The sequence below is a fragment of the Lactuca virosa genome, chromosome 4 (assembly GCF_052849685.1).
Source record: "Lactuca virosa cultivar CGN04683 chromosome 4, Lactuca_virosa_CGN04683_v6, whole genome shotgun sequence".
Classification (NCBI taxonomy): Eukaryota; Viridiplantae; Streptophyta; class Magnoliopsida; order Asterales; family Asteraceae; genus Lactuca; species Lactuca virosa.
Window position 1 is genome coordinate 26,524,185 of NC_136429.1, and position 72,089 is coordinate 26,596,273.

The 72,089-nt window shown below is 35.1% G+C and overlaps 1 protein-coding gene and 1 long non-coding RNA gene across 3 annotated transcripts; one reads left to right on the forward strand and one right to left on the reverse strand.

The window, feature by feature from the left end:
* The first annotated feature begins 27,344 nt into the window (after positions 1-27,344).
* LOC145103773 (MADS-box protein FLOWERING LOCUS C-like) lies at positions 27,345-51,204 on the forward strand. 2 transcript variants are annotated; one of them, XM_079041037.1, is made up of 7 exons: positions 27,345-27,666; positions 49,258-49,324; positions 49,458-49,519; positions 49,607-49,712; positions 49,867-49,908; positions 50,375-50,416; positions 50,891-51,204. In XM_079041037.1, exons 1-7 carry the CDS (start codon positions 27,473-27,475, stop codon positions 51,002-51,004), a joined length of 627 nt encoding a protein of 208 aa, XP_078897163.1. In that variant the 5' UTR covers positions 27,345-27,472; the 3' UTR covers positions 51,005-51,204. The 2 variants fall into 2 exon arrangements, with proteins under 2 accessions (XP_078897163.1, XP_078897164.1); XM_079041038.1 differs by having other exon boundaries at positions 49,279-49,324.
* LOC145103774 (uncharacterized) lies at positions 49,448-51,012 on the reverse strand. Its single transcript, XR_013706860.1, has 2 exons — positions 50,889-51,012; positions 49,448-50,320 (listed from the first exon to the last, which is right to left on the reverse strand). It is a non-coding gene; the product is annotated as an uncharacterized LOC145103774 (long non-coding RNA).
* Positions 51,205-72,089: the final 20,885 nt, after the last annotated feature.

A 72,089-nucleotide genomic window follows, 5' to 3' on the forward strand; every position in this document is an offset into this window, starting at 1 on the left:
CCTTCTTCTACTTGATGTCTTATGAAGTGGTATTTTCTGTCGATATGCCTGGATCTTCCATGATCTCTCGGCTCCTTGGTTAAGGCAACCGCCCCTTCAATATCGCAGAAAATCTCCATAGGCTCCTTTATGGATGGAATGAATCACTTTCAGTAGTAATATGGAAACCATAAAACTTGGGGCCTGCCATGGATTCCTTGTAATGTTCATCCAAATTTACCAGTGTGCTATCACTGATAAATGTATCACTTTCAGTAGTAATATGGAAACTATAAAAATCGGGTGTATTTCTAACTCTACCGGAACGCCTCAGAGGTAAGGACTCGTCAATTGGATCAACTGGAGTTTCCTCCTCAGGTTTATTGCTAGTGTTTGAGGTTCCTTCACCGCTTGACTCTTGAATCTCTTCAAGGTCAATTTGTCTCCCACTGTTTCCTTAGCCTATTAATTCTCTCTCGCGAAAGACTCCTCTCCTCGCAACGAAGACAACATTGTCAACCGGTCTGTAGAAGAGATATCCAAAGGATTTATGTGGGTAGTCGATGAAAATACATCGCTCACTCCGAGGTTCGAGCTTGTCGTGAGTTTCTTTTCTCACAAAAGCCTCGCAACCCTACACTTTGATGTGGTCTAATGTGGGAACATTCCCTGTCCACATCTCGTGAGGTGTTTTGGAAACCTTTTTGGTAGGGACTAGATTAAGGATATGGGCGGCAGTCTCTAAGGCATACCCCCAGAATGAGATAGGTAATGAAGCTCGACTCATCATGGAACGAGCCATGTCTAGCAAGGTTCTATTGTGTCTCTCAGCCACACCATTAAGTTGTGGTGTCCTAGGTGGCATCAATTGTGAAACAATTCCACATTCCTTAAGATAGTCTAGGAACTCGATACTAAGATACTCTCCTCCTCGATCGGATCGCAACATCTTTATCTTCCTGCCCAATTGATTCTCCACTTCTTGCTTAAACTCCTTGAACCTTTCAAAAGTTTCCGACTTATACTTGATTAAGTAAATATACCCATATCTACTATAATCATCAGTAAAAGTCACATAGAAGCGGTTAGCATCCCTTGTGGCGGTTCTGAATGGTCCACACACATCAGTGTGTATGAGATCCAACATACCTTCACCCCTTTCACAAGTACCAGTGAAGGGTGACTTGGTCATCTTTCCAAGTAAACAAGATTCGCAAGTGTCATCCAACTTTAAGTCGAATGACTCCAAAACTCTATCCTTTTGGAGTTGGGCTATGCGCTTCTTGTTGACATGTCCAAGACGACAATGCCACGAGCATGCCTTATCCAAATCATTGGAAGAATCAATATTCAACACATTATTTCCTAGGTTATCTACAACCATCACAGTTTCATATATACCATTGCAAGGTAATGCTTCAAAATAAAGTACACCATTACAATAAGCATAAATACCACCATTTTCATTATTAAAGGAAAAGGTAAAACCTTGTTTATACAAACTGTGAAAGGAAATAACATTTCTCGCCATCTCGGCCGAGTAACAACAATTATTCAAATCTAAATTTAAACCATTACTAAGCAATAAAGAATAAACTCCAATATTGGTCACAGGCGACACTTTCCTATTTCCCATGATTAAGTTTATCTTCTCGTGCTCCACATCCCCACTTCTTTTTAGTCCATGCGAATCAGAACAAATGTGAATACCACAACCTGTATCAAGGACCCAAGAATTAGAATGTGAGGAATTATTAGATTGAATAGTGTAAATACCTGCAAAGGAGGGCTTAATCTTGCCATCCTTTATGTCCTGCAAGTACTTGGGGCAGCTTCGTTTCTAGTGCCATTTTTCATGACAGTGGAAGCACTCTGCTTCCTTCGGATTGGAAGAGGGATTAGCAGAACCAACTTTGGTCCCACTTGAAGAGGATTCATCAAGAGACTTTCCATTGCGGCTCTTGTAGGAAGCCTTCCTCTTCTTTCCCTTCCATGCCCAATTGCCAGAACAGGGGCAGAAGTAGTAGTAATAGGAGTAGACACAACCGACTTGCCTTTCAGGTTGCTTTCTGCAGTCCTAAGAATGCCTTGAAGCTTGCTAAGAGTGACCTCCTCCTTGTTCATATGATAAGTCATACGAAACTGATCATAACATGAAGGTAAATAGTGTAGAATGATATTTATGGCCAACTCTTCATCAAAATTGACATTCAATTTAAGCAAGCAGTCCATGAATCTCTGTATCTTCTGCAAGTGGGCCGTGATGAGTTCACCATCCTTCATTTTGGTTGTGATAATGGAGGAAATGATCTCATACCTCTCCTGCCGAGCACTTTGATGGTATCTTTCCATCAAATCTTGATACATTTCAAAAGGATAGTAGTCCTCATAGGACTTCTGCAGCTCAGCAGTCATGGTTGCAATCATAAGACACGACACCTTTGTCGCATCCCTCTCATGAGTAGTATGTTCAACGATTTTTTCAGGAGTAGCAGTGGTGACATCAATCTCCTTAAGCTCTTTATCTAGGACATATTCTTTGTCCTCATAGCGAATAGCCATTCTGATGTTTCGAATCCAGTCATTGAAGTTCGAGCCATCGAAAATGACCCTCCCACATAGGTTTATGAGGGAGAAAGAGCATGAAGGGATTGGGTTGGAAGCATTGTTTGGGATAGACATCTGTAAAAGAAAAAGAACAAAGTTTAGATTAGATGATAATCCTTAATATTACACCCAATATGAAATATTAAGGCTAGGACCCAACACAATATTCTATAATTGCGAAAAGGGACGCCGTAATCCAATTGTAAAATATTTGAAGGTAGGTAAATGACGATTACCGATTTCCACCATGAAAAACGAAATAGATTATTAAGTTTTAATTGGATTGAAATTCCTAGATCTTTTAGATTTATTGAACTTTTCAATGGCATGTTTAAATCTCGATTGTGCCCTTCAAGTTTGAGACTGGGATGCCGAGGATCACAAACAAGGTGTAAATTGTTGGATTAGGTGTCTAAGCCCATAACTATAATTGGTATGTACTTGACCCGAGAGTAGCATGGTCCATTTGGGTTGCCTTCACCAGGACAATTTGATAGGATGGACTTTTGAGAAAAGGTTATTTATGATTTATTAATATATTATAAGTTCTAATATATTAATATTAAGTCATATGATTTAATTAATATTGATCAAGAATTAATTTGGTGATCAAAAGAGACTAATTAAATTAATGAGAACTAATTGTGTAAATTAGTTTTATATATATATATATATATATATATATATATATATATATATATATATATATATATATGTTTTGGGCTTATTATACATGATGGACTAAGTTTATGGAAGAATCCATAAAGAGTTAGCCCACTCGAATCATGGATCATGGATAATAAGCCCAAGAGTATGGATTAGGGTTTACCCATAACTCTTGGATTCCTAACATATATATAGAGCACCCCATAGCTAAAATCACCACCCTAATGTTCTATGAGTTCATATGAGGCGATTTGTATGCAAGGATATTCTCTCTCAAAAGTCTTCCTTTGTTCATGGTGTTTGTGAACCATTTGAGGTGCAACACTTGACGTACTAAGTTCTTAAAAGGCCAATGTCTACAAGCTACAACAAAGAGGTAATCTTCTAACTTACTTTTATGATTCATATGTCAAATTGTATACTAGTTGTAGGCTTAATGCTTTGGAAACAATATTGCATGTATAATTAGAGAAAATATAGATCCAAGGCATTTAGGGTTGTATGTGCACCATAGGATGCTGTAGTATACCAAAACCCAACAGTGGTATCAAAGTTATGGGTTGTTTTCTATTATATTTGATGCTTGCTTAATTTTCAAAGCTGAAAAATTGATTTTCTGCATTCTGTCTGATGAACTCGCCGAGTCCATGAACAGACTCGATGAGTCCACTCAGTAAAGCATGAACTCGGCGAGTCCAGTTCATGAACTAGTCGAGTAGGTGCGCCAGGGTGCAGAATTTCGAGTTTTGGCCAGAAATTGGATTAGGATCATTACCCCAAACTGTTTTTTTGAACCATGAAATCTATTATTTTTCATAAAGTAATGATCATGCTTGTCCAATTTGAAGATAATTGTCATAATTTCAAGATTTGTATTAGTTTATATGATTAGGCTAATTTCTTGAATATTGATGATATGAATTATCTTGTTCTTATTAGTTTAGTTAGATCATGAATATATTATTTGATATATTTTGTTAGTTAAAAATATGATCTGATTGCCTTAATGAAATCCATAACTTGTCCTCAATTTATGGAAAGTGAAAAGTTTTTCTTTTAAAAGCTTATTAAAACTCATAGGTTATGGAAAATGAAAGGTCTCATTTTTAAGAGTCATTTTAAAATGGTTTTAAAGTCTTCCATAACTTGTCCTCAAGTTATGGAACATGAAAAGTTTTCCATAAAAACCACATTAAACACATGAGTTATGGAAACCAAAAGTTTTTGAATAGTTCAAAATTTGCCCTCAAGTTTTGGAGTTTAAAATTTGATTAAAAATGTTTTAATTGTGAAATGTTAAATACTAAACCTTTTGACTTCATAACTTAAGTTTGGAATTAAAAACTTTAATTATGGCTTTGTTGATAACTAATTAAAAGAGTATTAATAAATCCATAATTATATGGTTTGAGTTTAATTAAATTAAAAGTCTAGTTTAATTAATAGATTAAACCACCAAGTATTTTAAATGTTTAAAATACACCCTTATACTATATAAAATTAAAAGTCTAATATATTATATATGTATAATTATAAAGTCCGTCTTACCGTTAGTACGCCTCATTCATGAAGTCGGTCTATAAGGGGGTATAAGGTTACTGCCTATAAAATGGCAGTTTAATGGGTGTCCACTCTCACCGACCGCTTCCTTGACTGGTGGAGGGTCGTTAGCCGAATGGGTAGGATAGGACATTAATTCTCCCTCATTAAAAGTATAATGATAAATATAAAGTAACTAAACTTTTATTAAATTCCCAATCTTAGTTACTTTAGGAAAAATGTGAAAATAGTGCTAATCCATGAAATTACACTTTGCACCTTGTTAATTCGTTAGTGGAGCGTGTGTGGTTAACCGACACACTAATCTGGGACTGACAATGTGTGGCAAAGGGTAACTTGATGTTAATCATAGATCAATGGAGTGTGTGTGGTTAACCGGCACATTGATTAGGTGATTTGTAACATTGGGTGTACCAAGCTAATTTGCATGGTTATTCACACCTTGTTTGTGATCCTCAGCATCTCAGTCACAAACTTGAAGGGCACAATCGAGATTTAAACATGCCATTGAAAAATTCAATGAATCTCAAAGGATCTAGGAATTTCAAATCCAATTAAAACTTAATAATCTATTTCGTTTTTCATGGTGGAAATTGGTAAATCGTCATTTACCTACCTTCAAATATTCTACAATTGGATTAAGGCATCCCATTTCGTAATTATAGAATATTGTGTTGGGTCCTAGCCTTAATATTTTGTTTTGGGTGTTATATTAAGGACTTAAATCAACTAACTTGAAAGTCCACTATCTGACTCTATTAACTTCTTATTTGGATATTCTTAATACATGATGTAATGTAATTACATTTTGATGTTTTGGAGAATCGAAGAAAAGAAAGGAAACTTAAAGGAAGAATAAGTTGATTCTGATCGCAAAGAGATGGATTTCGATCGCATGGTTCAGTGATCAGAATTTTGAGTTGTTGCTTAAGAGTTGTGATAGATTGCTTAGGAATAGATAAGAACATAGTTTTCATTTGTAATTGCATTGTATGGAAAAGTTTTTCCGCAGTTTTATAAATAAAGAAAAGTTTTTTATTTTTGTCTTATTTTAAGTTTCCTTACAATGGAATTTGTGAAAAATTGTTGTTTATTTGATAGCAATATTGGAAAATGGATTTGATTCTTTCGTTTGTGGTAGTGTCATAATTTACCAAATAAGGAAAGATTACCATCGCCCAAGTTTCGATTGGATAGAAACTTGGAATCATGCAACTTGCGTTGTGTGATGAATGAGAATTTTCATCTTTAGGAAATAAGATACTTCTTTGTTCACATGTATATGTGAGTCAAGTGAAGGACTAGGGGATTGGGTACACTTGGTTGTGCGCTGGTCAGGTCCACCACAAAGAACGGTAAGACTATTCGTTATAATTTACTAAAGTTTAGCAAATATGGTTATGCTTACAACTTTAAGTGTAATTCTGAAACATTGGAATAGTTTCGATGTTTGGTAGAACGAATGAGAAGAATCAAATTAGGCAGAAAGATAAAAGTTTCTCCAACCTGAAAAGATGGAAGAGTACTTTAGTATCGTGTTTTATGATCATCTTAATGATTATGGAAAACCATATCACAATTGATCCTCTAAGGATATCTTAGTGCATTTGTATGGCTAAGAAGAGGAATCGTGAATTGTTGAAATGGTTAAGTCAAGAAGATGAGTCATACTTCGTTCCAAAATCAAGTCTTAAAGTCATGCTCCAAGATTGTGCCTTGAGTGATATAATCTTAAGAAAGGTTTATAACACTTATCAAATGTAGAGTAAAATGTTTTCTACTCTTGTACATTTGAAATGGGTAAGTTGTGATGTTTTGGATAAAACAAAGACCAACTAAGACCAATTGTGTGAAGTGTTTGTCTTGATAAGAATCCGCACTAACTCTTGAATATTTGTTTGTCAAGGAATGGTTCTTGACAAGAGAGTCTTATATGTCAGGAGGTCAGTGGGAGTCTTAAGGATCTTAACAAGTTTCAAGAACTAATCAAGAATAAAAACGATTGTTTATCTCTAGCACACGACTTGAGGTTTGCAACCTATCGTGTTGACATATTCTTGTTTCTGTGACCATTCCAAATGGCAAGAAATTAAGATTGAGCAAGTTCAGTCCATATGAGTTTGGATTTGTCACTAACCTTGTCTTGTGATTATGGTTATCACAAATTCACATGGATAGGAACACATACACCATAAAAATCTAAGTGTCATAAGTTTTCTCTCCAATTCATGAAAATGATTGTGAGGAAACGCTTTCACTAAGTAGATTTTAAGGAGATAGCGTTTGTAATATTTGCATTCTTAAATTCGATTATGATTACGGCATCCCTCTTCATAGTTCGCATTGTGAGAAATGGCAAAGGTCTAAACATTTGAGACTTATTGCTGTAAGTTCTAAAATTGTTTAGACACACATGTGAGCTATCTAAGGAAAGGTGTATGAGTTTGAGAAGCATAGATAATTACTTATCGAAGCATATCGTATCAGAAATCTGAACTTTGGTAAGAAAGTCAATAAGTATTGATTTCTAGAAGTCCAGCTTATTTCTGGGTACATGTCAAAGCTAGTAGGAACATAAGTGTTATGCTGATAAGAATGTAATTATTATGCTAGTGGGAGCACAATTATTACGTTAAGTGTTGCGAGTTAGCAATGTTAATTATAGAAAACAAAAGTTTCAATTCACAGAGTTGCAGGGTTTGAAAAGTTGTTTTGCTATAATTAAGGGAAAGGAATTCATACTTCATTTCAAATCTAAAAGCATAGATTGAGATTTTAATCAAATTTAGTCAAGTATATATATGAATGTAATGTTGAAAAGATTTAACAGAAGGAAATTATGTATATGGAAATGTTATAGCAAGAGACTGGTAAAGTATCACGTCTTTATGTAATACATTATGTATCGTATCCCATATGCTTCGGGTATAGTATCGATTGCATATGCTATAATATTTATCTATTCTAATTTTCCAAATGCATAGGGCATTAAGAGGGAAAAGAGACTAGAACGAGATATGACTAAAATGGTTAAGCAATTGTCGAGGACAATCTGAGGTTTACCAAAGATTGGTTGCTTATGGACAGTTGGAAGTATATTCTGAATTTTGGTAGGACCATATTGACATACTCTGAGAAGAGGTAACTCTTGTTCAGGAGTGATAGTCAAAATGGGAATATGGAAATGTTTCTATAAGTGGAAGTTATTCTTTAAATCTATGTAAGATTAGAAAATTAATGCAAGAAGGATGTTCAAAGGAATGTACTTTGAATGTGAGACTTCGTTTCCATGGAATTGCTCTCCATTGGAATACTTTGTAATGTCTGTTGCCAAGTCTCTATGACTTTTGTGCATAGTCATTACAAGAGGATCATTGCATATAAAGATTTCAGTAAATGGCAAGAATTTGGTATTCTTACATTTATCATAAGGATTTGAAATTGTGAAATGAGCATCCTTGAAATGTTGTCAATTGATCTATTTCACAAAGAAAGGACCATAGGAAAACATAGTGTGCATGCTTGGAGCATGGGATAACTATTGTTTTAATTCAAGTATTAAGTTGATTATTCGAAACATTATACAATGAATAATGAGTAATCAATATGGCGATTAGATAGAAGGTATTTTATTTGCACTCAAAAGTTTTGGGGCCATATAGGATTAGTATTATTCTTGTGTTTCACTTTGCATGTTTTGACTTCCCGAATAACTAGGTTATTCAAACCATCCACAGTCTATCATACTTTGGAAGTAGGTATTGAGGCAAGACTGTCATGAATGGGTCTGTAGAATTGTCTAAGGTGTTAGACATAGCACAAGTTTACTGCAGTATTCATGAGTACTCCTGTAATAAGATTTGAGTATTGGATTCAACCCACACTCATTTGAATCATTTCATGGATTTTATCATGAGTGATCATGAGACGATAATATCTTATATTCTTGAAACCAAGACATGTGAGTTGTAATTTACAAGTCGGTTGCACATTGACATATGTAAACGCACCAGTAACTTGGTGTTATAAAACATATCGTTGTGTGTGATTTGATAAGTAAGTACAAGCGGGCATTTGAGTCGAAGTTTATCCATTCCTTTTACCCTTAGAGGGATAAAAGAGATATTTGTGGGCCCCTCGATGATTTAGTGATGACAACCTAAGTGCTTGGCCAAGCCTGGACTGATTTGATTTGTTCAATTAGTCAGTCGTCATAAATCAGAAATCAGGAAACAACACATGAACAGAGAGAATGATTATAATCCATGTCTCAGTTCATACGATATCTAGAATGGAGGAATATATGATCCCTTATCTAATGCACGCGTCATTTGATTTGTTTAGAGTTCGACAACGACTTTTAAGAGCTACGATTGCTAGTCGGGATTTTGGAGTCATACTTGCAATAATAGTTATTAGACTTATCCAAGTGGGAGACTGTTGGATTAGGTGTCTAAGCCCATAACTATAATTGGTATGTACTTGACCCGAGAGTAGCATGGTCCATTTGGGTTGCCTTCACAAGGACAATTTGATAGGATGGACTTTTGAGAAAAGGTTATTTATGATTTATTAATATATTATAAATTCTAATATATTAATATGAAATCATATGATTTAATTAATATTGATCAAGAATTAATTTGGTGATCAAAAGAGACTAATTGAATTAATGGGAACTAATTGTGTAAATTAGTTATATATATATATATATATATATATATATATATATATATATATATATATATATATGTTTTGGGCTTATGATACATGATGGACTAAGTTTATGGAAGAATCCATAAAGAGTTAGCCCACTCGAATCATGAATCATGGATAATAAGCCCAAGAGTATGGATTAGGGTTTACCCATGACTCTTAGATTCCTAACATATATATAGAGCACCCCATAGCTAAAATCACCACCCTAATGTTTGTATGCAAGGATATTCTCTCTCAAAAGTATTCCTTTGTTCATGGTGTTTGTGAAACATTTGAGGTGCAACACTTGAGGCACTAAGTTCTTAAAAGGCCAATGTCTACAAGCTACAACAAAGAGGTAATCTTCTAACTTACTTTTATGATTCATATGTCAAATTGTATACTAGTTGTAGGCTTAATGCTTTGGAAACATATTGCATGTATAATTAGAGAAAACATAGATCCAAGGCATTTAGGGTTGTATGTGCACCATAGGATGTTGTAGTATACCAAAACCCAACATAAATAACCATGCAAATTAACTTGGTACACCCAATGTTACAAATAACCTAATCAATGTGTCGGTTAACCACACATGCTCCATTGATCTATGATTAACATCAAGTTACCCTTTGCCACACATTATCAGTCCCAAATTAGTGTGTCGGTTAACCACACACACTCCACTAACGACTTAACAATGTGCAAAGTGTAATTTCATGGATTAGCACCACTTTCACATTTTCCTAAAGTAACTAAGATTGGGAATTTTAATAAAAGTTTAGTTACTTTATATTTTTTTCATTATACTTTTATCGAGGGAGAATTAATGTCATATCCTACCCGTTCGGCTAACGACCCTCCACCAGTCAAGGAAGCGGTGGGTGAGAGTGGACATCCATTAAACTACCATTTTATAGGCAGTAACCTTATACCCCCCCCCCTTTATAGACCAGCTTTGTGAATGAGGCCTACTAACGGTAAGACCGACTTGTCTTTTATATATATATATATATATATATATATATATATATATATATATATATATATTATTAAACTTATAATATTATAAATATAAAGTATAAGGGTTGAATTTTAACTTTTAAAACTCTAGGGTTTGGAATTAAAGTTTCATTACTGTAACTTTACAAATTCCAAAACTTGAGGGAAAGTTTTGAAACTTGTCAAAACTCTTCACATTCATAACGTATGAGTTTAATTGGATTTTAATGTATGCGACCTTTTATTTTCCATAACTTGACTCCAACACTCCATCCTTTTGGAGTTGGGCTATGCGTTTCTTGTTGATATGTCCAATACGACAATGCCACAAGCATGCTTTATCCAAACTATTGGAAGAATCGATACACAACACATCATTTCCTAAGTTATCTACAACCATCACAGTTTCGTATATTTCATTACAAGGCAATGCTTCAAAATAAAAAACACCATTAAGATAAGCATTAATAGAACCCTTTTCATTATCAAATGAATATCTAAACCCTTGTCTATACAAACCATGAAAAGAAATGATGTTTCTTGCCAGATCTGGCGAATAGCAACAATTATTTAAATCTAATCCTAATTCATTACTAAGCACTAAAGAATAAACTCCAATCTTGGTGACAGGCGACGATCTTCTGTTCCCCATGATCAAGTTTATCTTCCCATGCTCCACATCCCTATTTCTTCTTAGGCCCTACAAGTCAGAACAAATGTGAAAACCACATCCTGTATCAAGAACCCAAGAAATAACATGTGATGAATCATTAGATTTAATAGTGTAAATACCTGCGTAGGATGGCTTGATCTTTCCATCCTTGATGTCTTGCATATATTTCGGGCAGCTTCATTTCCAATGTCCTATTTCGTGGCAGCGATGACACTCTGCCTCCTTGGGGTTGGAGTTGGGTTTATCAGAACCAACCTTGGTCCCAATAGAAGAGGTGTCATCATGGGACTTTCCCTTATGGTGGCTCTTTGAGGGAGCCTTTCTCTTCTTACCATTTCCTTGCCCAATTGCCAAGACTGGGGCAGCAGTAGGAGTTGATGCAACATATTTGTCTTTGAGGTTTCTCTCAGCAGTCCCCATCAAGCCTTGAAGCTTGCTCAAAGTGACCTCCTCCTTGTTCATGTGGTAGGTCATGCAGAACTGGTTGTAGTAGTGAGGCAAGGAGTGAAGGATGATGTCAATTGCCAACTCTTCATCAAAGTTAACATTTAACTTTAGCAGGCGATCGACATATCTCTGCATCTTTTGCAGATAAGCAGTAAGGGACTCTCCATTACCCATTTTAGCAGTGATCATCGAAGTGATGATATCGTACCTTTCTTGCCTAGCGCTTTGGTGGTACCGGTCCAGCAGAACTTGATGCATCTCATAGGGATACATGTCCTCATAGGACTTCTGGATTTCTGCAGTCATAGTCGCCATCATGATGCAATTGACTTTCGTAGCATCACGCTCATGGGCCTCAAAGGCCGCGATCTCTTCAGCAGAGGCAGTGTTGATGTTGATTTACTTCAGCTCCTCATCGAGGACATACACTTTGTCCTTGTAACGAGTGACCATTCGGATGTTGCGGATCCAATCATTGAAACTGGACCCGTCAAAGATCACTCTCCCACACAAGTTCATGAGTGAGAACAAGCCAGAGGAATTTGAGCCGGAAGCGTTGTTGTTGACGTTGGACATCTGAAACAGAAAAGAGACAAGTTTGATTAGAAATTAATCCCTAATTAAACACCCAAATGATAAATTAGGGCTAGGATCCAACAACATTATTTGCAATTTAGAAAAGGGATTCCGTAATCTAAACAACAAATAATTTGAAGGTAAGTGAATGACGATTCACTAATTTCCACCATGAAAAACAAATTAAAGCTAAGTTTTAAAGGTATTGAAAACTCCTAGATCTTTTGAGATTCATTGAACTTTTCAATGGCATGTTTAAATCTCGATATTGTTGGATTAATGTCTAAGTCCATAACTATATTTGGTATGTACTTGACCCGATCCGGCATAGTCCATTTGGGTTGCACTTCACCGACACAATTTATATGGATAGTCTTTTGAGAATAGTATATTTATGATTTATATTAATATATTATAAGTTCTAATATATTAATATATAATCATTTTATTTAATTAGTATTGATCAAGAATTAATTTATAATTAATTAAGTGATCAAAAAGAACTAATTAAATATGGACTCTTAGATATATGTGTGTAGTGGGCCAAGTTCATTTAGGTTGGGCTAAGTCTTCATGGATAGTCCATGGAGCTTTAACCCATGGATCCTAGGAAATGAAAGGTCATGGGTATTAGGGTTTAACCCTAATCCTCCACACTATATAAAGGGTCTTATGGTTCATGAAATGAGTCTAGTGGCTAGTGTGGATACACTAAAGAGGGCAATAACCGATTTCATAAGTGTGAGCCAAGTATCCATATTCTCTAAAGGTTTTCCAAGGTGTTTTGGTGATTTGTGATTCCACTTGAGGCTTCCACACTATTGGGGCTAAGCTCTTAAAGTTCAAGACTTCAAGCTTCATTAAAAGGTATGTATTCTAACTTGTTATATTACCCAAGTATCAGGGATTGTATGCTAGATAGGGTAATACCTTGGAATATTCATATTTGCATGTATAATAGAGAAAACATAGTTCCAAGGTATTTAGGGTTGCATGTACACTTAGGAGTGTTAGAATGCTCAAAAACCCAACAGTGGTATCAGAGCCATGGGTTGTTTTCTTTTATATTCATGCAAATGTTTGATTTTCAAAGTTGAAAAAAAAAGAAAAAAAACATGAAGTTTGTCAAATTTTAAAATAATTACTTGTTTTGTGAAAAACTAATTATTTGTAAAATTTGAATAATTTGATATATGAGTTGAATTAGGTCAAATTTAGTAAAAGATAAAATGATATGATTATTTTATTAGTTTTAAAAGTTTGATCTAAATGTTTTAAGGAGTTACAAATTTTGTCATAAAATTTTGGAGCTCAAAAGTTTTTTTTAAAGTTGTGATCTTAAGTGTTTTGAAACCTCCATAAGTTATGGATTACCAAAAGTTTTATGTTTCCTTGATTTATGAGTTAGTTTAGATTAATGAAAAAAAAAATTGTGTTTTAGTTGTTTTCAATCCTAATTAATCTAGAGGTAGTTCATAAAATGTGTTTTTGTAACTTGTCCTCAAGTTACATAAAAGGTCACATTTATGAATCTTAAAACTCATAAAAGTGTCATAGGTTACATAAAAAAAATGAAGAGTCTTTTTCATTAAATAGTATTATGACTCCATAACTTGTCCTCAAGTTATGGATGTTTAAGAGTCACTTCTTTAAAAGTGTTATTAAAGAATAAGAGGTTACATAAAAAATGAAGAGTCGTCATTTTAATGAACCATTAAACTCATAAGTTATGAAATGAAAAGTTTTGAATAGTTTCAAAAACTTGCCCTCAAGTTTTGGAATTTGTAAAGTTTTCACTTCTGAATACTTTAATTCCAAGTTAAGCCCTTAGAATTTTAAAAGTTAAAATTCAACCCTTATACTTTATAATATTATAAGTTAATAATATTTATATATATGTATAAGAGTAAAGTCGTCTTACCATTAGTAGGCCTCATTCACGAAGCCGGTCTATAAGGGGGGTATAAGGTTACTGCCTATAAAATGGCAGTTTAATGGGTGTCCACTCTTACCCACCGCTTCCTTGACCGGTGGAGGGTCGTTAGCCGAACGGGTAGGACAATGACTATAATTCTCCCTTCATTAAAAGTATTAATGATAAATACTAAGTAACTAAACTCTTAATAATACCCAATCTTAGTTACTTAGGAAAATGTGAATTTGGTGCTAACCCATGAAATTACACTTTGCACTTTGCTTAAGTCAGTTAGTGGAGCATGTGTGGTTAACCGGCACACTAGCTTGATTTAACAAGGTAGGCAAAGGGTAACTTAATGTTTATCATAGTATCGGTGGAGCGTGTGTGGTTAACCGGCACATCGATTGAGGGGTAAATATTAAGGGTACCAAGTATATTTGCATGGTTATTCACACCTTGTTTTGTGATCCTCGGCATCCCAGTCACAAAACCTGAAGGGCACACTCGAGATTGAAACATGCATTTGAAAAGTTTAATGAATCTCAAAAGAATCTAGGAGTTTCAAAACCAATTAAAACCTAATAATATATTTCGTTTATCTTGGTGGAAATTGGTGAATCGTCATTCACCTACCTTCAAATATTTTATAGCTTGGATTACGGCATCCCTCTTCCAAGTTATAAAATAGTTTGCTGGGTGCTAGCCTTGATATTTCATATTGGGTTTTATATTAAGGACTTTAGATCAACTATCTTGAATATCTCCCAAAAAGATGTCTGGTTCAGACATCTATGATCCTCCCAAATCTCTTGGAACTTCACTTCCTCCACATCCTCCAACTATTCTCCCTAACCCACAAGTTCAAGGTCACTCAAGCCCTATTGGCAAGCAAGGTCTATGTGTGATCGCATCTTGGAGATGAAGTCACATATTGACAAGCCGGGAGAGTTGGGTGTCAAACTCTTGAGAAAGTTGGTGGTTCAATCACTTTCTAAGTCACATAGTGAATTCCTTTGGGACTACTATGAAACAGACTATGACATGACCCTTAATGATCTTATCTATTTGCTTGGTGCTGCTGAATCAGCAATAATTTGGAGCACTGGGAGAGCAAATTTGATTAGTAGATCAACTTCCCAAACTACCATGGACATTGACAATGGTAACGAATATCTAGAAAAGCCTTCTCTTCCTAAGTAAAGGGATTGACCATAGTCAACTAGGTTGACCAAATGGTAAAGAGAAAGGCTAAGTCTGCGATAGTCCCATGTACCATTCCCAAAGAGTCCCTATGTTTCTCTTGCCAAAGGAAGGGGCATTGATTGAGAAGCGGCCTATTTACCTGAAAGATCATAAGGTTGATCAAGTCAAGAAGATTGACTCTACTTCAGGTAAAGCCCACTATCTAACTCTGTTAAGTTTCTATTCTGAGATTCTTTTTACATGATGTGACTGGGTCACATGCTGATGTTTTAAGAATCAAAGAAAAGTGAAGAAACTTAAAGGAAGTATATGCTGATTCTGATCGCGAAGATGGATCTCGATCGCATGGTTCTGTGATCAGAATTTTGAGCTGTTGCTTAGGAGTTATGATATATTGCTTAGGAATAGATAACAACAAAGTTTTTCATGTGCTTTTGCACTGTAAGGATAATTTTTCCGCAAAGTTTTTAAAATAAAAGAAAAAAAAAATTGATTTTATTTATTTTAAAATATCCTTACAATGGCATTTGTGAAAAGGAAAAAAAAAATTGTTGCTTATATGATTCCATTAATAGCAAGAGTGGAAATATGAATTTGATTCTTTCATTTGTGGTAGTGTCTAAATTTTCCAAATAAGGAAAGATTCTCATCACCCAAGTTTCAGTTGGATAGAAACTTGGAATCATGCAAGTTGTATGGTATGATGAATGAGAACTTTCAAGCATTGGAAAATTAAGACTAATTACTTGTTCACATGGATGTGTGAGTCAAGTAAAGGACTAAGGGATCGAGTACACATTCTTGTGCACTGATCAAGCCCACCACAAATGTAACTTGAGTGACATATCTTAAAGAAGGTTTATTAACACTAGTGAAATGTAAGAGTAAAAGGTTTTCTACTCTTGTACATTTGAATTTGGTAAGTTGTGATGTTTTGGATAAAACAGAGACCAACTTAGGCCAATTGTGTTAAGTGTTTGTCTTGATTAGAATCCACACTATCTCTTGAATATTTGGCAAGAAAGTCTTATAGGTCAAGGAGACAGTGGGAGTCTAAAAGATCCTGAAAGGGTTTCAAGAAGTAATCAAGAATAAAACCTGTATTTCATCACTAGCACACAACTAGAGGTTTATAACCTATCGTGTTGACATTTCTGTGCCCATTCCAGTTAAGTTGGCTATACATTTGAGTTCTACATGTTCTCAATTGTTTGCATAGCTACTTGGAAGCAATGGCAGACCCTTGAGCTGCCAGGTGGCAAGAAGTTAAGATTGCACAAGTTCAATCCATATGAGTTAGGATTTGTCACTAACCTAGTCTTGTGATTATGGTTTGACAAATTCACATGGATAAGAACACATACACCATAAAATCTAAGTGTCATAAGATTTCTCTCCGATTCATGAAAATGATGGTGAGGAAATTCTTTCACTAAGTAGATTTTAAGTAGATATCAATTGTGATATTTGCAGTTCTCAAAGTCGTTAGTGGAGCGTGCGTGGTTAACCGGCACACTAACATTGACTTATGAGAAATGGAAAAAGGTCTAAACAATTGAGACTATGATTACGGCATCCCTTTTCATAGTTCTGAAATTGTTTAGACGCACCTATGATCTATCTAAGATAAGGTGTATGATTTTGATAAAGTCTTATCAAAGCAATCTAGTATCAGAAATCTGAACTTTGGTAAGAATGTCAATAAAGTATTGACTTCTAGAGGTCCAGCTGTTTTCTGGATACATGTCAAAGCTAGTGGGAGCATAAGTGTTATGCTAATAATCATCATGTTAGTGGGAGCATGATAATTATGATAAGTATTGCAAGTTAGCAATGTTAATTATAGAAAACAAAAGTTTCAATTCGTGAGGTTGCAGGGGTTGAAAAAGTTGTTTTGCTATAATTAAGGGAGAGGAAATTATACTTCATTTCAATTCTAAAAAGCTTAGATTGAGTTTATAATCATTCTAAAGAGCTTATATTGAGATTTTAATCACCTTTAGTCAAGAATATATATATGAATTTCATGCTGGATTGGTTCAACTTAAGAAAATTCTATATATTGTGTTCTCAAAATTCAATTATGATTACGACATCCCTTTTCATAGTCAAATTTTGAGAATATGGCAAACAAAAAATTATTATGGCAAAAGACTGGTCTAGAACCATGTCTTTATGTGAAACATCATGAATCGTGTCCCATTTACTTTGGGTACAAGATCGATTTCATGTGCTATAATATTTATTCTTTCTGAATTTTCCAAATGCCTTAGGGCATTAAGGAGGAAAATGTCTAGAATTGGATATGACTAAAGTGACTAAGCAATTGTCGAGGACAATCTAAGGTTTACCAAAGATTCATTGCTCAAGGACAATTGGAAGTATACTGTTAATATTGGAAGGACCATTATGACATAGTCTGAAAAGAGGCAACTCTTGTTCAGAAGTGGTAGTCAAAATGGGAATATAGAGTTGTCTTCATAGGTGCAAGCAATCTGTGTAAGGTTAAAGAAACTTAATGCAAGAAGCATGTTCAAAGCAATGCGCTTTGAATTTGAAACATCGTTTCCGTGGAATTGCTCTCCATTGGAATACTCTGTAATGATTGTTGCCAAGTCTTTGTGGCTTTGTGCATAATCATTACAAGAGGAACAGTGCATATAAGTTTAAAATCTAAACAGATTTCGATAAATGATAGGAATTTGGAATTCTTACATTTAAGACAAGGATTTGGGAGTGTGAAAAGAGAATCATTGAAATTATGTTCAATTGATCTAGTTCACAAAGAAAAGGATCATAGACAAACATAGAGTGCATACTTGGTGTATGGCAAAGCTATTGTTTAGAAAAACATAGTGTACATGCTTGGAGCATGGGACAACTAGTGTTTTTAATTCAGGTATAAAGTTGATAAAACCGAAACAATGAATAATGAGTAATCAGTATGGTGATAAATAAAAGTGGTCTATTTATATTCATAGGGTTTGATACCATATTTGATTAATTTATTCTTGTGTTTCACTTTGCATGTTTTGACTTCCATAATAACTAGGTTATTCTTCCAGAATGACTAAGTTATTCAAACCATCCACAGTCGGTCATATGTTGGAAGTAGATATGAATCAAGACTGTCATGGGTTGGCTTGTAGAGGTCCAAGTTGGTGGACAAAGTTGTGCTACAACACTCATGAGTGCTCATAAGTTCTGAGTATTGGATTCAACCCGCGCTCATTTGAATCACTTCATGGATTTTATCACGAGTGATCATGAGACGATAATATCTTATATTATTCAAACCTAGAGATATGAGTTGTTACTATGAGTTGGTTGTACATTGATTGCACGAAACCGCATTGGTAAATCGATGTTATAAAACGTGCCTTTGTGTATGATTCAACAAGTAGTAGAACAAGCCATATGAGTCGAAGTTTATCCGTTCCTTTTACCTTCGGGATAAAAGCGATATATGTGGGCCCCTCGATGATTTAATGATGACACATGTGAGTGCTTGGCCAAGCCAGGACTGATTTGATTTGTTCAATCAGTCAGTCATCATAAATCGGAAATCGGGAAACAACAAATGGACAGAGAGAATGATTATAATCCATGTCTCAGTCCATATGATATCTAGAATGGAGGAATATATGATCCCTTATCTAATGGACAAGTCATTGACAAAGGTCAGAGTTCGTTGACAGGATCAGAGTTTGACAGCGGCTTTAAGAGCTACGATTGCCAGTTGGTTTTTGAAGTCATACTCAATAATAGTTTTAGACTTATCCAAGTGGGAGACTGTTGGATTAATGTCTAAGTCCATAACTATATTTGGTATGTACTTGACCCGACCCGGCATGGTCCATTTGGGTTGCACTTCACCGACATAATTTATATGGATAGTCTTTTGAGAATAGTATATTTATGATTTATATTAATATATTATAAGTTCTAATATATTAATATATAATCATCTTATTTAATTAGTATTGATCAAGAATTAATTTATAATTAATTAAGTGATCAAAAGGAACTAATTAAATATGGACTCTTAGATATATGTGTGTAGTGGGCCAAGTTCATTTAGGTTGGGCTAAGTCTTCATGGATAGTCCATGGAGCTTTAACCCATGGATCCTAGGAAATGAAAGGTCATGGGTATTAGGGTTTAACCCTAATCCTCCACACTATATAAAGGGTCTTATGGTTCATGAAATGAGTCTAGTGGCTAGTGTGGATACACTAAAGAGGGCAATAACCGATTTCATAAGTGTGAGCCAAGTATCCATATTCTCTAAAGGTTTTCCAAGGTGTTTTGGTGATTTGTGATTCCACTTGAGGCTTCCACACTATTGGGGCTAAGCTCTTAAAGTTCAAGACTTCAAGCTTCATTAAAAGGTATGTATTCTAACTTGTTATATTACCCAAGTATCAGGGATTGTATGCTAGATAGGGTAATACCTTGGAATATTCATATTTGCATGTATAATAGAGAAAACATAGTTCCAAGGTATTTAGGGTTGCATGTACACTTAGGAGTGTTAGAATGCTCAAAAACCCAACAGATATGCCCCTTAACTTTGTGACTGGGATGCCGAGGATCACAAAGCGGGTGTGAATAACCATGCAAATGTACATGGTGTCCTCAATGTTACAGTCACCTATTCCACGTGCCGGTTAACCACACACGCTCCATCGAACCATGACAAACATCGATTCACCCTTTGCCACCTATGCTTAGAGCCCAATTAGTGTGTCGGTTAACCACACACGCTCCAGTAACGTCTTAGCAAGGGTACAAAGTGTAATTTCATGGAATTACATCAATTCACTTTTTCCTAAAGTAACTAAGATTGGGAATTTTGAAAAAAAAACATTTAGTTACTTTATTAAGTCATTATACTTTTAATGAGGAAGGGGTTTCCATATCCTACCCGTTCGGCTAACGACCCTCCACCAATCAAGGAAGCGATGGGTGAGAGTGGACACCCATTAAACGACCATTTTATAGGCCATAACCTTATACCCCACCTTATAGATCGGCTTCGTGAATGAGGCATACTAACGGTAAGACTAGCATTTAAGTTATATATATATATATATATATATATATATATATATATATATATATATATATATATATTAATCTTATAATAAATAAAGTATAAGGTTGAATTTTAAACTTGTAAAATTCTAGCGTTTGAAATTTAAAAAATTCAAATTAAACTTTTAATTAAAAAATGAAATTTCAAAACTTGAGGGCAAGTTTTGAACTTTTCAAAACACATAGGATCAAATAACAAATAATTTAAATCAAACATTTAATTTAATGATTATCTGAATTTGACATATTCCATTTTATTCACAAGATAATTCATCAAATTATTCAAATAATCATATTTTATCATATAAGGAAATAATTATTTAATTAATTTGAAACTATCTTTTATTTTGGCAAGGATAATCACATATTATATATGAAAATCAGATTTTATTAACCGAAAACAATTTTGGTAATTATCCAAACCAAAATAAACCCAAAAATCCGAGATTTGTGCCAACTGACTCACTGACTCGTCGAGTTGCCTACTGGACTCGGCGAGTCTGCCAGGCAGACAGAACTCACGTCGTGAACTCAGTGAGTCATGTCGTGAGTTGGGTTTTTTTTCAAAAACGATTTCTCTTTTCTGCTATGGACGAATTAATGAGCATTAAATACAATTGAAACCAATCTAGGCTCTGATACCACTGTTGGGATTTATACAAAAGAACATCCTATGTGCTCATGCAAACCCTAAAGTTTGGATCTAAGTTTCTCTATTGTACATGCAATTCATCGAAGATTTATGAACCCTAGATCTAGCATACATATTTCGAAATTATCATATAAAAACAGATCTAGATGATTAACTCTTCAAGAATGGCTTGAATCTTCTTGTCTTGGAGCTTAGAGTCACAAATGTCACTCCTCTAATGGCTTACAAACACCACAAGCAAGATGATGATATTGGAGAGAGGAGAGGAGGCATAATTTCGGCTATGAACTCTTCTAGGGTTTCCAGTGGCCGAAAACCGATGCCCTAGGGGTCTATTTATACTTGTGTCGCTAGGGTTTCAGTCAAAACCCTAATGGACAGCTTAGGCCTTAAGCAGTCCAAGGAATCTTATGGAATAAGGCCTCTATGGCCGAAATTAAGATAAACACATCCTTAATTTCGTCAATGCCTAATCCATAAGGCTTCTCAGCCCAATATTCAACTATCACATAATTGATAGTTCTAGTCCCCTTTATTTAATTAATGTCTTTTAGCCACAAAATTAATTATTGTCTAATATTAATTAAACTATATGATTTCTCCTTTAATATATTATTCATATAATATATTAATAAACCATAATAACCTCTCTTTCTCCTTGAATCATCCTATCAGGTTGCTTTGGTGAAGGCAACCCAAAAGGACCATGCACAACCGGGTCAAGTACTTACCAAATATAGTTACGGGCTTAGACACTAATCCAACACTAACTAAACTCATAATCAAGATAATTTCTAGTCAATAATTTGAAAGCAATTTTGTTTATCATATAAAACAAAAATTATTTTAAAACTTTGACAATTATCTTGTGGTTGGATGAGTACAAGCACTACCATATCATAAAAAACATTTTCAATGATCCAAAACAGTTTGTGGTAGTGTTCCCAATCTAAACCATGCCCATAAACTCGAAATTCTACAAATAGTGTCTTCAACTCGTCGAGTACATGAACTAGACTCGACGAGTTGCTCTGTTACTGAGTGGACTCGTCGAGTCTGTTCATGGACTCGGCGAGTTCACCAGTCAGAGGCCAAAATTTTGACTTTTTCAGCTTTGAAAAACTAGTAAGCATCAAATATAATAGAAAACAATCATAGGCTCTGATACCACTATTGGGTTTTGAGCACTATAACACTCCTATGGTGCACATGCAACCCTAAATGCTTTGGATCTATGTTTTCTCTATTACACATGCATATTTTCAATTTTTCCAAAGCATTGTCCTAACTAGCATACAAATTGCCAAATGAATAATACATCTAGATAGATGACATACCTTTTAGAAGGACTAGTAGTTCTTGACCTTTGAAAGCTTGAGCACCTCAAGTGTGATGCCTCTAATGGTTTACAAACACCAATATGAAAAAGGATGACTTAAGAGAATAAACTACTTATCTCAAAGAGAAGGTGTAACCGATTTTGGCTCATGGAGGGTTCTATTTATAGTGTTGCACATGCTAGGGTTACACTTTGTAAACCCTAATGCTCCATGACTTTCCACATTCTTATGCTCCATGACTTTCCACATTCTTATGCTCCATGGGTTTAACCTCCATGGATTAACTTATTGGTTTAGCCCATCTTTATAATTATGGATCATTAGCCCACACCACAAGAATCATTGATTTACATAATCAATCCTCATATATGTAATTAGTCTCTTTTGACCACAAAATTAATTCCAAAATAATTCTTGATCAATACTAATTAAATAATTTCATATTAATATATTATACTTGTAATACATTAATAAACCATAAATAACCTTATTCTCAAAATCCATCCTATCAAATTGCACTGGTGAAGGCAACCCAAAAGGACCATGCTACAATCGGGTCAAGTAGATACCAGTTATAGTTATGGGTTTAGACACCAAATCCAACAATATTATGTATTATGTGGTAGTGGTAAGGGGTGAAATAGTCCCCGTAGCCGGTTGAGATAAACCAGAGGGTAGGTCGAGCACCTAGATATGCTTGACATGGGTAGGTCGGACACCCTAGATATGGCTGACAGGGTAGGTCGAGCACCCATATATGCTTGACATGGGTAGGTCGGGCACCCCAGATATGCCTGACAGGATATGTCGAGCACCCAAATATGCTTGACATGGGTAGGTCGGGCACCCCAGATATGCCTGACAAGGTAGGCCGGGCACCCAGATATGCCTGGCAGTATGTGTTTGGTATGGTATGTGGTATGATGGGGGAACTCACTAAGCTTCGTGCTTACGATTTTTAGTTTTGGTTTCAGGTACTTCGTTTTCAAAGGAAAGAAGTCGGCTCGATCGCAGCGCATAATACTATGTTTTCCGCACATGAGATCTTGGGGATTACACTCTGATATTGTTTTATGATAACATGTTTTGATGATTGACACTTTGGTTTTGACATGAGATATTATTACAGATGTTTTTATACTGTTGGTTTTATAATAACTTAATTAAAAATGAAATTTTTGGTCTTGAATTTTGGGATGTTACAAAAGAAGGTAAAAAAAATGAAATAAAAAATGTTATTTAAAAACAATAATAAAAAACAATAAAAATGTGAAATAAAAGAGAAAGGGAGGAAAATCGGATATGTAAAATAAAAACACATTAAGAAAAACTGAAAAGTAAAGAAAAATGAAAAAAATACTAATATGGTAAACATTTTTGAAAGTACATTAGAATCGGAAATAGTTTTTCAATCATGTTATTATGGACAAAAACTCTCAAAATGAGGTTTTTTAGTACCACATTTTTTAAAGGGTATTATTATATGTAACCCTAATTCTTGAAATTCTTCCTTGTACTCTCTTTTTTTGTTTTGTTTTGGTTTTTTTTTTTTTACATATTTTGTTATTTTGTTGTTTTTTTGTTTTGTGTTTTGTGTTATTTTGTTTTTTTTTTGTTGTCTTATATTAGTTGTTGGTTTTGTTGTTGTTGTTGTTGTTGTTATTATTATTTAAAAATAATTGATTTGATTTGATGTTTCATTAACTTTATTTTTTTTTTTCGTCCGGAGTATCTTTGTGTTAAAAAAAATTTACAAACAATTATATCTATGTTTGTTTGTGAGTTTTATTTAACAGCTATTAAAATCACAACAAAATAATAACACTATATAGTCAAAATGAAAGAAATAACACATGGATAGTTTGAATGAAAAAAATAACACAAAGATAATCCAAACGAAAAAAATTATAGTATGTATTTATTAAAAATATTAACAACAAAAAAAAACTACAAAAAGACAAAAAAAGACAAAAAAAAAAAAAAAAGCAAAAACATAAAAATGAGGTGTAAGAACGGGAATTAGGGGGTGCATACAAAAAACCACTTTTTGAAACATTTTATTTTTAATTACATGATTTGGCTGTGGGGTGTGGTAATGTTTATTCCGCTGGCAAGTTGAGTTGGCAGCTTTTATTGGAAGTGAATACCGCCCTGCGGTGGTTTTTTTTACCGGTGGTAATACATGCGCAGTACATGTTCACCGATAGCAAAAATCAAATTCACCGTCATCTTTCTCTTCTTTTGTCGGTGGTACACACAAACACCACACTCTAACCATTTTTAAAAATGACAAAAATGATAAAAATGTCACCATCAACTTATATATTCATGGTAAAAATTATAGGACACGTCACAGCCTTAGGTCATCTGTTATACCCACTACTAAGGTGGGTGTCACATCATCACCACACTTTATACTACTAACCATTGGATACCTACCACTCCGCCTCATTTTTTTAATTAAATTTAATTCAAAAATACATTAATAACACACACACACACACACACACACACATATATATATATATATATATATATATATATATATATATATATATATATACACACACACACTGTTTTTCATTAAATTAAAATACCATGTTACATTAATTTAAAACACACAACTTAAAATAAAACACAAAAAAAACACAAAAATGCAACCACAAACAACTTAAACTAGTTTTTTAAACCTTATTTTTTTTAATGGCTGGATTTTAGGCACTCCCTCAATTTTAGCCAAGCTTTGACGTGTTTAAACGGTATGTGTTTTGTGTCTTCATATTAATGCATGGTCACAACAAACGACTTGTCTTAGTGTACGTTGTTTATAACAAAGTTATAAATTTCATCGAACTCAAGACATTTAACTCGCATATCGCGAAACTTCAAACATATTTGATCAAAACTACGACTTCAACAATCATTAAATCATGGAAAACGTTTCCAACTTTTATCCAAAAATCAACCGTCATTATAGCATTTGGGTTTTCTGAAACCACCATTCATGCTAGTGCTAGCCCTGTCGAAAATACTCGTTACCCGAATTACCCGCCTAATTTTTTTCGGGTATCGGGTTAATTTTTTCGGGTATTTGGGTAACCCGATTTTTTTTCGGGTCGAGTAAAGGGTAAGTTTTTTGGGTTTCGGGTATACCCGAGTACCTGAAATATGTTTATCAATTTTATTTTTCTTCTCTACAAGCTTCTTTTCTTGTTTATCAATTTCGTTTCTATATTTAGCTTGTTCCTTTTCTTTGTGCATGATTCATTCTCATAACCACCCAATTCATTCTCAACTTCTTAAAGTCTACTACTTTCAGCTTGAATCTCGTGATTTGCTTTCTATCGTTTTCTATGTTAAATAGTTGCGCTTTGGATCATATATTGCATGTCTGTAAAATTAAATTATGTAGGGTTTTGGGTCAAAATTATGGTGTATATACATGGAAGAATGACAAGTCGTCCAAATGACATATTTCTTTCCTCGTTATTTCCAAATCAATTGAGAACAAAGTTTTTTTTCACCTCAAAGGTTATTAGACATACAAATGAGCTCCCTTTTTTTCTTTAATGAAATTTTCACATATTATGTTTCAAATCTCCTATGATGAACTTATTTTGATAACTCGTTTATTTGTTTTCATTGTCACAAATAATATTATTTATATAGATTTGTGATCAAACTTCATATTTATATTAATTTTTTTAACCTTTTTCATTCATATCATTTTCCTTTTATTATTCTTATTGGATTTGATTAAATTGTTAAACGAATACTTGATATCTCAAATATTGTTGACTAAAAAATCTCAATGTTTAAAGTTTGAGCACGACATATTTATTTCATTAAATTTATTTTTCGACGCCATTCAAAAAAAAATTAAAAAAAAAAACAAAAAAAAAATCAGGTAATACCCGAATTACCCAAACCCGAATTACCCGAATTTAATTTGGGTCGGGTAACGGGTAATTTTTTTAACATGAAAAACTCGAATTATCCGAAACCCGAAAAATTTATCCGATCAACACCTCTAGCTAGTGTTAAGTGCTATTCTTTATTTTCTGACAAATTCATCATTTTAGGCGCCATTGATTTTGAATGATCAAACAAAACAAGTGTGTGATTATGAATAAAATGAGAGAGGAATTGTGTAAGTAAAATGAAAGAATAGTTGTGGTATTTATAGAAGATTTTTAAGAGTGTTTGGAAGGTTAAAAAAAAAGCACTAGCCGTTCACAGCCGTTACTCACAAAAGAATTAGGAAGAAATGCTATTGGTCGTTTCGATTCGTGATGTCTGAAGACCACGAGCACAGAGAACCACGATGGTTCGAACTAATGTGCACAAACCACAGTTGCGACCAACTGACCACGAGAGTATACTGATTCGCCTTAGGCCTTCTGATATGCTCATCACGAGAGGGTTCGTAATCTACATGGCCACTAACCACGGATGTGAACACCATCCCAAGGTTTTAGTGGTGGAGCTATTTCGTTGTCATCTGTGGTGGGAAGAACGGAACATCACAACCAATAAACTTGCTTCTCTCTCTATTTCTCTCTATCTCTCTCTACCTTTCTCCACCTCTCTCTACAATTTAATTAATTAAAATATATATATTATTTTAATAATAAAAAAATAAAAGGGATATAGTGTTGAGTATCCCAAACTTTTAGTGGTAATTAGTAGTGATGATATGACACCTACCACTATAATGGTTAGTGATGGTTATAACGGATAGCCTTATAGATCGAAGCCGTTGAAAAACTAGACAAATAGAAAATAATGTTGAATAAAAGGAAAGGTGCATCATGATCACACAATTAATGGTATTTCCTTGCCGACATTAAACGACAAAATAGAATTATGAAAATATTTATTTAAATCAGAAGTTGTAGCAGTCATCGTCATACTTTACTGGTCTATGCTTCCTCCGTTAAACACACGCGATTAGTTAGCACTCAACACATATGAGATATTTATAGACGATAGATATAAGGAGAGAAGTCGACGGAAATTAGGTCTAGAAACTTCGCCTCGCCGAGAGAGAAACAATGGGGCGGAGGAAGCTCGAAATAAAGCGGATCGAAGATAAGAGTAGCAGGCTAGTGACGTTTTCGAAGCGGAGAACAGGTTTAATTGAGAAAGCACGACAGCTTTCCGGGCTCTGCGACGTCGATGTCGCCGTCATCGTATTCTCCGCCCGCGGCAAGCTATATGAATTCTGCAAAGGCCGTACTGCTAACAGGTGACTTTCATCGTTTTGTATGTTACTTCGATTTTCTCTCTGAAAATCTGTTCGTATATATGTGTACTCGTTTTCCTGAGCATCACCTTTAGTTATATAAACTGTGCTTTGCACAGTGTACGAGATTTTAGGGCATAAACAAATGATTTTATGTCTAACCATGCATATATAACATAACACGCAACCACAATATGGTCGAAGGCTCCATTTTTAGGTTTCAATTTTTTGGTGGTATGGGGAGTTTCAAGTCGTTTGTGGTGCCTGAAAGTAAGTTGTGCTTGCTTCCTACTTGTTTCCATTTCTGTCATGATAATAACTAACAACACATTTTTTAATGTTTATAATTGTATTTTTGCTAAGCTATTTTGGTTCATTGTTATAAATTAATTACATGATTCTTAACGTTTTTCCTCAGACTTGTTTTTGTCTTTGAATGGAGAAAATAGAAATTTTGTAAAGACTGTTCTTACTTTAGGTTTTCAGCAAAACCAATCTCATGATACGAAGCAAAACCATTCTTATCATACAAGTGGATATAACCTTTATATCTCAAAATCTTCAAGATTTGTAACAAGTGTAATATTAAATGCCTTCGGATTTTATATGGACCAATATCACTTAGACTTGTGTGGGCCTCTCTCCAATATAATATTTAGATTTTAATAATATGGGATTATTCCCTATAGAAATACTTAAATAATAATAACAAGTGTAATAATAAGGGATTAGTAGGGAGATGCAAAAAAAGAAAAAGTATATAATAATAATAATAATAATAATAATAATAATAATAATTCAATACTAGTTTTGTAGGGTTCTTAGGAGAGATCCCAAAAAATGGCCAACCATTGTGTTTTGTTTTAACATCATTTTAATCTATCAAATTGGTACTGTAGCATCTCTTTCTTAAGCAATATAAGGATACAACGAGTGTCGCTTCCTATTAAGTAGGAAGATAACTAGAAATTAACAAAAAATAGAAAGAATATTTAGTTTCTCTTAATTAAATTCAACATATATATCATGCCCTAGATATCATATTGGTATTATAGTTGTCTATTTCTAGGAGAAATATATATACACATAGGAAATTGTATAATATTATTCTAATAACCTAAAATAAAAACAGTTAATTAAGGAATTTTGAAAAAATTGAGTTTATCGGTTATATGAAGATCATGGGCAATTAATTCCTTCTCCATCATATCGTTAGGCTCATATATATTACCAAACTCGTATGTCGAATTAAATGTCAAATCAACAATAATGATCGGTGAATAATTGTAACGGAAGATCAAGTAACAATTGTTGAGTACAACGCTAACGAGCAAGAAGATGAAATTTTGCGAAAATCAGAAACTTCAAAAGTTAAACTTGAGTTTCATGTTGATTATAATGAAGGAGGTTAAGAATATGTTCTTTATTTTTTATTTTCATCTTTAACTCAAACTAAACACTCATACCCTATTCATGGTTATTCTCTTTTCCAGACCTATTGGTTTATTAGAAATAATGAAGTGGTGGGTCTCCATCTTACTTGAGGCTTACCTAGTATTCATTAAAAAATAGGGAGGGGTTGCAATTTGTTTGTTGTTGTTGTAGAAGACACATATGCATCAGTATCGAAAGGGAAAAATGATGAGAATTATCAAGAATGTCTTATTCTTTAAATATCGGTTTTGCACTTGTAACTCCTATTTTATTCTTTCAAGAATGTCTCTTATTCTTTCAATGATGAGAATGATGAGAATGCAAGTTCTATACATTTAATTTATGTCTTATTCTTTCAATAATCTCTCTTATTCTCTTAAGAATGTCTTTTATGCTTTCTAGAATTATATTAGCACCAAAATAATTAAGTCTCAAAGATATACATTCTCAAATATGATTTCAGTTTTATTCTTCATTCTCATAGAATGATAAGAACAATAAGAAGATCGACTGGAATGATACTCCATAATGATAAGAATGATAAGGAGATCAATTGGAATGTGATTCTCATTCTTAGAGAATGGTTCGTGCTATGTGAAATTACATCTATCATTCTCATGACAATGTCATTTTTCATTTTATGTTTTATTAAAAACTTATATAAGAATCTAAATTGATTAAGCATCATGTCAGAACAAAAACTAAAATAGATACAAACATGATAAGAAAATCGGTCAAATTGGTATCCCAAGGAAATCTCACATTCCATATAATAAACATAAAAAGTCCATACTAGCCTCGAAATTCACACCCATTTCTAATTGGGATCCTCTTGGTGGTAAAGTTTACTAGATATATATCAAATATATATCATACTTGTGTTGTTATCAACTAAGACACTCAACTGTCAGCCAATCTAGATACACATCTTATACATGTATCATATATATGCCTTCTCATGGTTAATATGAATGAAATGTATTGAATCCCCTTCCGGAACCCATCAACCTTTTTAATGCCATCACAAGGGGTCTTCACTACCCTTTTATTACTTTAGAAAATGTTAAAGGTGTTAGGATCGCTACTAGAGCAACGATACCAACATAGAAGAACAATGAGGTTCCATTTTCTAAAACCAATTGGTGATACATAGAAAAACAATGAGGTTCCATTTTCTAAAAACCAATTGGTGATAGAAGGGATTACTCATTGTAAATTTTACCAATGTAGGATTGGGTTTGCACCCCAACAATCCTCGCCTCAAACCCAAGTTCCGCCCTTGGCCTCCCCTCAACGACTGTTCATCAGATCCAATACTTTTTCATACCGCTGACACTCTCGGGACACGCTCACCTGACCTGGGTCATCAGGAAGACTTTCGATACAAGGCTTCAGGATCAACTTCGTTGGACCGGGAATTACTGGGGATTCTGCCACCTGCGCCGACCATATTATTTGGACTACGACCATAGCTCTAATACCACTTGTTAGGAACGCTACTAGTCCAACAATACCAACATAGAAGAACAATGAGGTTCTATTTTGTAAAACCAATTAGTGATAGAAGGGATTATCCATTGCCTTATATGTTAGCATGTACTTTCTTATTTTATCAATGTGGGATTGGGTTTGCACCCCAACAAAAGGTCAAACCTCTTGAAACATCAGTTCATCTTTATGTTTGTCTCTTTCTTCTTAGACCCTTCAAGGCTACACGTTTCTTTAAACATGTAAACTTGGAGCATAATCGTTGCACTCTTTTTCCTCCCATAATTCCACAATTTTTGTTAAAGTTTTCTCATATTTACAACCTGTTTTCTAAAACAAAACATGTATACTTTTCATTTACATACCATATTACACCAGTAGCCACTTATTTATTTTTAGGATGTGTCTAATAGTTGGCTAATCTACGACTAAAAAGGTCTAGTCAACTATTATTCCTCCTTACCTCATGACAATTTAAGTCTAAGAATCAACCTTCATATGCATACTTTTATTTTTTTGGAAATGGAAAACGATTCAGCGGAAGCCTTACCACAATATTTCAATTGTGATCCCGAGTTCGAGCTCCTTTATAGGGCAAACTCAGCCCACAAGGGGATTTCCAGGGAAAACTTCTCACACATAGGATATACATATTTCTCTTAACCTACGACTTCCATATCAACTTTAACTTGTAACAATCCAATATCAATACAAAGTATGCATAAATAATTTTCATTTTCAAAACATCATTCATACAAATTGGTGTACTTTAATACTAACAAAAGGATACTCAGTTATACTGTAATGTCATAGAAACAACAATACTATATAATGATAAGTCGAGTGTTACTTTATATTATACCAAAACTACAAAAAAAAAAAGAATACAACATTTATGTCTAATGTTCCATCTGCATGTAAAATTATTTCCCTACTTCATAATATATTTATAATCATACCAACATGACAATGTAATAAGAACATTCGAAAACAATTATGTTTTATCAATAAGAGAATGAATATATCTATTACCATACTACCATATATTTCATTCATTCATTCCCCAAGTGAATTATGTTTGTCTCTAGATAGTCAGCTAAAGGAACCAAACACATATATCTTTGTCTCGCAATCATACTCCACAACTCTCTCTGCAATACATCACAACATAATTTATAGGAAAATAATAATATATTTATTTGTTTATCTTGAAATTCCCAAAGCATTAATTAATATATCTAACTCATAATTATCATATCAGATCAATTATCATTTATACTCTATGGCTTAAGATTAGGAATCTACTATAAGAACCTAATTCACTTAAACCACGACTCTGATACCAACTTGTACGGCCCAGATTTTCATACCATGTACACCCTAAAAATTTAATTTCTCACCAAGTTAGTTAGCAGACTATTTCCAATTTTGGTTTCAATCCTTCATTGCCTATCAGCTGGTCATATGGTAGAACCTAATCATCAAATAACAAGTTTCTCAAAACTTGTCATAACTCGCTACTAGCTACCCTTTGGGACCTCTTGTCACTAAACTAATCAAATCTCATAATATAATCATAATAGGATTAACTCGTAAGCCATTAGCTAAATCTTTCATAACACGTATTCCTAAAATATTAGGGTTTATAACCCTCATAGTATCGACTAAATCTTACCAACGGGATCGTAACAACACCATATCATGAATTCCCGTAAAATACTCGGATCTATTAAATCTTATAAATTATCATATATCGGAATTACAAATTAACGGGGTAAAATATACCTTAACGAATCTCGTACTCGACCTTGTATCACTTGTATAATGGTATATCTCTTCTGCGAAAATCTCCCGAGAACAACTCCCGAGCAGCATCTTCGGTCGCGTATGCCAAACTCTCGTGCAAATGACACGAAAAACTTATATTTATACTTTGGGCATTGCTACGTCGTGTCCATATACTCACCACGTCGTGGTGATCAATAGACTCTATTTTTTTCCACATGTCCACCCCTCCCGTCACGTGTCTCGGTGACTCGACTTGTGCCACGTCGTAGGAATCAAATTGTCACGTGTCGTTGTCCGGTTGACACGTGTCACAGTGTTTCACTCATTGCCATGTTGTGGCAAATATACCTCCACACCGTGGTTGTCAAAAGTGGACCATTGACTTTGATTTCTGTTGACTTTTCTCGAAATGGCAACGTACTTTCATCTCAACTTCAAATGGCCATAACTTTCTCATACGAACTCAATTTTCGACGATCTTTATATCCACAGAATCCTTTCAACAAGCTCTACAACATTCCTCAATTTTCTTTTGCTAAATAGAATTCTTCATTTTAAAGTAACTACATGCTCTATTTCTCCTACTCGCCTCATATCATTTTATATATTCTGAAGTGATACATGGTCACGAAAGACAGGTATTATATATATATATATATATATATATATATATATATATATATAAGTCATGTAACTTTATTAAACTGTCAGTTGATAATAAAACATAATATCCATTTTTTATAAATATTTTCTTGAAAGTAAGACAAAAGTTTATTTGTAAGGAAGAGCTACGTGGCACTATCATTGTCTTTTAAAAAGGGAAATTGACTTAGGAGACCATCAAAGTTTCAAATTTGTTTAAAAAGAACCATTCAAGTATTATATGCTCAAAAACACGATCAAATTAAGATGTATGTTCAAAAAACATCAGCACAGTACATGATATGTTCAAAAAACATCATCTCTATGGTTTGGGGTAACTTACATGTTTAGTCCCTAATTTTTTTTTCTCAAGTCGGATGGTCCCTGTAATTTAAAATTGTTTTTGCCTTTGGACCCTGATCGAGTTAAAAGATTAATATAACCTTATTAATTTATTTAACATTATTTTTATTATTTATTAATTATTTATTCAATTTATGTTATTATTTATTATAAATATATCAATTGTATAAATAATTAACAAGTAATAAAAATATATGATAAATGAAAGTAATAAGGGTATATTAGTCTTTTAACTCAATCAGAGTCCAAAGACAAAATAAATATAAACACTATAGACCGTTCGAGTTAAAAAAAAATGTTAGATACCAAACATGTAAGATACCTAAAAGGATAGAGTTTATGGTTTTTGAATAGAACATGTATTTCGTTTGTGTTTTTTAAACATACGTCTTAGTTTGATGGTGTTTTTTTTAAACATGTAATAATACTTGAATGGTGTTTTTTGAACAAATTTAAAACTTCAATGGTCTCCTAAGTTATTTTCTATTCTAAAACGTATATTTTTATGTAACTAAGTAACCCAATAGTAGACGTCTGGCCCACATAATTTGTCCATTATTTTATCTATTTTGGTAAGGGTTGGCTGAAAAGACACCCTATTTTTCCATTTAGACACCCTATTTGATTTTTAAGGTTTTTTTATCGGTTAAATTTGTATTGTTTTTTGAAAAAGTAAATTATAAATAGTTTATTATAGGTTGACTTTTACTAAAAGTGTTTATAGGATGTCTAAGGGGTGTCAATTTGACAATACCCGGTAAGGGGTTAATACAATAGGAATATAGGATTAATCATAAATGTTTATAAGGACAATTAGGCCTTGAATTTGTTTTCCCAATATGTGTTTCTTTTGTAGTTTAACGAGTTGGTTGATCCTTTTACTTTCGTGAATTGCCGCAAAAAACTTTTTGTGTAAATTTTTTTGGAAAGAATTATGGTGTTAATTTGTAAAAGTTAAAAAAATCTTAAAAGAACCATGAAAAAACAAATATGTAAAATTCTTTAGAAAATAGAGTTAAAAAATATATATAAAAAAAGTTGTTCAACTTAAAACACACATCAACTTCATTGAATTTTTCCTATAATTTTATTATAATCACTACCTGAAATTTAATATAATAAAACTTAGGTTCATTCTTTCATAATTGTTAGGTTCATTCTTTCATAATTGTTAGTAATGAGACCCCTCCGTATAATCGTTAGTGATGAGACCCCTCCGTATGTTGTTGCGGAAAGTTTTCAATGAAAAAGTTAGTGGGAAATAGGTGTCAGAATGTAAAAACGAAAAAAAATGCTAAAAGAACTAGGGGTGTTGATTGGGTAATTTTTCGGGTTTCGGGAAATTGGGGTCGGGTAATTCGGGTTTTTTATGTTAAAAAAATACCTGTTACCCGACTCAAATTAAATTCGGGTAATTCGGGTTTGGATAATTCGGGTATCGGGTCGGGTTTGGGTAATTCGGGTATTACCCGATATATATATATATATATATATATATATATATATATATATATATATATATATATATATATATATATATTGAATTTCACCTAATAAATTTAATGAAATAAATACGTCGTGTTTTATTAGTCTTGTTTATATAAACAAACGAGACATAAACGAAGTTACTCAGACTTTGAACATTGAGATTTTTTAGTCAATAATACCGATATCAAGTAATTTTTTAACAACTTAATCTAATCTAATATGATATTAAAAAAACAAATACTTAAAGATCTTAATTTAAAAGTTTAAAATGTTTAAGATAATTGTAGCCATAAGTTTTGCTATGTTCTGAAGTTTCGTCAAGATAATGTGTTTGTTAGTTGCAATAAAAACTATAATCTAGAAAACAATTAAGTTTAAAGAACATGATGATATATAAACAATTACTTTTAATATTGTTAGTGTCATTGTCATAATAAAAGATATTCATGTTTTACAATAATGATAGTTTAAGCGTGATCAAATACCTGCTACAGAGTACAAGCTTTATGAAAAAAAACAAATACTTAAAGATCTTAATTTAAAAGTTTAAAATGTTTAAGATAATTGTAGCCATAATTTTTGCTATGTTCTGAAGTTTCGTCAAGATAATGTGTTTGTTAGTTGCAATAAAAACTATAATCTAGAAAACAATTAAATTTAAAGAACATGATGATATATAAACAATTACTTTTAATATTGTTAGTGTCATATTGTCATAATAAAAGATATTCATGTTTTACAATAATGATAGTTTAAGCGTGATCAAATACCTGCTATAGAGTACAAGCTTTATGAAAAAAAAATTAAATAATTCGGGTAATTCGGGTATACCCGAAAACCAACAAACATACCCTTTACCCGACCTGAAAAAAAATCGGGTTACCCGATTACCCGAAAAAATTTACCCGATACCCGATTTATCCGATCAGATTTACCCGATACCCGAATAAATCAGCACAAGTTATTCAAAAAGTTGGGAAAATTTTGTAAACGAATTCTTAGAAAATAACACCTTTTAAAAAAGATGTAACCGACGTTGCAAAAATATTTTTATAATAATTTTTTTTTCAAAAAAAAAAATAAGCTTTTTTGTAAAAATAAATTTCAAGAAAATTTTATGGCAAATTTGTAAAATTCACTAAAATTTCAGCCAAAATTTATAATAAGTAAAAGCTACGGGGAATTTATAAAAAAGGAATGCCGAAAGAGATTCATATACCTTGCTCTCTTTTAAGGTGGGCGGAGTTATTCTCTATTTCTCTTCCAAGTTCCAACCCACTACCCATAAGCTTCACATTAGTTTTTTTTTTCTCTTCTCTCTTTTCCATCTTTCCCGACCCACAACAAATAAAAACTTTATTTTTTCCAACCAACTTGCCACATTATTATTTTTTATTTAATTAAATTATATAATATAAAACAAAACATAATATTTTTTCTTTAAAATAAACTTTTGCTAAAATATGTTTTATCATATTTTAAAAAGATTTATAATATTTGCTTTATCATATTTTAAAAAGATTTATAATATTTACTTTATCATATATCATATACCATATAATTTAAAATAAAATATGTACAGTTTATTAAAAAAATAAGATAGAAAATAAATAAGTGTGGTTTAATAAAGTGATAAAATCTAAAACTATATGGACTAAAATAGAACATGAACTAATTCATATAATCTTTTGAAAGTTGTTACCCTAAACCTATCTTTTTCTAAATGAATCACTTCCATCATCTGCAACTTATAGAAAAGGAATGCCCAAACCATAAGACTAAACATTAGTTACGTTTAGTTGCCACTCTTAGATCGGAGGTTCTGAGTTTTAATCCGAGCATTAGTAATGATAACATTGTCATATGATTATAATAAAGAGAAAATACAAGGGTTCTCAATGAAAAGCATAAAGACTACAAAGAAGAAAGCGGATATAAATACTAGCTAGACAAAACCCTAATTGGCTAAAGACTAAAGGGCCCATAAGCAAGTGGGCTAATAATATATAAGCTAACATCCCCCTTCAAACTCACAATGTCGCAGCAATAAGCATTGAGAGTTTGTCACATAAGAACCGAAACCAAGAAGCCGATAGAGCCTTCGTAAAAATATTCGCAATATGCAAGGTTGATGAAACAAACGAAAGCGATATGGTCCCGAGCTGCAGGTGATGACGGGTAAAATGACAATCAATCTCAATGTGCTTTGTCCGCTCATGAAAAACAGAATTCTTTGCAATTTGTATCGCACTTTTGTTATCACAATGCAAGGGAGTAGATGAAGAAATATAAACTCCCATATCCGCAAGCAGCCACCGTAACCAGATAATCTCACATGTAGTTACAGCCACAGCACGATATTCAGCCTCCGTGGAAGATCTAGAGACAACGTCCTGTTTCTTACTCTTCCACGAAATGAGACTCTCCAAGAAATACGCAAAATCCAGTGGTGAACTTACGATTATGGCGATCACCATCCTAATCATCATCACTATATGCACGTAACTCAAGAGAAGACGTTGAGGGAAACAAGAGGGGTCTGAAACTGAGTACCACGAAGATATCTCAGAATACGGAGAACAGCTCCCCAATGAACAGAGGTAGGGGCAGTAACAAACTGACTGACAACATGAACAACATGTGCAATATCTGGACGAGTAACTGTGAGATAGACCAAACTTCCCACAACAGTGCGATAAAGGTTCGGATCGGACAAAGGAACACCATCAGTAGGAGAGTAGTGTGCATTGGTTTCAAGGGGAGTATCAACAGTCCGATTGTCAAAGAGGCCCGCCCGTGTAAACAAGTCAGATATATATTTAGTCTGAGAAAGAAGATACCCTTTCTTAGACTGAGCTACCTCAATACCCAAGAAATAACGCAGCAAGCCCAAATCCTTCATAGCAAATCGATGAGCTAGATCATGCTTCAAAGACTCAATACCACCGTGGTCATCACTTGTAATAATCATGTCATCCACATATAAGGATAGAAGAATCCGACCTGCACTCGAGCATCTAACAAACAAAGCAGAATCGTGATTACTCTGGACAAATCCAAGAGAGGTAATCACTGTGGAGAATTTCTCAAACCAAGCACGAGGGGCTTGCTTGAGACCATACAAAGCTTTGCGAATTCGAAAAACCTCACCCGGCCGGTGCTGAATTCCTGGGGGAGGATTCATATAAACCTTTTCATTAAAAGGATCAATATGTAGAAGATCAGACTTCGTTATATTGTGGGTTGTAGCAGGAATTGAGTAGAAAGGAATATGTTCCAAAAAAGTGACATGTCGGGAAACATATAACTTCTGACTCACAGGATCATAGCAACGGTATCCTTTCTGTCCAATACCATACCCCAAAAATACACAAATAGCAGATTTCGGCCCCAACTTGTTCCTCTCAACATGAGGACGAAGAACAAAACAAGTACATCCAAAAACTCGTAAGGAAGAATAGTATGGTAGATGACCATATAACTTCTCAAAAGGAGACAATCCTGAATTCAATGAAGTAGGAATACGATTAATCACATACACAGCAGTTAGGATTGCTTCTCCCCAAAAGGCACTAGGGACCTGCGCATACAAGAGCAATGAACGGGCAGTCTCAACAATATGACGATGTTTTCGTTCTGCCACACCGTTTTGCTGAGGTGTGTCAATACACGAGGACTGGTGTATGGTACCATCAGAAGCAAGTAACCGAGTAAAATCATTAGAGGTATATTCACCCCCTAAGTCACACCTGAAGCACTTGATCACAGCCGAATGTTGAGTTTTAACAAGAGCTCTAAAATTACTGTAAATATCAAAGAAATCAGATCTGCGTTTCATAAGATAAACCCATGTATATTGGGTATCATCATCTATAAAAGATACATAATAGGTTGACTCACCCTTTGTGGATACTGGTGCAGGACCCCATACATCAGAATGAATAATGTCAAAAGGAGCAGTAGAACAAGACATACTTTTATTGAAAGGTAAAACAGAGAATTTTGCCAGTTTACAACCACTGTAATCAGAAATATCACAAGTGTCTAAATGACCCAAAACACCAATAGATGCTAAAAAAACTCAAACGTGATACAGACACATGTCCCAAATGAGAATGCCAAAGATAAAACTCAGACGACAAACGACTCAAACGGAAAGAAGATAAATCAATGTTGGAGGCAACAGCAGCAGACACTTTGAGAACCTCCAAGACATACAGTTCCCCCACCCTACGGCAGATCCCAATCACCTTCTGGGTGTGTTGATCCTGTATAACACAGACAGAATCAGAAAAAAACACCCAGTTACCAGACTTACATAACTGACTGACTGAGGCGAGATTCAAAGTAAGTTTGGGAATGTAATAAACATCAGGGAGAGTGATATGAGAAATAGAGACAGGCCCGACACCCTCAACTAGCATAGATGTATCACTAGCAGACTTAACAGAAATAGATGACACTTTCGACAAAGAAGTAAATGATGATAAATGAGGGGTCATATGATGGGTTGCACCAGAATCTAAAATCCACAAAGATGAGGGAATACCTGATGTACCGGATGAAGTAGGACCAGAGTGAGACATAGATGCAGACATGGCAGTGGGATTAGAAGCTAAATATTGTCTTAAGCTCTCAAACACCTTGGGATCCAATGCAGATGGGGGCATGTTTCCAACAGAATCTGTATCAACTGGTGGGATAGCAGCAACAGCAAACTGTGGAGGATGAGGGGTCCATGGAGGAGTACCAGACGAACGTGGCTGAAACTTCTGTTGACCAGACCTATTTTGTTGTCCCGACTGAGGTTGACCAGATTTACCCTTGTTGACTAACAATGGACACTGAGCTTTGATTCTTCTGTTTGCATAATGCACACTCATCATAAGCAACCCTTGAAGTTTGTCAGGACTGATTTGAGGAGACAGCAAGCACAACAGGAGCGGGAGTAGGAATAGAGGTTGCTTTAAACCCTTTATCTGCATGAGACTTGATACGAGTCTCTTCTGCAATTAACTCATGGACAACAGAATCAACTAAGGGAAGAGGAGAGCGATGAAGAATTGTTCCACGTAGACCTTCAAAATCAGAACGCAAGGCCATCAAGAACTGGACCAAGCGTTATTCTTCCCTCCTAGCAATGTAAGGCTCAAAATCTTTTAACTCTTTAGATTCAGTAAGAGCCAATTGATCCCACAGATCAGACATAGCAGCATAGAAATCTTGAATACTCCGGTCATTCTGTTGAAGGGCATGAATATCATATTCTAACTGGTATTGTTTAGCAAAATTGGACTGAGTAGACAGTCTCTCCAAGTGATTCCAAACTTCCTTTGATGTGTCATACTTAGCCAACTGCATACCAATGGACTGAGTAACCGAGTTATTAATCCAAGTGATAACCTTGGAGTTATCAGTCTCCCAAGCATCAAGCAACAAATCAAAATTCTCAGTTTGAGGCACTGAGGGTTTGGCTTTAGTCCCAGTGACATATCCCCACATATTCTTCCCACGAAGGAAGTTCTTCATAACGTAACTCCAATACGTATAATTCTTTCCATCTAGACGAGTACTAATTGACTGAAGGGAATCATCCTTTCCAGTCATGTTGGCAGCGAATAAATAATCACAATAACAGTATAACAATCTGAGAATGAAAGGAGTAACAAACCAGCGGAAGCAATCAATCGGACAACGAATCAACAGCGACAACGAATCAACGTAACAACGAATACTGACAACAGCGAACGAATTAATCAACAACAACGAACGAATCAACAACAACAACGAATCAACACATCAATCTGCTACGAACGAATCTGCTACAGTAACCCTATAAAGGCTTCTAACAACGTATCAAACATCCGCTCTGATACCATGATAACATTGTCATATAATTATAATAAAGAGAATAATACAAGGGTTCTCAATGAAAAGCATAAAGACTACAAAGAAAAAAGCGGATATAAATACTAGCTAGACAAAACCCTAATGAGCTAAAGACTAAAGGGCTCATAAGCAAGTGAGCTAATAATATATAGGCTAACAAGTAATTCCTAGTAACTTGATGATATTAACTTCTAACGAAATTGTTTTTAAACACTATCTAAATTAAATAATAATAAAATTATTGTTCTTTCTTTTATAATTTTTAGTAACAGGTTTGGGAAAAAAATAATATTACAGGAGTAACTCACGGAAAAATAAAAACCTTCCGTACAGAGTCCTAAACTTACATGTTTATACTCATTTAGTTTTTATTTTTATTTTTTGAAATGTTTCATCTATTTCATAATTTATTACTGTTTTATTAAATTTATAATTATTCATGTATATCGTGATGAATGGATGTTACTCACCAGTCACCGGGAGACTTATACTCATAACTTGATAAATATATGTACTTACACCACATATTGCAAGGGATTTAGGTAGCCGGTGCGGGGTACGGGAAACACCACTCCCGGTGGTATACGGGTATGAGGTGAACCCCCTGCACGTGATTCCACCACATGTTTCTCCTTTCTTTTTTACCGTTGGAATTAATAAATTTTTATTTTTATTTTATATTTCATCTTTTTCTCCACTATAAATAAAAAATATACCTACCAGTTTATACTACAACCCAAACATCCAAAACCTCTGTGTTCTTTATAAAGTTTATATATGAAATTCAAAATGTTATCTTCATCTTCCACTTCGTCGGATAAGTTGGTTTTTTGTGAATCGGTGTTTAATGGGAACATTATGCAAACAACACCCACTTATATACAAAAAAACGAAGTTGGAAGTTCACATTCAAAAACCAAAAAATTTATTTATAGAGAAATCATGTAGTTGGGCACAATCATCTTGTACAAGACTATTTTGCCAATAATGTCGTCTACACTACAAAATTTAGACATCGGTTCAGGATGAGGAAATAATTATTCCTATGCATAGTTAATGATATGAAGAATCAATTTCCATATTTTTCAATTGAAATGGAATGCGAGAGTCAGGAAAAAGTTTCTCTCCAATTCAAAAATGTACATTGGCAATTCGTCACCTATTATTCGACATGGAAGATGACTCATAGGATGAGTATCTGTAGATGTCAGAGTGAACTACATGTGAATGTCTTTACAAGTTTGCTAAAGCTTTAATTATCCTTTATCGTGACTGATATTTGCACAAACGTACAATTAACGACGTCAACCAATTGTATACGACACATGAAAACAACCATGGATTCCATGGAATACTTGGTAATATTGATTGTATGCATTGAAGGTGTGCAATATGCCATAATGTGTGGCCCTATCAGTTCATGTAAGCTGATAAGAAACAGTCGGCGATAATTTTAGAAGCAGTGGCTTCACATGATATTTGGATATGGCATGAAATTTTGGGTGCACCTAGGGATGCAAGTTTGACCCGCGGATTCGGGTACCCGCGGGTATCCGACCCTAACGGGGCGGGTATTGCCCGTTATAACGGGTAATGGGGCGGGGACGGGTCTTGATTTTTCTACCCGAAGCGGGGACGGGGCGGGGACGGTTATGCTACTATCCGCTCCGTTTAAAACCCGATTATATATATATATATATATATATATATATATATATATATATATATATATTGGAATTCAAAGTTTTACTAAATATTATTAAATGTGTTAGAGTATTGAACCGTCTGCTATAATTACTTGGAGCATTTATCGAAAATCCAAATTTCGTTAAATACCATTAGTGTCCTTTCTAATTTCCTAAAACCAATGAGTATTTACCTTCAGCGATTTGCTTTTCTTCATATTCAAAGTGTTAATTTCTTTTTGGTTGATGCAACCTTGGCCACACCCATTTTGTTGTTGTCATAAATTTTATAATTTAGCAATCCAAGTTTATTTTTTTTTTATTTTGTTTAGCTAGTATTCTTCGTTGTTAATGGCTAGTCTATATTGACATATTGTGGCTTTGTTTTCCTTCTCGTGTGCTTTTCCAAGTTTCGCTTAGTATTATTTATATATTTTTTAGATATTAGAAAAATATCAGAATTTATTTATCAAACGGGTATCCATCGGATTCCCCGTACCCGACAGGGATTTTTTCACCCGAATCCGTCGGGGATTAAGTCGGGCGGGGGCGGAGATGGATGTGGGTATCGGAGTTCGGGTACGGGTACGAAGATTGCAGTCCCCGCCTAAATCCGCCCCTGTTTGCATCTCTAGGTGCACCGGATACGAACAACATCAATGTTCTAATTATCGATATTCAACGATATCTACCTTGAAAAATTGTATGATTTGTCGTTGCAAGTGAATGGAACACCATACAAGCATGAGTACTACCTCACTGGCGGGGATATATCTAGAGTTAACGACATTTGTGACGTACTATTTTAATATGCTTTAGTTTCGTTTGAATTTTAATTAATGAAATAGCTTTCTTTTTATTAACTTTATATTTTTTTAAACGGCAGGTTAGTATATGCTTCGAATAGAACTTAAAACCTCATTTTTAACCAAGTAGACTAGCCTCAACTTGTTTTTATTAACTTTATATAATTATTATACTACATATTTACACAGTAAAATATAAATAAAAAATTTAATGTAACAATAAAATAAAAATAAACGAAAGTGATAGTCCATACCCTTCGCTTTATATACGAACTAGTTTATAACCCGTGACAACCACGGTTATAAAATTAATTAAATTTTCATATTAAAAAATCAAAATTATTAATCAATTATTTTAAATAAATTATTACTTAAGAGATTTTTTTTAGTTATATAAAATTATAATCGTTTATTTAAATAAATACGTGAAGTTGTATCACCTTATAATCTTTATAATTTGTATTAATTTTATTTTATTTTTTAATCTAATGTTATTAATTTAATATAATTAGAGTGCAAAAATTTAAAATGGATAATCAATTATTAATTTAATGTAATTAGATTGAGAAATTTAAAATTTAAAATTTAAAATTTGAAATTGATAATTAATAGGTTGACAAGTGGCATGATAGGTGACACATAATATTAATAAAAAGTTCTAATAGTATGACACTCGTCAATAAGAGAATAAACTTATTCTTTTATTAGAATGGAAAGATTAAAAAAAAATTACAAAATAAATAAATAAATCAGACATATACCATAAAAAAAAAAGCTAACTAATCTCTTACCTTTTAACAGATCTTTAAAAGATTTAACCATTTTTATGTTTAACTAATAAACATATATAAGATATTGAGACCATTTCTAATTGGGGGCTTATTATTATTTTTTTTTTTAAATGACCATTTAATATCATTAAAAAAAAGATAGATTTTTTTTAACCATTTGAACATTCAATATATCTTTTTTATCTGTACATGTAACCCCTTCTATTTTAACAATATATTAATTTACCCCTTTTTAATTAGGCAAAATTGCAAGAATGGTCCATGTAGTATATCGAAAATTGCCACTTTGGACCAAACAGGTTTGGACTAGCACTAATGGTCCAAAACGTTTCATTTTGTTGCGAGTTTGGTCTATTTTTGTTTGATTTTTTATAAAATGACGATTTTACCCCTTTCTGATTTGTTTTTTGCTTTTCTTTTTTTTATTTAATTGTTTTCCTAACTAAAAAATAAAAATAAAATAAAAGAAGAGAATCTCTCTCTCTCTCACTCTCTCTCTCTCTCTCTAAGAGAACGTCACCACCCTCACTTTTTCCCCCAAGCTTCACTCTCACCGGAAAGATTGAACAACACCGGCAGAAGAGATGAGCGCCACGAGATCGAAGCTCTGGCAGCGAAACCCTAACCCTAAAAGTTCCAGGCTGCGACACACAGATCGAAGCTAGGGATTGTAACGGTGGCAACCTCTGAAAACCGTAGGGTTTCAAAAAACGGGAATGGTGGCAGCCTCTGAAAACCTCAGGGTCTCATTCTTTCCTTCTTCAAACTCGATTGAAGCTCACCTGAGGGTCGTTTGATGGAGCCAAGAGGGTCGAGAAACAGTGGGGACGGTTTGAAACGGTGGTAGGGCTTGAGTTTTGTAAAGCAGATCTGAAACCATCATTTGCAAACTCTCGTTACCCACGAACTCCGGCGGTGTTAGGGCTTGTGTTCTGTTCATCTTGTCGATTCTCAGGAGGCGGCGATTCTGTTCTATGAGAGAGAAGAATAAGAAGAAGAAAAATGGCGTTTCAGATCCGTGCGAGAGAGAGAGAGAGAGAGAATCGATTTTTGGGTTTTGTGTGTCTGTGTTGAATCTGTTGAAAAATCGATGAATGTTTGTGTTGATTTGTTTATGTTTTCTTCAGATTTCATGTGTTTGTGTGTTCATCTGATTTCGTGTATGTTTGTTCATCTGTGGGTGGTGGCGAACGGTGGTGGTGGCAGACTGTGGTAGTGGTTGCCGGAAAATTCGGCTGGTGTTGGTGGTTACCGAAAAATCTGACCGGTGTTGGTGGTTGCCGGAAAATCCCCTGTTCTTTGAACTCATATGATGGAGGTGGTAGAAGGGGAAGAGGTTGTAGAAGTGGAGAGAGAGAGATTTTATTTTATTTTATTTTATTAGTTAGAAAATAATTAAATAACAAAAAGAAAAAGCAAAAAACAAATGGAAAATGGCAAATCCGTCATTTTTAGATTTTTGAAACTGATTTGGACCAAAACCACAACAAAATGAAAACTTTGGAACTATTAGTGCTAGTCCAAACCTGTTTGGCCCAAAGTAGCAATTTTGGACATACCACACGGACCATTCTTGCAATTTTGTCTTTTAATTATAACTTAGTTTTAAATATGTTTGGTTTCTTTACTAATCAAGTATTCTTATTAAAGATTAAATAACATCTTATTTATAAAATATAATTTTTATGACGATAATATAAATATTATCAATGTTTTGTTTTATTAACTATATCATAATAACTTTTCGTATTTTACGTACATAAATAATGAACCGGTATACTTTTATTTATATATTTATAGTAAATAATTATTTTTGTTTACAAAAAGACTAATTAAATGAGGAGGTTTTACAAAATATTTTAGAAAATGAAGACAAATTAGTTAAATTTATGAAAAAAAACTATTTAAATAAGCTTAACCATTAAAATAATCATTTATATAGAGGTCAAGATTAATGAAATGGCGATGTGACATTTATTTTATGTCATAGCATAGCATAGTATAACCATTGAAAATGCTCAATGCACACATACCCATATTGTAAGACACTTTTTATTTTATTATTTATATAAAATACTTAAGAATTTATATCGAATATTTCTCTTAAGAATTTATATCGAATATTTCTTTTAAACTATTTCATAAATTCGTATAAAGTTGTAAAACGATTTCATTATTTTACATATGTTTTCAGGGGCAAACCTAGAAAGAATATTGATGGATTGCACAATTTTGTTTTTTTGTACATAACAAATGGTATATCCAAGATTTCAATATGTTGGGGGCATAAAACTATCAAATAATATTTTTGGGTCAGGTCGAAATGATTTTAAACAAAGTTTTCAAGATCGGGTTATTTTTTTAATAAACACTACCTCACCTAAAACTCAAATATAGAAGCTAATCTTAATAAACACCACAACACCTAAGAACTCCAAAAATAAATGGCACCAAAAAACTACAACACCTAATTAAGGACTCCAAAACAAAACTTTTGCAGTTGGTGAATCTGACATTACAAAAAAATAACAAGTATGAATATGATTGTAAATGAATCAATCATTAATAATTTATATATAGGTACTCCTATATACACGAATCAATTCGTGTATTACTTTAAGATCAATAAAATAATATTATAAAAAAAACTTAAATACGTCTTATGATTGTTTTTGACTAACGCTCAAGAGTCAAGTCTCATCAAAGTCACTTGTTTTCATTTTTCCCTTTTATTTTGGATACAATCTTCAAAATATATACCTTAATGTTTATAATTTATGTTTAATCTATTGTCATTACTAATTTACCATAATGAAATTACAAATAAAAATTACATCTTAGCCAAAAAAAAATCACATCATTAATAAGATCGTTCACATACATACAAATAACACTAGTATTGTAAAAATATTTTTAGTTGGTTTAATATTTGATAAAGTTAAGTTTGTTTGATAATTTGTTAAACATAACAAATATATTTCGAACTCTACAATAGTAAAATGAAAATCCTTTTAGCAAAAGTTGTAAATGAATGAAACAAATACGAACAAAAATTTGTTCATATTAGTTCGTTTATTTTAACTGAACAAATAAATGGCCACGACTGAATCAAGAACGTTCAATTCGTTTACAATTTTATTCATAACTTTTCTTTCAACTTAGAGAAGAAAAAAAGATTTCCGTTATATTTTATAAAAATTAATATTTGTTTTCCTAATTAGTTGCTAAACAAATTGTCTAATTTATCATTGCCGGTTTTTTAATAAAGAAAACAATTTATATTTTTTCCCAATACTTACCATCATGCCATTAGTCCGCCTAGTCGGGGATTACTAGGCGACGGTCGGAGACTTTATATTGTAAATCCGTTAAATTTTAAATGATTAAATATGGTTAATATCATAACAAAGTTTGTAAATACCATTAATATTAGAACATTATAAGTTAATATTATTAATACCACATTACTCATTCTTCAAATAATTTTCATTAAGATAAAAGAAAAAAAAAACAAAGTGTTAAAAATTCAACATTTATATAGCTTCAATCATTGTATAGACAATGATTAATCATTAAGCGCATCCTACTCGACGTGTATCGTCTAGGGACTAGTCATGATTTTGACAATACTGAATAATATATTAATTTAAAAAGATTTATATTTCAAATATTAGAATTGTATTTATAGGTAAAATCGTAATTTTTTTTGATAATATGTTAATTTATAGAAAATTAAAATATTTTCGAAAAAAACTACAAGAATAACATCCTAAAATGGATATTCAACATTAATCCTATGCGCATTGTTCTAGTATAAAGTCTCTCTCCATCGAGTCAATACACTTTAACGCCATGTGATTGTGATTACCGGAGTGTCGGAGGTGATGGTGGTGGCCGGAGTGCCGAATGTGATGGTGGTTGTCGTATATTTGAACTAGAGATGGTGGGGTGGATATGGGTGAGAGGAACCATTTTTGTAACTATATGACATCTTAATAAAAGACAAATATATGAATAAAAAAATAAGGGTAAAAATTTTACTGTATTTAACGGGCTCTGCAGTTAGAGTTAACGATTTAGGTACCATGTTTGTAATATACATATAATACAAGGACCAAGTTTGTCTATTTTATTGAAATTGGACTATAGATGACTATTATGCCATACCATATGGACCATTCTTGTAATTTTATATATATATATATATATATATATATATATATATATATATAATTAAATAAATATAGCAATACAAGATATAATAAAAAAAAAAGCCAAGGATATATTTTGTAAGCTTAATAAAAATGGGAGGGCTAGAATTGAAAATTCGAGCTAGGAAAAACCACCTTACAGTTTTTACTATCCTGATGTGACACTTGTAAAAAATCAGTTTCACATTAACATAAATTTCCTCTAGCTTCAATTTCCTTTTCTTGTGATTAGAATTCTATTCGTGCGGATAAAATTACCCTTTATATATATGTTGACCTTGTTAGAATTTTGTTATGTGAACTGAGGTTTAAAAGTAAGTGGTCACCATGTCAATTGTCACCATGACACAATGCTTTAAAAAAAAACAGCAAGTAAACTAAAATAAATTAATAAAGCAAATACAAAAGAAGAAACAAACGAGCTAACAAAAAAGACTAAGGATAAAAAACCAAGCTACCAAAGCTAAATAAAACAATGAAGTGATCATCAAGGGCAAAATCGACCACACCAACAAACAAGTAGACCAAATGTGAACAACAGTAGGAACCAACAGGCGCAAAATGGTCCACTCCAAAATCAACACACCAGCAACCAACAAGAAGCAGGGGTAAAATCGTCCAAGCCAAACATATTACATATACATATAAATTATAGATAACTAAACTGTATCATGCCTTGTACAAGACATCCACACACATGTTCACTTTTGCTTGTGAATATTAAATATACACCTACTTTTTAGTACCTCCAAAATATAATCCAATTATGAGTCCTTTTGATTCAAGATTTCTGAAATTGTTGCCTTCTAAAGTTCAAATCAATGTATCTAAACCTCCATGGGTTTTTAAATTTCTTTGGTTTCTACATTTCATGCTTGTTAATGACTTGTTTAAATGTTGTACGTATACCTATAATATATATATATATATATATATATATATATATATATATATATATATATATATATATATATATATATATATATATATATATATATATATGTTCCAGTGTGGAGCATATTCTTGCTAGGTATGAAGCAGAAGGCAGGAGCATGAAAGGAGATGGCCAAGATTCAGTAAGCCTCCCTCATACGTACAACTTCTTAATGAGCTTAATTCATTGTTTTCATAATATATATATATATATATATATATATATATATATATATATATTTTGTATAAATATGAGTTAATTGAGATGTATTACAGGAACTTCCATTGAAGTGCACAAAATTCAGAACATGTAAAGAGCTTCTACAAATGGTGGACAGGTAATACGTAAACATACAACACACACACACACACACAATGGTAAGTTAGAAGATAATGATTTTAATGATACCCAACTCTTTGCACAGGCTTGTTGAAGAGAATAATAATAATAACAAGGAGCTCTCTTTGGTTGAGATGACACAACTTGAAGAAGAACTTGATGCTGCTCTTATGCAAACAAGGTCAAGAAAGGTGATCCTTTTCATTTGCTGCTACTTGTTCAAAATTTACCTATCTATTTTAGTTTTTGAATTATTTTCATCATGTTTTGCATTAGTCACTGATTAGTAGGATCTTATTATGATATTGATATATTGACAGTGATTATGGTTGATGATTGATGCAGACACAGTTGATGATGGAGTACGTATCCACCCTCCAACAACAGGTATATAAAGATGCAACAATTTGAACTACATAACTAAAAGACATCAATTTTATTTTCTGCTAATTGTATTAAAGAACCTGAAGACACATTATTGCACCTTGATGCCACATTCCTTTGGTTGCTTGCTGCATGACCAAATAGATAAAGAAAACAATCATGCATCTTTTTAGAGTCTTACACAAATAGAGGCACTTACTCATACAATACCACTTGATTGTCCGAATCATGAAAGTTGTATTCACTGGATTGCTACTGAAATCCAACCAATGTCTTTATTGTTCGTATAAATGATGAGGCTAATTCATCTGGTTAACTGCAAGGTCGTTAAGATCATACACATACATGATACACCCCTTCTCCTTCTCCTTCTTCTGTTTGTGTATGTTTAATACCAATCATACCAAGTAAGAACCTGCATAAACACAACATCAGTCTAATCTACATTTATCATTGTGATTATGAGCAGAAAAGGGATTTAATCAAAGAAAAGGAAGAAATCATACAACAGGTAAATCTATTACCCTTGGAAATTGAAACAAGTTTCATTTTTTAAAGATTTGAGGGTGAAATGTTCTAAGTTGCTAGAATTTACAAAATCACAATGCTTTTGGCTACCAAATACCCTCTTTTTTTTTTACCATTGAAGGGGAGAAATTAGTCGATTATTTGCTTACCATGATGCCTAAAAAGTATATGATCATTTAGATTCTTGTAACTAAAGAAAAACTAGCATAATTTATCAGATCTTGCTTGCCTTTATAATCAAATATTTCCAAGCTTCTTTTTCAAGTATTCTAGTTTTTAAAAGAAAGACAAAGTTGATGTCTTCTTGCTTTGCTGCATACAGTTTGTGATTGTGTTTGGAGTGTGGTAGTAGTTCTGTCATGTGTTGCGATTTCTATTGTTGCAAATATGGTTATATGAATTGAAAGTTTTAAGTATAATGAAATTGAAAAAATTAAAGTGGATCTTTGGCTTACAGATTGCACCAGCGGAGCATGTGTTTGGGATTGGAGGCGGAGGTCTGAACGACGACCTTTCAGTTAACCAGATGGATTCGCCGCAACATCTGACTCTCCCTCTTTTTATTACCTAATCCCTCTTCCATTTCAATTTCAATTTCAATTTCAAAACAGATGTTTATAATGGGCAATAATAATCCGATGAAATATGTTGGATTGTGTTTGTGTGTGACTACTAGATACGTAGGTATCTCTGTAAAACCGAAATCGAGTGCTTCACGGTGAAGCAAGCACTATTTTTGTTTTTTTTAGGTTATACAGTTTGGGTTTTGAATTTTGATTGTGAGAAAACCCATTATATTTTTTCCTGGATTTGTTTTTTGTTTTCTTTTTTAAAGATTTTTCTGTGATTTAATAGTTATATATAATATGATTTAATAGTTATATATAATATTTAATTACCAAATTATAACATGGGTCAAAAGCGTCTTGAATATGTTGGTTATTTTAATTTTCAACATACATAATAAATTTAAATTAGAATAATTATTATAGCTAGTTTTTTAAAAAAATTCCCAATAAATATTCATAAAAATGAAAAATGACCCAAATAGTCACAATGTTCATAGATAATCATCTACGAATTTTGATCATCTACGGTTTTTTTTTTTTACCAAAACGACTCATATAGACATGTTAACTATGAAAATCTATGTAGATTTTCACAGATTACGCTTACGAAAATCTAGGTGATATTTGGTTCGCATAATGTTTTTTAAGGAATTGAAATTGAAATTGAAAAAAAAATCTATAAGGAATTTGAATCTAATTATATATCTTTTTTGGTTGACATGAAATATAATTGGAATTAATTTCAGATTCTCTTTGATTTGTAGAATATGAAATCAGAACTCATGTAAAATGACAATATTTTTTATTGTCTGTTTTGTTTAATTTAGTTTGTTTTCTAACTTATATGTGTTGGAAAATAACGGGTTAATGTGGTCATCGGATTATTATATAATGTTTTATGTGTTGGGTACATTTATATTGTGTACCATAATATCTGTCATTAGACATATCAGGTCCTAAGATTTATTATATGTAGTATGATGGATATGATATTTTTCCATTAGTTGAGGGACCAAATCTATGTGGTTCTAAACTTTTTATATGATATAACTGATAGATTAAACATATATATATGAGGAGGGGTGTATGTTTTGAGACTTCATCGGGTTCTTTCTTTCACACTCCAAAATTCCTCTTTAACACCATTATCAAGTGTGTGATTTTATCCATCGAAATTGATCCATAAACCACCATTACGGAAAATGAAAAGAATCACAATATGGAATTATCATCTTCAACATCAATAAGATATCATCTACTCCAAGTAAGTATTTCTCAATTGATTTAAGGTTACTCATGTTTATATATAAATTGATCTTGGATTATGCATTTAAACAACAATATGTAAAGATATATTATATAAATTATAAAAGTAGTAAACTTCATTTTACTGATTAAGTGTTCATGTCAATATATTACGAAAATCATGTTAATAAACATCATAACTTAATAAAGTCATTCCACTTCACATCCCAATAATTTTGACAACATTTGTCATAACAAATTTTCCAACGTAACGATAAGCAAGGAACAATTTTTCCAGCATCAACAATACATTATAAATCGATAAGCAAAATGTCAATTTAATTGGTTGCTCCCTAAAGTCAAACATAGACTCGGCTAAATTATCTATAAATATGGTCCCTCTTCCCGATCACAATCGTTGTCACATGGATCTACTTCCATTTCTTGTCTTATGAAATTATGTAGGATACAACATGCCATTATGATCTTATTTTTTGTTTCAGTTTGATAACACAATTTGTCCTTTAATGTGACAACCAAGAAAATTTACGTCATCAACCACCATTAGAAAATAGTAGGGATAGATAAATGTAATAACTTAGTATTGTAATGTTCGATTTTATGAATAAATATAATCAAATATGATGTTACATTTAGAAGTAATTCAACGTTTAGACTAAAAAATAAGCGTCCAAAAATTTGTACCGTCTTTTAAAACGGTTAATGTATTCGGAAAGTACTCGTCGACGTGATTCCAATGATATAAAATTGGTAAAAATCTAATTCCAATTGGAGGAGTTATAATTTTTGTAAAAAGTAAAATTAATAGTGTAAATAATTATTACGACGTCGAAACGGTACGTAGAGATTGGTTAAGTTTTGACTAAAGTTATAAAAATGAGGATTGTAGTACTCCTCGAGATAAGAACTTTAGGAAAAGGAATTCCGAAAACATAATTTGTATGAGAGAGATATGATTTTTGTAAAATCATTTATGTTTACCCCCGTCAAAAAGATGAAAGTCAAAACTAACTAAAACAACTAAAGAAAAGTTGTAGTACTAGTTGAGATCACACATAGATATAAAGAGGGTAAAGATTGGAGCTTGTATGCATAAGATATAGATTTTTAAAAATCCTTTTGTGTGCGCGAAGTGCACGTCATTACGCAGCGTGCACCTGGATTCGATTGGATTGCGAGTGACGTGACCCATGGAGAGAGTGAAATGTGGCGACTCCCGGATGGAGCCACGATGATCACAGGCGTCGCGCACAGATATTTACATCGCGAAAACTCCAAAAACTCAGCTATAAATTACAGGGTCTGCACTCCCATTCTGCACACCCTCAAATTCAACTCTCTCTCCCTCTTATCGAGCTGTTACAAATCCCGGGGTGCCCCGGAGTCCCAAGCCCGAATAAACCCTACATCAACGATATCACTGTAACATCCCATTTAAAATATAATAATTAAATAATAAACCCGGAACCCTGAGAAGCAAATTTCTATTATTATTATATGTTATTAAATTCCAAAAATCAGATAATAATTAGTGGAGTGTTGGTTTCAAGGTGCCAAATGATATACTTTTATTTCTGAGGGTTAAAAATGTGAGTTTCGGACTGGTTTCATAAATATTTATGAAGGAAAGGACTATTGGGTAATTATTGGGACTTAATATGAAGAGATGTTGGAAACTAAGGGCTAAATGGTAAATTTCAGACTCAATTTGTAAAGAGTTTTGAAGGCAGGGGTAAAAAGGGAAATTAAGGATTTGTTTTGAAAGAATGTTGAGGGGGAGGGACTAATCCTGTCATTATGGTTCAAAGTTTTAAGGGGAGCCGGTATATAACGTAGCAACCAGCGAACCCTAACCCTAGATGCTCAAAAAACATCCAGCCGCCATTTTCTTCGTCTAGCCGCCCCTGCCATCGACTTCTTCCTGCTCCAATCAACCAAAGGCCGCCGAGACCATTGATGTCGGCGACAAAGACCATCGGATTTTCGTCTTGCTGTTCGACTGCCACCTATCCCCATTCCTTTCCGGAGTGACGTCCGTGCTACCACCTTATCGGAGCCTCCACTCCCGTCTCTGCCATTTCCGACCACTGTCTCCTAGCCAGCGGTGCCGCCCAAGCGAAGATAATCATCGACGTCGAACCAATGAACGAGTCGCCGACTGCCGTCGCTATTCGCAAAGTTGGGGTCGTGACCCCTTCTCCCCGTTCTTCTGTTGCAGCGATGTCACCAGATCACCACCCCTCCGATCCGCTGTGGAAGCTGGGAATCATCAACCGACATTGGCATTGCTTCCGTTGCTACTGTCGACGACATGGTTGTACCGCTGCCACCTTCTCCTTCGTTTAGCCGCCGCTGCTGCCCCTCTTTTGTGCCACCGCCGCCGCCTTACGCCACCAGATGAATGGTCGGACGCATCTATGAGCAAGACAACGTGGTGGGTGTGATTTCTTCGTCGGGAATGAGGGATAAACCCACCATGGCCGCCAACCATGGTGGTTGATGCCTTCAAATCATTTCTGCCACCACCGGCCTCCGTAGGGTGGTGGCTGTGTGTGTGAGTTTATTTAGTTCGTGTGTGTGTGTGTGTTAACTAGGTATTGCATTGTAAAACTCGTAAACGTATCGGAATAATGAAAAGTCTAAACCACCACCGTAAGGTGGTGGCTGCCGCCACCAACCGCCGTGTTGGGTGGCGGTGTACCTCGTTTGCGTTTTGACTCGTTTGGGGATGCTTGGACAAAGTGGGCCCAATGAAACCCTAATGGGCCTAAAAGCCCAACCATTTGATTAATGGTTTAGTATTTGGGTTGGAAACCCTAATTAGGGTTTGGAAAACCCTAATGGCTTAAAACCCTAATTTTTGGGAATTGATCGGGACACACACACACGGGAATTATTTAATAAACTTAAAATAATAATTAATAATCATGTGCAAATTAACCTAAGGCAATATTGGACTTAATAGATTAAGTCTTTAATGGGTTAAGTAGGAACACTTAATCCTATTTGTCATTTCATGTGAAAACCCTATTTTCACTTGGGCCTCGAGTTGGGCCTTCCTATTGGGCTTTGGTGATTGGACTATTGAAGGGCTATCCAAGAACAAGTAAATGGACCTAAATAATTGGATGTACTTTAGGGTAAGGCCCATGTGAGAGACTTGGGCCCAATTTGGAAAATTGGGCCATAGATGGGCCATATCTGGGCCTTTATGATTATGTGATATTGGGCCATGGGAATACCAAGAGTTTGGACTAGAATAATTGAATGGGCCTTAAGGAAAGACCATGTAGAGGTCTGGGCCCAATTTGGAAAATTGGGCCATATGTTGGGCTTTGGCCCATTACTTGACTTTTGGGTCTTTGGAGTGTGAGTTGGACCTTGGGCTTGGAACCCAATTATTAATTGGGTATTGTTTGATGTTGGCAGTTCGGGAATTTGTCAACCAGCAGCTAGAGTTTTATCTGCGGGACTTCAGCAGTGCCGGGTGAGTTATCCTCACTATACTCAAGGGTCTAAGGCACCAAGGTCAGCCCTTTGGATTGTTATCTGGTTATGTTATGCTAGTATGATCTGTTAGATAGGTATCCTAGAGGGTAGGATAATATTATATGGTATGTGGTATGATCTGTTAGACTGGTATCCTAGAGGGTAGGATAATATTATATGATATGTGGTATGACCTGTTAGATCGGCATCCTGGTAAGTAGGATGGTTTCATGTGCTACGTGGTATGATCCGTTAGATCAAGTATTGTCTATAGACTGTTATGTGATTATCTGTTATATGTGCACATGTTTGTTTAGCGGTTGAGGTTTATCTGCTTTGTGCGGAGGCCAATAGACCTGGGCATTCCAACCTATAGGTTGTGGGCCGTGAGTATTCCATCCCGAGGATGATTGGACTCGTAGTATGTGGGCATTCCAACCTGTTGGTTGTGGGCTTGGGGTATTCCATCCCGAGGATGATTGGACCCATAGTATGTTGGCATTCCAACCGGATGGTTGAGGGCCTGGGGTATTCCAACCCGATGGTTGACTGGACCCATAGTATGCTGTTTATGATTATATGTGTATTGTTGTGGGTATGGGTATTTTGGGGGAACTCACTAAGCTTCGTGCTTACGGTTTCAGTTTATTGTTTCAGGTACTTCAGATGACTTGGCAAGGCGAAGGCGTGATCGTACACGTCCTCGTGTTTTGGACTTATGGTTTCTGGGATACTCTGATATGAAACTATTTTGAAAACATATTGTAATAACTAATGGGCTATGAATTGATTAAAAAGTTTTAAATTGGCTTGAATTTTATGGGTGTTACAAGTTGGTATCAGAGCCTTGGTTTGAGTGAATTGGAGGAACACTCGTGTGAATCCAGTCTCAAATCAAGGAAAGGATTTTCAAAATGGTTTTTTTTTTAAAATGGTTTTCAAAATACTAAAGGAGGATGCAGAGTGTACGATCAGCCGGAGCCAGTAAGTAGACCTCAAAATACCATACGGTTATTTGATTATGTGATATGTTAGAACAGCATGCTAGTGCTAGGCTAGGGATCTTCAAGAATTGCATGATAGAATTGCCTGATTACATGATGCCTGCTAGCCTAGGGTTTTCTTTATATGAGATTGACATCATTACTGTAGTTGCTTAGTGTATGCATCACGGTTACACATAATTAAGATCTTATAGCCTGAGAATGTTTGATTTGGCCTTATGTTTTGTTCTTGTTTGATTGGGGGCTTAGGGTAGGATTGGATATTCGAAAGTCTATAGGTTCCAACGTTATGTATGGCTAGCATACACTAATGCTGCAGGGTTGGTGGAAGTTTCATGGATGGGTGGGTTGTGTGAGGCCGGGAGGCCAGTTATGAGATATTTAGCATTCCTCTAGGAGTGAGTATTGAGCACTCGTTATGATTATGTATATTGTTAAGGCGTTGTGATGATACTTGAGACAAATATTGGTCGGTGTGGAAGGTAGTATGGGCCCGTACTACTGAAAGCACAAGACCCATACGCGTAGCAAGGAAGTCACAGCCCCTAGGGTTGGGTTGGGAGTTGGTCCCCTGTCATTATATGGATTATCAGAGATCTTTATGGTGTCTTACCAGAATGGTGGTTACGAGACGTCTTGAGATCGGATCCAGGTTAGGATCGGGAGCTGGCAGCCAGGATAGGCCAACATTATCAGAGGACCGTGTCAGTGAGATCATCCGGGAGGAGGTGATCGAGTTTGTCTGGGGACAGTTACCGGAGATGTTCGGGTCTATTAAGACCGCCATGCTTGAGTATTTCGACGAGCGTTATGCAGCCATTGCTGAGACGGCTGCCGCAGCAGCTATAGCAGCTATAACGACGGCAAGGGGAGGAGCTGGTCAAGCTTTCCAGTACATGGACTTGTTATTGGGACATATTCTGATGAGCAGAGAGCTGCAGTTATTTGGGATCAGGGAAATGTTCCGTACTCGTTGCACTCCGCGGGTTGAGCGGGAGAAGTTGGTATATGAGTTTCCTGATTTGAGGCTTCGAGGGTTTTGTTCGAGGTCGGATTTTGAGCCGCAGGGACTTCGGAAGGTAGTGATGATTATGATCAGTTAGAGTTTTGTAGCTGGAAGTATAATGGATAATAGATGGATTGGAATGTCGTTTTCTAGGGCAAGGATTATGCCCTTCTAGTTTTTCGAGCTCCGAGGAGTGAGCAGGCTTGTGACCCCAAGATCAAGTTGTATTCCAGCTTGAGGTCAGTTTAGTTGCAGGGGTTGGCGACAGTATCTCAGCGCTGGTGAGCGCAGGTGGGGGCGATGTGACATAAGTAGTTTGTGAGGTCCGGTTCGCCTTGGATCTCTTGTATCGGGCGGTAAGGATTAATTGTACAATCTATTGCACTTTTGGGATTGGAGACTATGTCTTGGGAGTAGTTTGTAGCCCGGTATAGGGCAGAGGTTGCTTCAGCTACTGCAATTCAGCTGTGGATGATCGAGCCGGTGAGTGAGTCAGGGTGCGAGACCCTAAATGATATTATTTCTGGAGTAGAGGGCAGGAGATTTGTTGGAGCACTTTGGGAAGAAGGGTATTATATGGGAGGTCTGCGGATAGGGTCCCACAGGATGGTTATTCAGCATTGTCAGGATTTAGTGGTTTTAGTAACCGTTATTGATTGTAAGACTGTGGGGGTAACCGTAGAATTCACTAGCGATCAAGTAGTATGGAAAGTGTTGTAAGACTGCGGGGGTAGCCGTAGCATTCACTAGCAGCAGATAGTGCTAGAAGTGTTGTAAGTCTGTGTTGGATAAGGTGTCTAAGTCCATAACTTATTTGGTATATACTTGACCCGACCTGGCATGGTCCATTTGGGTTGCACTTCACCCAAACTAGTTATGGATAATTTTATGAGAGTTGTATACTTACGATTTATTAATATATTATAAGTTATAATATATTAATAAAAAGTCATGTTACTTAATTAGTTTTAATCTTGAATTAATTATGAATTAATTTAGTGATTAAAAGGAAGACTAATTAAATCATGGGCTATTATATTTATATGGTGTGGGCTAACACTCATTTGGAATGGGCTAAGCTTATATGGAAGTCCATGGATGATCCATGGAGCTTTTACCCATGGATCCTTGGAAGAGGAAAAGACATGGGTTATTAGGGTTTCACCCTAACCATGTACACTATATAAACAAGCTTATGTTGCATGAAAAAGACACTAATGTGTGTGTAAGTGTGGTGGCCAAAATCAAGAGTTAGTATACTCTCTCATATATTTTCCAAGTTTGTGGTGATTTGTGATTTCCATTTGAGGCATTCACATTATTGGTGCTTGGCTCTCAAACTCCAAGGAATCAACAATCAACAAAAGGTATGTAATTCATCTAGTTCTTTTATGGTTAAAAGTACCCCATGCCATGCTAGATAGGTTATAAACCTTGGAAAATAATATTTTGCATGTATCTTAGACAAACATAGATCCAAGGTTTAATAGGGTTGCATGTACACTTAGGAAGTGTTAGAATGCTCAAAACCCAACAGTGGTATCAGAGCCTAGGCTTGTTTGTTTGATACTTGATGCAAAATAGTGATAAAAGGTCGATTTTTTGCTTTCTGACTGATGAACTCGCCGAGTCCATGGGGGGACTCGCCGAGTTCATGTGTAAACTCATCCTACTCGCCGAGTAGGTTCGTGCACTCGGCGAGTAGGAGCCTCAGAATGCAGATTTTCGACTTTTGCTGCTGGAAATGGACTAGAAACATTACCCTAAACTGTTTTGGTGTTTTAAAACTTGTTTTAGTTGGTGTAATGGTAGTTCTAATCCATTTACAATAGCTTATGTCAAAATTTCATGCTTTGTATGTGTTCATATAATTCTTGAAACTTTGATGATCATGTTCATGTTCTTATGAATTTAGAAGATGATAGGAATTATTTGTTGAATTGTTTAGGATTAATTCTTGATCATTTATGTGTTTTAATGGAGTCCATAATTTGTCCTCAAGTTATGGATATCCAAAGGTCACTTCTTTTAAACACACACTTAAAACACATAAGTTACATGGAAATGAAGAGTCTTCATTTTTATGAACCTTTAATTCATAAGTTATGAAATGAAAAGTTTTGAATAGTTTCAAAACTTGTCCTCAAGTTTTGGAATTTGTAAAGTTACACACACTTTAATATACTTTAATTCCAAACCCTTAGAGTTTTAAAAGTTAAAATTCAACCCTTATACTATTTATAACATTAATGGTTAATTATTATATATATGTATAAGATCAAAGTCGTCTTACCGCTAGTACGCCTCATTCACGAAGCCAGTCTATAAGGTGGGTATAAGGTTGTTGCCTATAAAATGGCAACTTAATGGGTGTCCACTCTCACCCACAACTTGCTTGACTGGTGGAGGGTCGTTAGCCGAACGGGTAGGACAAGGACTTATAAATTCTCATTAAAAGTATGATGAATATTATAAAGTAACTAAACCTTTTATAAATTCCCAATCTTAGTTACTTTAGGAAAATGTGAATATGGTGCTAACCCATGAAATTCACACTTTGTACCTTACCAAGTCGTTGGTGGAGCGTGTGTGGTTAACCGGCACACTAACTTGGACTAGTAAGGATCACGGAGGGTGACTTAATGTTTATCATAGATCGGTGGAGCGTGTGTGGTTAACCGGCACATTGATTAGGTGATAATATTAAGGGTACCAAGTGAATTTGCATGGTTATTCACACCTTGTTTTGTGATCCTCGGCATCCCAGTCACAAAACTTGAAGGGCACAATCGAGATTGAAACATGCCATTGAAAAGTTCAATGAATCTCAAAAGAATCTAGGAATTTCAAAAACCAATTAAACCTAATAATTCATTTCGTTTTCATGGTGGAAATTGGTGAATCGTCATTCACCTACCTTCAAATATATTATAGCTTAGATTACGGCATCCCTCTTCTAAGTTATAATATATTGTGTTGGATCCTAGCCTTAATATTACATTTGGGTGTATTATTAAGGATACGATATATCTAATCTAAACTTGTTTTCTTCTTTTCAGATGTCTTCCAACAACAAAGCTTCGGGCTCTAACCCTACTGGCTCCTTTTCCCTCATGAACCTTTGTGGGAGGGTCATCTTTGATGGTTCCAACTCCATGCAGGTATTTACACTATATTGTCTAATAACTCACCATATTCTAATTCTTGGGTTCTTGATACAGGTTGTGGTATTCACATCTGTTGTGACTTGCAGGGCCTAAGAAGAAGTGAGGATGTGGAGCACGGAAAGATAAACTTAATCATGGGGAACAAGAAGGTTGCACCTGTTACCAAGATTGGAGTTTATACTTTGTTGCTAGATAGTGGGTTAAAGTTAGATTTGAATAAATGTGTGTACTCGTCTGAAATGGCGAGGAATATTATTTCCTTTCATGCTTTGTACAAACAAGGTTTTACCTTTTCTTTTGATAATGAAGTTGGTAGTATTAATGCTTTCTTTAATAATGTTCTTTATTTTAAAGCATTACCTTGTGATGGTGTGTATGAAGCTGTATCGATTGTAGATAATTTAGGAAATAATGTATTATGTATTGATTCTTCTACTAGCTTGGATAAAGCATCTTTGTGGCATTGTCGTCTTGGACATGTAAGCAAGAAACGCATAGGCCAGCTCCAAAAGGATGGAGTCTTGGAGTCGTTCGACCTCAAGTCGGATGATAGTTGTGAGTCTTGTCTACTTGGAAAAATGACAAAATCACCCTTCACTGGTACTTGTGCAAGGGGTGAGGGTTTGTTGGACCTTATACATACTGATGTATGTGGACCATTCAAAACCGCCACAAGGGATGCTAATCGCTATTATGTGACTTTTATTGATGATTTTAGTAGATATGGTTATGTCTACTTAATCAAACATAAGTCAGAAACTTTTGAAAGGTTTAAAGAGTTTAAACAGGAAATAGAAAATCAATTGGGCAGGAACATTAAGATGCTTCGATCCGATCGAGGTGGTGAGTATCTTAGTACTGAGTTCCTCGACTATCTTAAGGAGTGTGGGATTGTCTCACAATTGATACCTCCCAGGAGACCACAGCTGAATGGTGTAGCTGAGAGGCGCAATCGAACTTTGTTGGACATGGTTCGCTCTATGATGAGTCGAGCTTCGCTACCAATCTCTTTTTGAGGGTATGCCTTAGAGACTGCCGCCCACATCCTTAATCTAGTCCCTACAAAGAAGGTTGCCAAAACACCTCATGAAATGTGGACTGGGAAAGTTCCCAATTTGGACCATATCAAGATTTGGGGTTGCGAGGCTTTCGTGAGGCGCGAAACTCATGACAAGCTCGAACCTCGAAGTGAAAGGTGTATTTTCATCGGCTACCCACAAAAATACTTTGGTTACCTCTTCTACAGACCCAGTGCGAATGTGGTCTTTGTTGCTAGGAGAGGGGTCTTTCGAGAGAGAGAATTTATAAACCAAGGAGACAGTGGGAGGCAAATTGACCTTGAAGAAATTCAAGACTCAATTGGTGAAGGAACCTCAGACACTAGCAATCAACTTGAGGAGGAAATTCCTGTTGATCCAGCTGACGAGTCTCTACTTCCGAGGCGTTCCACAAGGGTTAGGAACACACCTGAGTTTTATTATGGATTTCATATTACTACGAAAGGTGATACATTTATCAGTAACAGTACACTGGTAAATCTGGATGAACCTAACAGTGTTAAGGAAGCCATGGCAGGCCTAGAGTCTGCTAAATGGAAGGAGGCTATGGACAGCGAGATACAGTCCATGTATGACAATCAAGTTTGGAACTTGGTTGACAATGTACCAGGCCGCAAGACAGTCGGGTGCAAATGGATCTTCAAGAAGAAGACCGACATGGATGGGAAGGTGCACACTTATAAGGCTCGACTGGTTGCGAAGGGGTTTACTCAGACTCAGGGTATTGATTATGATGAAACCTTTTCACCAGTAGCAAAGATTAAGTCTATTAGGGTTATGCTAGCCATTGCTGCATTTCATGATTATGAAATATGGCAAATGGATGTCAAAACCGCTTTCCTTAACGGAAAGTTGGTTGAGGATGTTTACATGAATCAGCTAGAAGGCTTTGTCAGTGCAGAGTACCCCAATAGAGTGTGCAAGCTTGAGAAATCCATTTATGGATTGAAACAAGCATCTCGAAGTTGGAATCTTTGTTTCGATGAGAAGGTCAAAGAGTTTGGTTTCTCAAGAAGTGAAGATGAGTCATGCGTGTATGTCAGAGCTAGTGGGAGTATAGTTAGCTTTTTGGTACTGTATGTGGATGACATACTACTCATAGGAAATGACATCCCAACCTTGCAGGAGGTTAAGTCCTGGCTTGGGAAGTGCTTTGCTATGAAGGACCTTGGAGAAGCTACCTATATCCTAGGGATAAGGATATTAAGAGAAAGGAGTAAAAGACTAATTGGACTTAGTCAGAGTATCTACTTGGATAAGGTGTTGAAAAGGTTCAACATGCAGAATTCCAAGAAAGGAGAATTACCGATCCAAAGCAATGCCAAACTGAGCAAGGCTCAGAGCCCGAGTACAGAAGATGAGATAGCTGAGATGAGTCGATTACCTTATGCTTCCGCTGTTGGTTCGATCATGTATGCTATGACTTGTACCCGTCCTGATGTGGCCTTCGCTTTGAGCATGGTCAGCAGATATCAGGGGAACCCTGGCAAGGCTCATTGGACTGCGGTAAAGAATATTCTCAAGTACCTGCGGAGGACTAAGGATTGGATCCTTACCCTTGGTGGGAGTGATGACTTGAGAGTAGTAGGGTATAGTGATGCTAGCTTTCAGACTGATAGGGATAACTTCCGCTCTCAGTCGGGCTGGGTCTTTACCTTAAATGGAGGGGCAATCACTTGGAAGAGTTCCAAACAGGAGACTGTAGCTGATTCGACTTGTGAATCAGAGTACATAGCAGCGAGTGAAGCGGCAAAGGAGGCGATATGGCTGAGGAACTTCATCGGAGACCTTGGAGTTGTACCAGCTATTAAGGAGCCTATGGAGATTTTCTGTGACAGCAATAGTGCGGTTGCCTTAGCCAAGGAACCAAGAGATCATGGCAGATCCCGACACATTGACAGAAAATATCACTTCATAAGACACAAGATAGAAGAGGGACTCCTCGTGGCAAAGAGGGTATCGTCAGATGAGAACCCTGCGGATCCCCTTACGAAGGGACTGACGAGGGTGAAGCATTTGCAGCATGCGAGGCGCATCGGGCTGAGGGACGATATTAGTTTTACAGATTAGATAGCCTTTTCTGAAACTTGTAAAATGTAATCGACGTTTGATGATGAATAAAATTTGTGATTTATTTATGAGTAAAGTGTTGCTATCATTGTCAATTATTTACTATTGTTTCAGTTTTGCATGTTTTGACTTCCAGAATAATTAATTTATTCAAACTCTCCACAGTCGGTCATATGTCGGAAGTAGGTATGAATCAAGACTGTCATGAATTGGGATTGTAGATGACTAAAGGTGTTTAGCCATAGCAATGGTTGCTACAACATTCATGAGTACTCATAAGTTATGAGTATTGGAATAAACCCACGCTCACTTGTATCACTTCATGGAATTTATCTCGAGTGATCGTGAGACGGTAATATCATATAAGTCTTCAAACCTAGAGATATGAGTTGTTACCTATGAGTTGGTTGTGCATTGATTGCACGTAAACGCATCAGTAACTTGATGTTATAAAACGTGCCTTTGTGTGCAATTCAATAAGTAGTAGAACAAGCATATGAGTCGAAGTTTATCTGTTCCTTCTAGAAATAGAAGCGATATTTGGGCGCCTCGATGATTTTGTGTTGACCCATGTACCGGGCCCGGTCAGAACTAAATTGATGTGTTCAGTTAAGTTCTTTGTCAAACAAATTGGAAATCGAGAAACAACTGCTAGACAATAAGTAAGACATTGTTCCATGTATTTGTCCGGCTGATATCATGAGAGCAGAGGATTATATGATCACTTATCTAAAATGGCGCTTCATAGTTCACATGAGTTTTCGAGAGCTACGATTGCCGGTTGGTTCCTGAAGTAATATAGGCAAATACAGTTATTAGACTTATCCAAGTGGGAGTCTGTTGGATAAGGTGTCTAAGTCCATAACTTATTTGGTATATACTTGACCCGACCCGGCATGGTCCATTTGGGTTGCACTTCACCCAAACTAGTTATGGATAATTTTATGAGAGTTGTATACTTACGATTTATTAATATATTATAAGTTATAATATATTAATAAAAAGTCATGTTACTTAATTAGTTTTAATCTTGAATTAATTATGAATTAATTTAGTGATTAAAAGGAAGACTAATTAAATCATGGGCTATTATATTTATATGGTGTGGGCTAACACTCATTTGGAATGGGCTAAGCTTATATGGAAGTCCATGGATGATCCATGGAGCTTTTACCCATGGATCCTTGGAAGAGGAAAAGACATGGGTTATTAGGGTTTCACCCTAACCATGTACACTATATAAACAAGCTTATGTTGCATGAAAAAGACACTAATGTGTGTGTAAGTGTGGTGGCCAAAATCAAGAGTTAGTATACTCTCTCATATATTTTCCAAGTTTGTGGTGATTTGTGATTTCCATTTGAGGCATTCACATTATTGGTGCTTGGCTCTCAAACTCCAAGGAATCAACAATCAACAAAAGGTATGTAATTCATCTAGTTCTTTTATGGTTAAAAGTACCCCATGCCATGCTAGATAGGTTATAAACCTTGGAAAATAATATTTTGCATGTATCTTAGACAAACATAGATCCAAGGTTTAATAGGGTTGCATGTACACTTAGGAAGTGTTAGAATGCTCAAAACCCAACAGTCTGTGGGTGTAGCCACAACATTTACTATGTTGGTAGATAGCATGAGCACGTTGTTAGGACGTGGAAGGGACAGTAGTACCCACCAGTTCGGGTGTAGCAGTGAGGATATGAAAATCCACGGATTGGTTTATGGGTTTCCCCAGAGGGATTAGACCTGGTTAAGCCAGCGATAAGACTGTAGGAACGTCACTACAGTTAAGAGATCAAGGAAGCAAGGAATTGCTTAAGGAAGTTTGTGATATAAGTCTACCGTTGGTCAGGTAGCAATCACTTTTAGCCTTGGATTTGGTGACGTCAGGATTTGACGCATGGATCCGATAGGTTGGATCAGGAGGTTGCTAGAGTCAAAGTGGCATGATAACTAATGGCAACTAGTTCCAGGGAAGGATTTCGTTCGGAAGTCATGTGAGGAAACTATGTGGGAGTCCTTTAGCTCCGCGACCGGGCCGGAACCCGGTATTTCAGATGAGTGTTACACGGTTGTGACGAATCAGAGGATTTTGGATGAGATGCAAGGATAGGTCCTTGGATTTCAAGTTATGGGTTAGACCTGAGTTATGTATATAGTGGTATTCCAAGCTAGGGTATTCCATCGTGAGGATGACCAGACCCTATGATTGATTGGATATGGTGTGTTTGGTATTCCAACCCGAGGGTTGATTGGGCCAAACATGTGCAGGATACGAGGGTATTCCATCCTGAGGATGATTGGACCCGTCGTAGGCATGCCTGGCATTCCAGCCCGAGGCTAATTGGGCCAGGTATGAGTGTTGTGCTTATGAGCCAGTTATTATATGTATGTGGTTCGGGAACTAAAGGAAACATTGTCTTGTTGATCCAAAGGGATTCATCTCCCAGTTTACGTCCCGTTGTTCATTATACCACTAGGAACTGGTTATCAGAACGAGTTTCTCTTGAAGGAGTACCTAATCTATTGTCAAGAAGAGAATTACAGGTTGTAGTGTGGGATCTGTGATTCTATTTTCGGGTGGGAACCTCAAGTTATTAGCAGTCGAGTAACCAGTTGGGAGCTAAGTGCAATAAATTCAACAATAATGATTCAGTATGGGCAATCTGTCAGGGATCCAGTCCATCTTGAGACTACAGATTTCGGCTTGAGTGAGGTGATCATAATGCGTGGAATTTGTCTATCTTTGGGTTTTAAAAACCATGTTACGGTTGGTTACGGTTGCCTTGGAAAGGCTAGAGTTATGCTCGGGATTGTAGTTCAAGTTGTTTGGCATGTAAGGAATGAGAAGAAACGATTTCGAGGACGAAATCAAATTTAAGTGGGGGAGAGTTGTAACATCCCATTTAAAATATAATAATTAAATAATAAACCCGGAACCCTGAGAAGCAAATTTCTATTATTTTTATATGTTATTATAGTCCAAAAATCAGATAATAATTAGTGGAGTGTTGGTTTTGTTGGATAAGGTGTCTAAGTCCGTAACTATATTTGGTATGAACTTCACCCGACCCGGCATGGTCCATTTGGGTTGCACTTCACCTAATAATTTGTATGAATATACTTTTAAGAATAAGATGTTTATGATCTATTAATATATTATAAGTTATAATATATTAATATGAAATCATATTATTTAATTAGTGTTGATCAAGAATTGATTTTGGAATTAATTTAATGATCAAAAGAGGCTAATTAAATATGGACTCTTACATATATATGGATTGGGCTAAGATTTATTTAGGATGGGCTAAGAGTATATGGAAGTCCATGGATAGTCCATGGAGCTTTTAACCCATGGATCGTAGGTAAATGAAGAGTCATGGGTATTAGGGTGTAACCCTAATCCTCCATACTATATAAAGAGGTCCTTGGTTCTAGAATTGGCACTAGTGTGTGTGAGAAACAAGGGTGGGCCGATTTTAGTGAGCATCATATTCTCTCAAGTATTTCCAAGTTATTTTGGGTGATTTGTGACACCACTTGAGGCATCCACACTATTGGTGCTAGGCTCTAAAACTCCAAGCAATCAACCACAAAAGAAAGGTATGTTATTCTACTTAAAGTTTTATATTTCAAGTACCCCATAACATGCTAGTTAGGTTGTAAACCTTGGAAATCAAATTTGCATGTATTTTAGAGAAAACATAGATCCAAGGTTTCTAGGGTTGCATGTACACCATAGGAGTGTTAGAATGCTCAAAACCCAACAGTGGTATCAGAGCCTAGACTTGTTTTCTTGATACTTGATGCAAACTTGTTGAAAAAGCTCAAAAATCTGCTATCTGCTGCATGAACTCGCCGAGTCCATGGGGGACTCGATGAGTCCATGTGATAATTCATCCTACTCGTCGAGTAGGTTCTTGCACTCGACGAGTAGGAGCCCCTAAATGCAGTTTTTCGAGTTTTGCTGCTGGAAATGGACTAGAAACATTACCCTAAACTGTTTTGGTGTTTTAAAACTTGTTTTAGATGGTGTAATGCTTATGCTAATCCATTTACAATGGCTAATATCAAAATTCCATGTTTTATATGTGTTAATATGATTCTTGAAATTTTGATATGTATGTTCATGTTCTTATGAGTTATTGTTAGATCATATGAATTATTTGCTGAAATGTTTAATGATTAATTCTTGATCAATTATGTCTTTTAATGGAATCCATAATTTGTCCTCAAGTTATGGATTACCAAAAGTCACTCTTTTAAAGTCCATATTAAAACACATAGGTTACATAAAATGAAAAGTCTCTCATTTTAATAAACCATTAACTCATAAGTTATGAAGTTGAAAAGTCTTGAATAGTTTTAAAACTTGCCCTCAAGTTTGGAATTTGTAAAGTCTCACACATTAATACTTTAAAATTCCAAATTGAACCTTAGAATTTTAAAAGTTTAAAATTCAACCCTTATACTTTTATAATATTAAAAGTTTAATTATTATATATATGTATAAGAATAAGTCGGTCTTACCGTTAGTAGACCTCATTCACGAAGTCGGTCTATAAGGGGGGTATAAGGTTACTGCCTATAAAATGGCGGTTTAATGGGTGTCCACTCTCACCCACCGCTTCCTTGACTGGTGGAGGGTCATTAGCCGAACGGGTAGGATAGGACCTTAATCCTCATTAAAAGTATAATGAAATTATAAAGTAACTAAACCTTTATTAATTCCCAATCTTAGTTACTTTAGGAAAATGTGAAATAGGTGCTAACCCATGAAATTACACTTTGTACCTTACCAAGTCGTTAGTGGAGCGTGTGTGGTTAACCGGCACACTAACAAGGACTAGTAAGAGTGGCAAAGGGTGACTTAAGTTTTATCATAGATCGGTGGAGCGCGTGTGGTTAACCGGCACATCGATTGGGTGATAAAATTAAGGGTACCAAGTTAATTTGCATGGTTATTCACACCTTGTGTGTGATCCTCGGCATCCCAGTCACAAACTTGAGAGGGCACAATCGAGATTTAAAGTTCAATGTATCTCAAAAGATCTAGGAGTTTCAAATCCAATTAAAACTTAATAATTTATTTTGTTTATAATGGTGGAAATTGGTAAATCGTCATTTACCTACCTTCAAATATTTTAGAGTTTGGATTACGGCATCCCTCTTCCAAGTTATGAAATAGTTTGTAGGATCCTAGCCTTAATATTTCATTTGGGTGACTTATTAAGGACTCTTTATCTAATTAAAACTTGTCTTTCTTTTCTTTCAGATGTCTTCCAACACTGCTGCTGGCTCAAACCCTACAGGCTCTTTTTCCCTCATGAACTTGTGTGGGAAAGTCACTTTTGATGGTTCTAATTTCAGTGAATGGATTAGGAACATCAGAATGATTACCCGCTATGAGGACAAGGAATATATCCTTGACAAGGAGCTTAAGGTTATCAATGAGTCCACTCCTACTCCTGAGGAGATTGCGGGAGTATGCTGCACATGAGAGGGATGCTACTAAAGTGTCCTGCATTATGTTGGCTACGATGACTCCCGAACTCCAGAAATCCTATGAAGATTTCTACCCCTATGAGATGCACCTGGATCTGATGGAAAGGTACCGTCAGAGCGCGCATCAAGAGAGGTATGAAATCATCTCCTCCATGATAACAGCCAGGATGAAGGATGGTGAACCCATCACCGGTCACTTGCAAAAAATGTAAAGGTTTGTGGACCGGTTGCTGAAGCTTAATGTGGACTTCCCTGAGGACATGGCAATTGATATCATTCTCCATTCCTTACGTCCAAGTTATGATCAGTTTCGTATAACTTATCATATGAACAAGGAGGAAGTCACACTTAGCAAACTTCAAGGTCTTTTACGGACCGCTGAAAGTGGCCTTAAAGGTAAATCGGTTGTTACTTCTACTCTTACTCTTACAACAGCCCCTGTTCTGGAAATTGGGCAGGGAAAGGGGAAGAAGAGGAAGACCCCTTCGAAGGGTACCAAAGGAAAGTCTCTTGATGGCTCCTCTTCAAGTGGGACCAAGAAAGGTCCCATTCCTCCTTCTTCAAACCCAAAGGAAGCACAATGCTTCTACTGCCACGAAAAGGGGCATTGGAAGCGAAGTTGCCCTAAGTACTTGCAGGATGTAAAGGATGGGAAAGTTAAACCCACCCATGCAGGTATTTATACCATATTGTCTAATAACTCATTGCATACTAACTCTTGGGTGCTTGATACAGGTTGTGGTATTCACATTTATACTGATTTGCAGGACCTAAGAAGTAGTGAAGAAGTGGAGCACGGGAAGATAAACCTAATCATGTGCAATAGGAAAGCATCACCTGTGACCAAGATTGGAGTTTATTCTTTATTGCTTAATAATGGTTTAACTTTAGATTTAAATAAATGTTGTTATTCGTCAGAAATGGTGAGAAATATTATTTCCCTTCATAGTTTGTACAAGCAAGGATTCACATTTTCATTTGATAATAAAATTGGTGCTATTGATACTTTTTATAATGATGTGTTTTATTTTAAAGCATTACCTTGTGATGGTGTATATGAAACTGTGTCGATTGTAGACAACTTAGGAAATAATGTATTTCATATTGATCTTCTATTACTTTGGATAAAGCATCCTTGTGGCATTGTCGTCTTGGACATGTCAACAAGAAGCGCATAGGCCAACTCCAAAAGGCTGTAGTTTTGGAATCATTTGACCTAAAATCAGATGATAGTTGCGAGTCTTGTTTACTTGGAAAAATGACAAAGTGACCCTTCACTGGTTCTTGTGAGAGGGGTGAAGGTTTGTTGGACCTCATACACACAGATGTATGTGGACCCTTCAAAACCTCCACTAGGGATGCTAATCGCTACTATGTGACTTTTACTGATGATTACAGTAGATATGGATATATCTACTTAATCAAGCATAAGTCAGAAACTTTTGAAAAGTTCAAAGAGTTCAAGCAGGAAGTGGAGAATCAACTGGGCAGGAACATCAAGATGCTCCGATCCGATTGGGGAGGAGAGTATCTTCGTATTGAGTTCCTTGACTATCTTAAGGAATGTGGGGTTGTCTCACAATTGACACCTCCTAGGACACCACAACTGAATGGTGTGGCTGAGAGGCACAATCGAACCTTGTTGGACATGGTTCGTTCCATGATGAGTCGAGCTTCGTTACCAATCTCATTATGGGGGTATGCCTTAGAGACTGTCGCCCATATCCTTAAGCTAGTCCCTACTAGAAAGGTTGCCAAAACACCTCACGAGATGTGGACTGGGAAAGTTCCTAATTTAGACCACATCAAGATTTGGGGTTGCGAGGCTTTCGTGAGGCGCGAGTCTCACGACAAGCTCGAACCTCGAAGTGAGAGGTGTATTTTCATCGGCTACCCACAGAAACCTTTGGTTACCTCTTCTACAGACCCAGTGAGAATGTGGTTTTTGTTTCAAGGAGAGGAGCCTTTCATGACAGAGAATTGATAAGCCAAGGAGACAGTGGGAGGCAAATTGACCTTGAAGAACTTCAAGAGTCAAGCGGTGAAGGAACCTCAAACACTAGCGACCAACCTGAGGAGGAAACTCCTGTTGAGCCGATTGATGAGTCCGTACCTCCGAGGCGTTCCACTAGAGTTAAGAACACACCTGATTTTTATTATGGTTATCACATCACTACTGAAGGTGATACATTTATCAGTGACAGTACACTGATAGATTTGGATGAACCTAATAATTACAGGGAAGCCATGGCAGGCCCCGAGTCTGCTAAATGGAAGGATGTTATGGACAGCGAGATTTGGTCCATGTATGACAATCAAGTTTGGAACTTGGTTGACAATGTACCAGGTCGTAAGACAGTTGGGTGCAAATGGATCTTCAAGAAGAAGACCGACATGGATGGGAAGGTGCACACTTACAAAGCGCGACTGGTGGCGAAGGGCTTTTCTCAAACTCCGAGAGTTGATTATGATGAGACCTTCTCACCAGTAGCGAAGATTAAGTCTATTAGGGTTCTA

Excerpts from the sequence above, each read along its gene's own strand:
- LOC145103773 (XM_079041037.1), top strand. The coding sequence starts at position 27,473 with ATGGGGCGGAGGAAGCTCGAAATAAAGCGGATCGAAGATAAGAGTAGC. Across the intron at positions 49,325-49,457 it reads AAGGAGATGGCCAAGATTCA|GAACTTCCATTGAAGTGCAC; the intron begins GTAAGCCTCCCT and ends GATGTATTACAG. Across the intron at positions 50,417-50,890 it reads AGGAAGAAATCATACAACAG|ATTGCACCAGCGGAGCATGT; the intron begins GTAAATCTATTA and ends TTTGGCTTACAG.